This window comes from Rattus norvegicus, chromosome 14 (assembly GCF_036323735.1).
Source record: "Rattus norvegicus strain BN/NHsdMcwi chromosome 14, GRCr8, whole genome shotgun sequence".
Taxonomy (NCBI): domain Eukaryota; kingdom Metazoa; phylum Chordata; class Mammalia; order Rodentia; family Muridae; genus Rattus; species Rattus norvegicus.
Window position 1 is genome coordinate 26,365,311 of NC_086032.1, and position 72,089 is coordinate 26,437,399.

Below are 72,089 nucleotides of genomic sequence, written 5' to 3' on the forward strand. Positions count from 1 at the left end.
TGTAAAATGCACTGGCAGTTTGATTCTCCAAGATGATTTTGCTTATTATTGGACTGCACTGGAGTATTGCAAAGGCTAAATCCTCTCTCTCTGATCTACTGCATAAAAGAGCTTAGTTGGAAAAAAAAGTCTCTTTTCCATTTGACTTTGCATTAGATTTTTCCCATGATTACCTTGGGCAAGGCATGGCACAGACACTCCTCTAACCCATCTTCTGTCTTGCAGTTGACTGTACTGAGAGATCTGGGGAGAAAATGCTTGCTTGGAATTAAACGTTAGTTTAGCTTCCATTCTTACCCCAGGACTCAGAATTCTGCCTTACTTCAACCTGAGGAATTTTTTTTTTAACCTGTGGTGAGAAAAATGTGAATGGCTCTCCTTGGCGGAGGGGAAATATGGATGTGTCATGAAGCCACATTCACAGAAACCACTATGGTTGGGGGAAAGTTTGGAGGTTATTAGTCTAGGGACAGAAAGGGGAAATTCACAGAAGGCCTAGAGAACCATTGTGTTGGGTCCCTGGAATCATCAAACTGTGAAAAACCCTTCAAAATCAACTGGTTACTATGAAAAAGAATCCACAATCTGCTGTCTAAGGATACTCCCCAATCATCCACATCAATATTGCTGGCTATTTCTGCTTCTCTTCACTTTTCCCAGATAATGGAACATTGAACATGGGGCTTCCAGCCCTCTTGACTTACATGGATCTTAGTATCTTTTTGCCAAAGACCTTCTGGAATGTTCTCTGTGTCCACTAGCAACATTCTTCACGTTATTGCAGAGAGTGCCCATTGGGAAGCAGTCTTCATTTACCCATACACAATTTTTTCCCTATCAGGATTACTTTTGAAATTTAATGTTTTATCTTTTTTTGACAAAATATATTCAGAGAAGAATGTTTCATTACCATTAAGACAAAAATATATATTAATGAAAACTTCATTTCCCTAGCTGTATATGATACTGTTAAATTATAAACTTAAAACCATAAAAGTACAAAAGAAAGTACAGAGTATAATTTGTTTTCTCTGAACATTTATTTTGTTTTACTAAACACCCCACATAAAATATTTGTCCACTGAAGTGACCACCTCCTGTATCCAAGCTGGACATCCAATGGAGGTAGGGGGACTTCAACCTACCCACAAAACCTTCAACCCCAAATTTGATCTACCTACGTGGTATACAGGGATAAAATGGGGCAGAGATTAATGGAACAACCAATGAATGACTGCCTCAATTTAAGACTTATCACATGGCGGAGAGCCAACCCCAGACACTACTAATGATATTCTGCTATGTTTTCAGACAGGAACCTAGCGTAACTGTCTTCTGAGCAGCTTCAGACAGCAACAGTTGGAGACAGATGCACAAACTTACAGTCAAACAATCAGGTGGCGCTCCCAGAGCCTTGTAGAGAAGTAGATTATAGGATTGAATGAGCTGGAGAGGTCAAGGATACCACATGAAGACCTACAGAGTCAGCTAACCTGGGCCTATGGAGGATCAAAGAGATTGAACCACCAACCAAAGAGCATGAGCGTCTGGACCAAGAACCCCTACACATTTGTAGCAGGTGTTCAGCTTGGTCTTCATGCTGGCCCCCTAACAATTGGAGCAAAGTGGTCTCTGACTCTGTTGCCGGTTATCGGATCCCTTTCCTCAGCTTGACTGAGATGTGGCCTCAGTGGACAACAATGCTTAGTGCTGCTATTACTTTCTGTTCTCTGTAGGGAAGTGGGTAATAAGGAGTGGGGACAGTGACAGTGGACTTGAGAAGAGGGGAATCTGTGATTGGATGTAATGTGAATAAATAAATTAATTAAAAATATTGCTCTCTAGGGTTACATATATTATTTCACAAGATAAACATAAAAACTAAGCAAATCATTCATAAAATAAACTTAAGAATCTCATCTGCATATATAGTATCCTTCCACCGTTACAGGTTCCGATTGTACAGCCCTGTCAATGAGTTCAGAAGCCCTCTGGTGAGTGTGGCTTTGTGGTCCTTCTCACCTAGAGATTCTTTGGTTACCTGCTCCAACGATGGCTGAAATTGGAATGCATTCTGATATTCCTTTCTAGTAAGTGTAGAAGTTTTAGTAAGACAAAAAGCTCATAGATAAGATATCAGCTTTAGAATCTGTCCCAATAATGGCTAAATGAAATCAACCAAGGCTGTATCCAGTTTAAAAGTACTTATTTGCTAAAGTAGTTTTAAATATGAGACAATAAGTGGTTGTGGACCTTGCATCCTTGAAGAGTTATAAATAAGTCCAAGTGGTACTTTATGTCACATTCGTTCCCATCATTTTCTCTGTTATTATGTAGGATATTTTTCATTTGACATTACTTCACCGAGAAACAGACTCAGTTGCCAAGAATTTAATCAAAATATTGAAGACAAACTGTTTGCTATGGAATTTTTAAAAGATTTGCTCTTTCTAATATTAAGTCTTCCTCCATATTAGACATTTAGTTATTTTTCAATTTATTTTGAGACATGCTCTTCCTATGCATCTGAAGCCTGCCAAGAACTTATGTTCCTCCTGCTTCTGCTTAACAAAATTGGGGAGTGCTGTTTCCCAAAATTGAGGCACATGAACATATGACATTACATCAGCTTGTTGACTCAGTCATGAAAAATTTGTTCAAGTAATAAGACATCAATACGCATTTGTTAGGTTATAGTAAAACATTAACAAAGAAATTAATAAAGCACTTGAATATTTTTGGGACATCATTGGTATAGAACACAACATTTTTTATCTTTATTAACTTGAGTATTTCTTATTTACATTTCAATTATTATTCCCCTTCCCGGGTTTCCCGGCCAACATCCCTGTAACCCCTCCCCCTCCCCTTCTCTATGGGTGTTCCCCTCCCCATCCTCCCCCCATTACCACCCTCCCCCCAACAGTCACGTTCACTGGGGGTTCAGTCTTAGCAGGACCCAGGGCTTCCCCTTCCACTGGTGCCCTTACTAGGCTATTCATTGCTACCTATATGAGGTTGGAGCCCAGGGTCAGTCCATGTATAGTCTTTGGGTAGTGGCTTAGTCCCTGGAAGCTCTAGTTGGTTGGCATTGTTGTACATATGGGGTCTCGAGCCCCTTCAAGCTCTTCCAGACCTTTCTCTGATTCCTTCAACAGGGGTCCCGTTCTCAGTTCAGTGGATTGCTGCTGGCATTCGCCTATGTATTTGCTGTATTCTGAGTATGTCTCTCAGGAGAAATCTACATCCGTAGAACACAACATTTTAATATCATTAGGAACGTCCTAAAGGTCATGTCAGTACCTTTATAATAAGCATGCATTTACTTGGCAAAACAAAAATTTTAAACTTACTTAAAACATATTTTTTTCCTTGAGATTGACATTTTGTGTATCATGAGACTACATTTTCATTTATCATCCCATGATACAGTAAGTCAAGAAACATGGTGAATTGTACAAAATTGATAGCAGAAGTGAAGAACAATGTGGGTCAATATTCAGTCAAGCACCTACCCCTCCTTCTTCCTGATCTCCCTGTCAAAGCAACAGCACAAAATAAATGATAAGCAAACAAAACAAATCCACATTCTGAGTCCAAGCATCTATTTCACTGATAAAAAGATTAAAGTCACCCAGTCCAATTCCCTCACACCTGCACTGTACCTTAGCCAAGAGTTTATTTATAGTTTGTACTTTGTTGATCTCACTCAACTGTGAAGCAAATTATCTACAGGGACCTCCAACATAGTAGTTTTATTGGACTATCTCCTGCTTTTAATAAATAACTTTATTCTGATCCTAAAACATCACTCAATAATTCTCACCACAGTTTCTTCTGTCTTTACTTTGTTTATACTACTTATTGATGTGACAACTGTCCTTATGTTTATAGATTTTTACACTGTCAGTGCTTCTAATTTTGAGCATTTCTCTCTATTGAGAAACAAAATCACAACGTTCTGCCACCTCTTGAGTAAAGGATATCTAAGCTCCTCCTAGTGGAGAAGCACTGAGGTCATCCATTAAGATATGTGAGTCACAAATAAAGCATTTGGGGTAGACAAAACCAAGGCAGAATTTCTAGGGCATTTTTATACAACCAATGTTCATGATACAGGGCTGCTATCTATTTATTGATAGATATCAACACAGGGTGTGGTGGGGAGACGAACACCTAAGCAGTTGGTGAAACTCCTCATAACCTCATTTCTAAGGTGAAATTATTTCCAATTCATGCGTCAGACAGGATAGGTTTACTCATAAGTCCGTCCTACCTTGCTTTCCTCTTTCTCTGTCATCTTTTCATTCCCCTTATTATTTCTTCCTGTTCATCGTTTCCTTCTTTGTATGACCTTGGGCTTATTTTACAAGCCTAGGAACCAAAAAAGTTGGCGGAGTCATGTTGTTATCTGGGAAAGGAAAACTCAAAGTGAGGACCAGAAGAAACTTTTCAATGAACCTGAGAACATAGTGATTCATCCTTTCTCTGGGAACGTTACGGCAAGTGTTTGGCAAGACAATATAACCGAAGAAGAACTAAGGAATTACAGTAGATGACTCTTACATCAAGCAATCCAATGTTTTAGTGATCCATGAGTGTCCTTCCTTTTTCCACTTTCCCCTGATTCATATATAAAATAACAACACATGCAAATGCATTGGTCCTGGCATCAGCAATTTGCATTCCCCACTGGAGACCAGCCCTTCCTTGTTTCTCATGCTATTTTGGTTGTACTATTTGTGCAACTCTTTGCATCACTTCTAATGCTTCACTGATCCACATTTTAATCATGAGTCTATTTTTGAGAACTGGGCGCGGGATGGAGCAGAGGCATAAAAACAGAATTATAAATTTAATAATGTTAACAGCAGCATGAAAACGGTGTGAAAACATATTAGGTGAGACAAACTGGGTCCTATTAGTGAAATCTTTGCCGACAAACAAACCAACGTGGCCCTTAAAAGGACATGCAGAATCTAAGAGGGTAAAAATAGCCTTTAATTACATGAGTAATGAGATTTCTATGCAAATAACCATTAATCTTACATTTCAGATTCATTTAGGGCTCTAAACAAATTAGTTTTATGGATTTCTTTGTGTGTTCCTATTCAAACTGACAAACTGTCTGTGACATGGCCAAAAAAAAAAAAAAACTTTAATCCTGCTATGGATGTCAAATTAAATCATGTTTCCTCTCACATTTCTTGTCTCTAAATTCATTGCACATCGCTACTTTCTTTGTCTTTTTTTTCCCTGAGATAATATATATGCACCCAAATACAATGATTGGGAAATAAATGAGAGGAGCCCCTGCGATTTGACCTATTATCATAATTTAAAGTGGTTGACACTGAGCAGAAGAGCACAAAAACTCATGTTGACCTTACGGTCTTATCTCTAAGAAGCCAGATGAAACAGCAGCAGTTTTCATTTGCCCACTGCTGACATGTTCTCTACCAAACGTGCAGCCCGTGGATCCTTCCTTGGGAAGGACGCTGCCTTAGCTCTCAAGCACAAAGAACTAAGAAGAGACTGAGGAGAGAATAAATAAACAGCAAGTAAACAAACCACTGCTCATTACAATACTGATGGTACCCGTCTGCCTGGTAAGGAGCCTTTTATGGCGGCGAAATCCAAAAGTCACCTCTTGTCACACAATTTCGCATTGAACACATTTATGTTTTTACAAAGTGAATTTAATAAAAATGATATTTTGGCCAAAAAATGCAAAAATAAAAAAGCCCACGCCTTAGAATCAATAAGCTGATTCTCTTTTGGAATTGCTTTATTTTCTGTTTTTTATTATTAGGAAAGAATGCTGATCTTTACATTTTGCCTCTAAAAATATATTGCAAATCAAATGGGATGTTCTTGCAGTTACATAAATATATAACTTTGATATAAATAGAACTGTGTTCAAAGGCATGAATAAATTATAAACTTTCATTTGTTGTTTCTTACAAACTTAAGTATCTTAAAATATTAAAAATACTTTGTGTCATTAGCATATGAGCATATTAAATATACACATTCATATGCATGTGTGCATGTATATATACACATACATATGTATATATATGTATATATGTATATATATATGTGATAAGATAGATTGATCCACATGTTAATATATTATTTGTTTTGGTCCACATGAATTGAACATATGAACAAGACCCCGTGTCATTTGGCACAACCTACCCTTAAGTCTCTGCTTTCCTTATACAGAAGGCATTTAATACCTGTACAAGCAGAAATTACACTGCATGGAATCTAGAGATGACAGAGAGAAGGGCAATATTTATTGAGTTCTTGACATTTTAGATTATATTTATCAACAACACTAAATACAATGCTAACTAAGATGTCTTTATCTCGTGGAGTTTATGGAAACATCTTGGACCAGACTGGTGGAAGGAGTTATGGATGTTCAAGCAGCACCTGACATAAGGATTGGTGAAGCAAGCCTTAGGCTATGATATATAAAATTTATAAATGCTAGGCCTGAGGACATAGTTCAAGAGTCGATCACTTAACTACTGTGTGCTAAGCTCTAGGTTCGATCTTTTGTACTGAGAAAGAAGTTAGCAATTATACGATCATTTAGCATCAGCAGGAGGAATCCCTCACCAGAACAAGCTTCCCCCACATTATCAGGCACACTGCAGAGCACTGTAACAATGGAGTAGAGAAATTCCCTAAACAGTTAACCTTTTCAAGAGACCCTGATTATCAATTTTAAGGTTCTACTATTTTTGGTTTTACTCATTTGTACCTGCCATACTTTTGAAATGGCTAGCACTTTTAAAAAATATTGTCAGAACTAAGAATTCTCAAATCTATTATGATGTTAAAATGATGTCATCTCTATTAAAAGTCAGATATTGTTACAAGTGTATTTCCGTGTCTGAGGAGAAGACCATTTCTGAAGCGCTTTGTTCTATTATTTTGAAGAGCTAGAGGATTTCTAAGACATTTGGATTTGGTCCCAGCAATAGAGAGTCTGAAAAGGTGGCTATTTCTTTTTAGTAGAATTTAAAATGTATTATTCATGAAAAAATGAGATTTCCTTACTTGGGCAACAAAAATATAGGCTCTCTGAAAAATGCAAACTGTCTGATAAATAAATTTTAGACAAGAATCTCACTTCTTTGAATGATACACACGAATTAGCCTAAATGATACTATCAAACGCACACTATGAGTCAGCTGACATTGTAATCACTTTTGTTAATGAATACTTGACAATACCTGAGAGCCATTCATTAACACTCTTCACGGTGTAATGGGGCAGGAGATGAGGACCCTGGATTACTTGCATTTCCCAATGATTTCTGTGTAGGTCAGCTGAACCACTGGGATTGCTTTCTGACAGAATGTCTGATTGAGGGGTGTGCCAAAGAAAACCAATATGTGAAGTTTATAAAGATAAAGAAAAATAGTCATGAGCGCCCTTATGCCCAGAGCTTCACATTATTTGGGCTTTGCTCTATGTGAGTTATTCTCCTTCAGAAAGAACAATATTGTTTGCGATCATTAGGAAAGAGGCAAGAGAATGGATAATACATAAGATTTCAAAGTCATTGTCTGGAGTTGTCTAAATCCCACCACTGACTCAATCATCAAATTATGAAAAGTTACTCAAACTTCCATGAGACTAATTTAGTGCATAAAAAGCCTCCACCTTGCAGAACTCTGTCAGGAAATACATTTGAAAATGGGAATCACGCGCCTCTTGTTTTTTTGTTTAATTTCCTCTTTACTTCATCCCTTCTTCTAATCTAAAAAAATGTAGGAGTTAGATTGCCCAGGTTAAAACCTAAAGATTACTGTCTCTGGACTTTTGAACTAAAGGAATTTGGGCTGGTAATTATGTAGTCATGCATAAAATTACGTTTTTATGCTTTGTTTTCTTCTCTGCTTGCTGTTATAGTTAGATTGCATATGTAATCTGAGAACACAGCCCTATAGAGCTTTCATCGGTGTACCATGAAGGAATGAGTGCTCGGAGAAATTTCCAGAGGAGTGGCTGCTCTCTAGACAGTTTCACCCAGTCCTCAGAATACTGAGGCATTTCATAAGGGGCAGAGCAAGGACACAGGAAGTAACTGGAAGAGAGTCATCTGACTATTAGGTCACAGAGCAGCAAAGCAGTCCAGGTATGTCACCTAGCCACCATGTGCATGACCAAAGCCCTGAGGCTGCCAGTAAGAGAAAAGAACTACTTGATCTTAAAGCAAGAACTATGAAGGAAAGGGTGAGTACCATTTAAGAGCTGCTACAATCAACACTTTAAACAGTTTATTAACAGTGAAACGAAACTCACTGTGCTGATAAGGTTAGAAAAGATTATAAGAATAATTATTAAAGGTAATATAGATGTTTACTTGTATACATCTATCTAACCTTGGATGTTTTCTTTCTTTCATAAAACTGACAGTGAAGAAAGGAAGGAAAATCCATGATAATTCATCATATATCATAAGACATCAGCATCTGGATATAAGAACCATGCCAGGCACTGTGACTCTAAACAGAGAGCGAAGAAGTCCTCTACGAGCCCCATGGGTTTACAGAAGTCTATCAATCTCTCTGTCCATCTTCCGGATCATTATTCAAGTTACTGTTCCCAATTTTGCTGGGTATATGAGATCTAGCCCAGCTCCGTAGATCATTTTTCTTCCTAGTGGATTAGGAATTTGTTCTCTTTAAATTATCTCTGAGCTAATATGCTGCTCAAAAAAGTAGTAGGAATGTCAACATCACCTGTGTTTGCTTTGCGTATGTGTTTATATATCTACCTCCCCACCCTTGTACTGTGATTGCCATATGAGAACTTAAAGTTATGAATGGAACTAGTAGCAGAATTCAGTTGTAATGTCATTATTTTCTTATTTCTATTGACATATTGTTTCAGCTCTCTCAAGGATCTGTATGTTTTTTGAGGTCAAGAAAGACAATTTGAAAGTGTCCCTATTGATGTAAAAAAATATACAAGTGTTTAGTCATTTTATCAGGAATAATCAATAAGCTGAAGAATTTATGTGGATGCTTACCAAATTTAATCCGCAAAACAGAAAAGTATATTGAATAAAAGCTAAGATGGTTATTGCATGTCTTTGAAAAAGCAATATTTTATTTAAAAAATGTCACAAAACTGTAGAGCTATGCACATAAAGAAAAAGGAATGTAGATTATGAGGCGCATTATATGTTACTATTTATTATTGTGAGGAGTGGGGTTTCTCCCTCTTTCTTACTTATGCACTGAACACCACCTGGCACATGATAACAGTTGAAATCATGATAGATTTTATAATTAAATTGTAAAATGCAAGAGAGAGAGAACAATTATTTGTTAAGAACAGGGCCAATCACCAGACAATCTTTGTTTTGGAGCTTTAAGGAAGAAATTGCTATTTGTTAGAGCATGGACAAGTGACCAATAGGGTGTGCTTGTGCATGTGTGACATTTTCACCTTGAGGACTTTGGCTTTGGGAACCATCATGAGGACACAATGCCTGCTCTCTAAATCTAGGGCCTGACTAAGCACTTCCCTGTCGTCTTTCCGTTGGGATGGACATTCTGCCTGCTCGACTAGTTCAGATATGACATGGCTTATGATCTTAAAAATAAGGATCTTTAAAATGCTTAAACCATGCTGAGCCTGGAGGTGCACAACTTTGGTCCCTGCACTCAGATGGCAGAGGTGTGCAGATATCCGTGAGTTTGAGGCCAGCCTCAACTACATGGTGAGTTCCAGGCCAACCAAGATAAGTAGTGAGATGTTGTTGTACCTCTTAAAAACTGAAAAATGAAAATAAATATAAAAATGCCTAGATCACAGGTTTGGATAAAAATATATTAATATAAAAAAGTCCTGTACACTTCAACTGTAAGAAAAAATATATTTATACACACACACATGTGTGTGTGCGCACGTGTGTGTGTGTGTGTGTGTGTGTGTGTGTGTGTCTGTGTCTGTGTGTGTCTGTGTGTGTCTGTGTGTTAGAATCTCCAAAGTCTTTAAATCTTGACTGAGGTAAACTCAAGTGATGAAAATAATAGCCTTCCTCATGTGTAGTAAGCAGAGTATTTTGGTTGATAGGTGTTAAATCACATGATGAAGGGGATACCATTTCTGTGTGCATTAAAATTTATTTCTCTTTTCCTTTTATTTAATACATATTGCATCCTGATCAGACCCCAACCCTACAGTCCTTCCCACACCTCCAGACACACACCTCCCCTCTTTCCCAGATAACCTGCTCCTCCACTTTGTGCACAGAAGAACAAGAGTCCGAGCAATAGGAAACAAAAAAAAATGGCATAACACGGTGCACTAAGACTGGACACCAACCCTCATATCGAGGGTGAATGAGTCAACACAGGAGAAATGGGAAGAGCAGGGGAAAGAGTCGAGACACCCCCACTCCCACCCTTAGGAGTCCCACAAAAAGTGTTTTACAATTTATATTAAACTGAAATCATAGGGACATGGAGATTATAATTTCCCCAAAATAATTTAATTATTTTGTTCTTTAATCTCAAACCACGAGGAGCAAGGGCTTTAGTGCTATACAAAAATTCTCCAGATAGTTTGTTCTATCTAGAGATGCTGGCTGTCTTCCTCGTCCCCACTTCAGATGAAGGTATGCTTGAAGTCCAATGAGTTATGCTTGGCTCCATCCTCCCTAGTCATCCCTGTAGATATTGATGTCTCTTGCTCTTGATTACATTCGATATCCACAGTAAAATTAGTGAAAGGTGACTTTCGTCATTGTAACGTAAGCAGGCATATGGTATATGAGGTAACTGCTCTTATTTTGCTTGACAGACTATTAAAATAGAGGAATAATTGCTTCATGCCTTGCTATGAAATGATTAATTAGTATTTTCTATATGTTGCTTACATGTGTGAACATGTAAAGCACATGTTATAAAAGTGTTCATTTAAGTACATATACCTCCGTGATTGTATGTGAGCAATTACACACAGATTTAACACTAATCCCGTTCTTTCCTTATCCCTGGGTTTATTTTTCTATGTTATAGTAAATAAAAAAGTCATTCAGGTACCTGTGTAAATTTATGTGAACACATAAACTCATAGCCATTCTAATTAAATACATAGAAAGCTTTGTGTGTGGTCTGTCAGGATGAGTGATGTAAGGCTTCAATCTGAGGTTTGTTATACTGTCTCAAAAAAGAAAAAAAAAAAGTCCAATCCTAAGTTACCATGGTTTCCTGCAGAAAGTCACAAACCCTGAAAATTATCAGAGTGAGTGGTCATCACAAAAAATTGCTTGTATTTCCTATGTAATTTAATAATAACATTTTATATAGTGATATATATAGTTTACTTATGATCAAAACAACTTTCAGTAAATGATTGCATATTTCAAATCGTACTTAATATTGTCATTATGTATTTTCTTTTCTTCCCAGTAGCTCAATGTGTTTTCTTCCTATTTTTACAAACAGCGAAGCAGAAATCTGGTGAATAGTGTAATGACCCACTGTAAAGTGTGTTGTTACTATGGCAATAAGAAGAGCAAATGTCCAAATTCCTTTGGATGAAATTCCTTTCTTTTTGTGACTATTTAGCTTTCTGTATTTAATGTAAGCAACCATCCATGTGAATACTTAAATTAAATAAAATACTTTGTTTTAACTTATATTTATTTAAACAAAATCCTACCATGTCTTACATAGAGATACTAACACCATCAAAATACCACTTCTGATCTCTATAATATTGTCTGTTTGAGAAAATGGGAAAACGCATGAGCATAATGCATTGTAATAAAAAAGATGTACATAAGAAACAACATCTAACATTTTTCCTCCTCCTCTCCCTCCTCTCCCTCCTCCTCTCCCTTTCTTCTCCTGCTCCTCCTCTCCTATCCCTATCCTACTCCTTTGTTCTCTTTCTCCTTCTCTCCCCTGCCATCCTCTTCATACATCTACCTTACTCGCCCTGAGCTCCTACTCCTCTCCCTTCTCATTTTATTTCAATGAATAAAAGGGAATTTCATACAGCAGTTAAAAAAAGCCAAAGAAAGGACAATGAGAAGTATAGATAGTTAATATCATATGGAATTAAACAAATATCTATTTCCCCTCAATTCATGTATTCTAACACATTTTTTGCATTCAGCTATAAGTCCTGGATCTTATTCCATAGTAAAAAAATAAGATATCTGACAAAATTGTGGATACTAAGAGTTTAAGATGATTGGTACCAATGCAGAACTAATCTGTCATATTAAGATTATTAAAATATAGCTTCAGGCATAGTATCAACCTTTTTCAGTTGTGACATTGTGCTTGTTTTCACAGTGCTAACTCTTGTGTTGCCAACTAAATCAGCTTTATTAGAAACACAATGAAGAGGTATGAAATCGGAGACACAGAAAAGGGCACACATTCTAATAGAGCACGTATTTCCTCCAAGTTCTGCACTATATACAAATATACACAGATATACCACATGTGGAAAACTTCCTTTCAGGACTTGACTCAAAGGATTGTGGAGATTGGTAAGACCAAAGAGCCTGGTGTGGCCCCTCTGGCTGTCAAAATAGAGCATAGAGACTGGTGCTAGAGAGACTGTCTCAAGATGGTGCACTGGCACTCACTCACTCTTTCTTGACCTCAAGCCCATCTTCTACTGATTGGATTAATCCTATTCACATTATGAATGAAACTGTCTTATCAAGAACACTGATTTAAGTGAAAATATTGCATTTAATCCTAGAAGAAGAGGGGAGTTGTGCCCAAACCCCCACCCCTAGCTGAGGAACAAGTGACAATTGTCAGCTGCTGGGAGAGGGCAGATCAATTGATAAGTTGATCATGCTGAAATGGAAGGCCATATATCCAAGATCATTCAAGTGACTTGGTAGGTGGAAAATGGGGTGTGAACCCAGAAAGAGTAGAGGGAGGGTAAATATGGACAAAACACTAATAAAATTTTGAAAATAGTTAATATGAATATTAAAATTTTGGATAATTGAAGAAACGTCTTTCTTGGCTAAGTTGACATGTGACATTATCGAACATGTTTTAAAATGTATTTTCACCATATTTATTCACCATTTAGCATTAAATATAAGACTGTATAAATATTATTTGTCATATCTTGTAAGATAGAAAATGTTTGCTGCCAATCATTTCATAATCAAGTACGTGGCTATTGGTAAATTGTCTTGGACTTATGAAAAAATGAGAAAGGGATTTAGCACACCCAATTTGTTTACAAGTCTTATTCACCCTTTTATCTCCTTCCTACCCTGTCATGTTCCTGCTCCTGAATGTCCCTTCCTCATTTATGGTATGTTATTTTCCTTTGTTTTGTAGTCCTCTGATTTTAACTAATCTGTGTAGTGAAACAGTTTGGAAAACTCCACTATAAAACTTGGTTCACTAATTCTTCTTAAGGTATAGAGATGCATGAGCTCTTAATCAAGACTGGTGGCTTTGAGGCACAGTGCAGGCAACCATATCTGCTGTAAAGAAAATGTTTGTGACGGCCACGTTATGCTCTGGAGACAGTATTTTACATCTCTTCTCCCTGCCTTACACTTGTTATACTCTCTGCTTCCTGAACTTTATGTGGAATTCTATAAAATGCACTGATAGATCTGAGCATCAACGTTTATTATAAGTATCCAGAGTAGCCATGCGGCTCCGGTTTGACTACCATTCACTCAAGAGAAGTTTCTTTGATTAAAGATGAAAGTTATATTTGCCCTTGTGTATAGACAAAAATAACAGTCTTGGGTATGCTTATTTAGCTAACAATAGAAGTAAATTCCTCTTAGGACCTGTACTTTTCCCCATCCAGGATTTTTGATGAAGTTTATGGTACCAGACACATATTTCCTCTTGGAGTGGGCCTCAAAATCAGTCTGAGACCAGAAAATTTCCCAGATGATAGTTACTGAGAGGTTACAAGAAAATCCATCTGAAGAATACAGACACAGGGATACCTGTTATATTTGATATCATACCTATGGCAATTTATATGTGAAGCATTTCCTCCCATAGGCTCATATCTTTGGTATTTATTTGGTTGTCTCAATCTGATTAAGAATACATTTTAAAAGACTACAACTACATATGTAAAGTATATTTAAAGACATGGAATGGACAATCTAAAATAAGAGATACTCATACACAAGTTTCAGGAAGCCATGAAATACTGGAAAATGTTACTCTATGAGTATCTCTTAAAAATTTATGCTTTTCTTCTAATATAAAACCAACTTTTAGGAATACATACTCTGAATGTTGAATGATTTGTTGGTGTGAAACTCTTCATGTATGTATAGCTATGTGGCCAATGAATTAGTACTAACTAGAAACTTTTATAATCCCATAAACTGAAAATGTGTGCAAATCTACAGTTTATACATGAAATCTATCATTTAAATAATCCTTACTCACATTTAAGGATATCCCTGCCCTGCCAGTCATTGTTGTAATTCGTGGGCATCTTAGCATTTCCATTGCTGTGAAGAGACACCAGGACCAAGCCAACTCTTATAAGGAAAACATTTAATTGAGGCTGCTTTACAGTTTCAGAGGTTTAGTCCATTATCTTCATGGCAGTAACTATGGCAGCATACAGTTGGACATGGTGCAAGATAAGGAGCTGAGATTTATAAATCTTGATGGAAAGGCAGCCAGGAGACTGTCTGATACTACCCTGAGTTTGAGCACTAAGGAGACCTCAAAGCCCACACCCACAGTGATATACTTCCTCCAACAAGGGCACATCTACTTGTAGTGACACTCCTTGTGGGCAAAGCATTCACAGAGGAGTATATGGGTACCAAACCTGTTTAAACTATCACAATGGGTTACACAGATGAATTGGAATAATGGCTTCTCCTCTCCATTGACAACTTGTAAAGCACCTACTGATACTATTTAAAATAGCCCTTAGGGAAGAGGCTTTCAGGTTAACCTAACTTTAATCTTCCTAGTTTTGTGTCCAACAATGATGATGTCTTCTCCAATAGGACTTTCCTTCAGTGTACTCAGACCTTGAAATAACGAACATCTATTTGTACCTAAGGCTAACTCAACAAGAGAGAAGGCATAAAGCTTTCCTGAGCTCTGAATATTTTTTATACATACAAATAAGAATAGCTCTCTCCTCTCATTAAAGAAGCTTCTCTTTGCAGCAGACGGGGACCATTACAAAATACCACAACTGGTCAAGATTCAAAGAACTGTTTACTGTATAGTATCTGAACACAAAGAATACTTCTACAGTAGAATTGCACCTAAGGCTCAAAGATTATCACCAAATATACACAGGGTGATTGTCTCAAATACAGGCAACTATCTCCTCAAATTATACTAGGAACTTCTAAAGACAGCATAACAAAAATATCTGCATAACCAAGTAAAGTAGATTTTTTTCCAGTTTTTTTTTATTAACTTGAGTATTTCTTATATACATTCCAGTGTTATTCCCTTTCCCAGTTTCCGGGGAAACATCCCCCTCCCCCCTCCCCTTTCTTATCTGTGTTCCCCACACAATCCTCCCCCATTGCCACCCTCCCCCCAACAATCTAGTTCACTGAGGGTTCAGTCTTAGCAGGACCCAGGACTTCCCCTTCCACTGGTGCTCTTACTAGGATATTCATTGCTACCTATGAGGTCAGAGTCAAGGGTCACTCCAAGTATAGTCTTTAGGTAGTGGCTTAGTCCCTGGAAGCTCTGGTTGCTTGGCATTGTTGTTCATAAGGGGTCTCAAGCCTCTTCAAGCTCTTCCAGTTTTTTCTCTGATTCCTTCAACGGTGGTCCAATTCTCAGTTCAGTGATTTGCTGCTGGCATTCGCCTCTGTGTTTGCTGTATTCTGGCTGTGTCTCTCAGGAGCGATCTACATCCGCCTCCTGTCAGCCTGCACTTCTTTGCTTCATCCATCTTGTCTAATTGGATGGCTGCATATGTATGGGACACATGTGGGGCAGGCTCTGAATGGGTGTTCCTTCTGTGTCTGTTTTAATCTTTGCCTCTCTCTTCCCTGCCAAGGGGATTCTTGTTCCCCTTTTAAAGAAGGAGTGAAGCATTCACATTTTGATCATCCATCTTGAGTTTCATTTGTTCTAGGCATCTAGGGTAATTCAAGCATTTGGGCTAATAGCCACTTATCAATGAGTGCATACCATGTGTGTTTTTCTGTGATTGGGTTACCTCGCTCAGGATGATATTTTCCAGTTCCAACCATTTGCCTACGAATTTCATAAAGTCATTGTTTTTGATAGCTGAGTAATATTCCATTGTGTAGATGTACCACATTTTCTGTATCCATTCCGCTGTTGAAGGTCATCTGGGTTCTTTCCAGATTCTGGCTATTATAAATAAGGCTGGGATGAACATAGTGGAGCACGTGTCCTTTTTATATGTTGGGGCATCTTTTGGGTATATACCCAAGAGAGGTATAGGCGCATCCTCAGGCAGTTCAATGCCCAATTTTCTGAGGAACCTCCAGACTGATTTCCAGAATGGTTGTACCAGTCTGCAATCCCACCAATAATGGAGGAGTTTTCCTCTTTCTCTGCATCCTCGCCAGCATCTGCTGTCACCTGAGTTTTTGATCTTAGCCATTCTCACTGGTGTGAGGTGAAATCCCAGGGTTGTTTTGATTTGCATTTCCCTTATGACTAAAGATGTTGAACATTTCTTTAGGTGTTTCTCAGCCATTCGACATTCCTCACCTGTGAATTCTTTGTTTAGCTCTGAACCCCATTTTTTAATAGGGTTATTTGTCTCCCTGCAGTCTAACTTCTTGAGTTCTTTGTATATTTTTTTTATTAACTTGAGTATTTCTTATATACATTTCGAGTGTTATTCCCTTTCCCGGTATCCGGGCAAACATCCCCCTCCCCCTCCCCTTCCTTATGGGTGTTCCCCTCCCAACCCTCCCCCCATTGCTGCCCTCCCCCCACCAGTCTAGTTCACTGGGGGTTCAGTCTTAGCAGGACCCAGGGCTTCTCCTTCCACTGGTGCTCTTACTAGGATATTCATTGCTACCTATGAGGTCAGAATCCAGGGTCAGTCCATGTATAGTCTTTAGGTAGTGGCTTAGTCCCTGGAAGCTCTGGTTGCTTAGCATTGTTGTACATAAGGGGTCTCGAGCCCCTTCAAGATCTTCCAGTTCTTTCTCTGATTCCTTCAACGGGGGTCCTATTCTCAGTTCAGTGGTTTGCTGCTGGCATTCGCCTCTGTATTTGCTTTATTCTGACTGTGTCTCTTAGGAGCGATCTACATCCGGCTCCTGTCGGTCTGCACTTCTTTGCTTCATCCATCTTGTCTAATTGGGTGGCTGTATATGTATGGGCCACATGTGGGGCAGGCTCTGAAGGGGTGTTCCTTCAGTCTCTGTTTTAATCTTTGCCTCTCTCTTCCCTGCCAAGGGGATTCTTGTTCCCCTTTTAAAGAAGGAGTGAAGCATTCACATTTTGATCATCCATCTTGAGTTTCATTTGTTCTAGGCATCTAGGGTAATTCAAGCATTTGGGCTAATAGCCACTTATCAATGAGTGCATACCATGTGTGTTTTTCTGTGATTGGGTTACCTCGCTCAGGATGATATTTTCCAGTTCCAACCATTTGCCTACGAATTTCATAAAGTCATTGTTTTTGATAGCTGAGTAATATTCCATTGTGTAGATGTACCACATTTTCTGTATCCATTCCGCTGTTGAAGGTCATCTGGGTTCTTTCCAGATTCTGGCTATTATAAATAAGGCTGGGATGAACATAGTGGAGCACGTGTCCTTTTTATATGTTGGGGCATCTTTTGGGTATATACCCAAGAGAGGTATAGGCGCATCCTCAGGCAGTTCAATGCCCAATTTTCTGAGGAACCTCCAGACTGATTTCCAGAATGGTTGTACCAGTCTGCAATCCCACCAATAATGGAGGAGTTTTCCTCTTTCTCTGCATCCTCGCCAGCATCTGCTGTCACCTGAGTTTTTGATCTTAGCCATTCTCACTGGTGTGAGGTGAAATCCCAGGGTTGTTTTGATTTGCATTTCCCTTATGACTAAAGATGTTGAACATTTCTTTAGGTGTTTCTCAGCCATTCGACATTCCTCACCTGTGAATTCTTTGTTTAGCTCTGAACCCCATTTTTTAATAGGGTTATTTGTCTCCCTGCAGTCTAACTTCTTGAGTTCTTTGTATATTTTTTTATTAACTTTAGTATTTCTTATATACATTTCGAGTGTTATTCCCTTTCCAGGTATCCGGGCAAACATCCCCCTCCCCCCTCCCCTTCCTTATGGGTGTTCACCTCCCAACCCTCCCCCCATTGCTGCCCTCCCCCCACCAGTCTAGTTCACTGGGGGTTCAGTCTTAGCAGGACCCAGGGCTTCTCCTTCCACTGGTGCTCTTACTAGGATATTCATTGCTACCTATGAGGTCAGAATCCAGGGTCAGTCCATGTATAGTCTTTAGGTAGTGGCTTAGTCCCTGGAAGCTCTGGTTGCTTAGCATTGTTGTACATAAGGGGTCTCGAGCCCCTTCAAGATCTTCCAGTTCTTTCTCTGATTCCTTCAATGGGGGTCCTATTGTCAGTTCAGTGGTTTGCTGCTGGCATTCGCCTCTGTATTTGCTTTATTCTGACTGTGTCTCTTAGGAGCGATCTACATCCGGCTCCTGTCGGTCTGCACTTCTTTGCTTCATCCATCTTGTCTAATTGGGTGGCTGTATATGTATGGGCCACATGTGGGGCAGGCTCTGAAGGGGTGTTCCTTCAGTCTCTGTTTTAATCTTTGCCTCTCTCTTCCCTGCCAAGGGGATTCTTGTTCCCCTTTTAAAGAAGGAGTGAAGCATTCACATTTTGATCATCCATCTTGAGTTTCATTTGTTCTAGGCATCTAGGGTAATTCAAGCATTTGGGCTAATAGCCACTTATCAATGAGTGCATACCATGTATGTCTTTCTGTGATTGGGTTAGCTCACTCAGGATCATGTTTTCCAGTTCCAACCATTTGCCTACGAATTTCATAAAGTCGTTGTTTTTGATAGCTGAGTAATATTCCATTGTGTAGATGTACCACATTTTCTGTATCCATTCCTCTGTTGAAGGGCATCTGGGTTCTTTCCAGCTTCTGGCTATTATAAATAAGGCTGCAATGAACATAGTGGAGCACGTGTCTTTTTTATATGTTGTGACATCTTTTGGGTATATGCCCAAGAGAGGTATAGCTGGATCCTCAGGCAGTTCAATGTCCAATTTTCTGAGGATACTCCAGACTGATTTCCAGAACGGTTGTACCAGTTTGCAATCCGACCAACAATGGAGGAGTGTTCCTCTTTCTCCACATCCTCGCCAGCATCTGTTGTCCCCTGAGTTTTTGATCATAGCCATTCTCACTGGTGTGAGGTGAAATCTCAGGGTTGTTTTGATTTTCATTTCCCTTATGACTAAAGATGTTGAACATTTCTTTAGGTGTTTCTCAGCCATTTGGCATTCCTCAGCTATGAATTCTTTGTTTAGCTCTGAACCCCATTTTTTAATAGGGTTATTTGTTTCCTGCGGTCTAACTTCTTGAGTTCTTTGTATATTTTGGATATAAGGCCTCTATCTGTTGTAGGATTGGTAAAGATCTTTTCCCAATCTGTTGGTTGCCGTTTTGTCCTAACCACAGTGTCCTTTGCCTTACAGAAGCTTCGCAGTTTTATGAGATCCCATTTGTCGATTCTTGATCTTACAGCATAAGTCATTGGTGTTTTGTTCAGGAAATTTTTTCCAGTGCCCATGTGTTCAAGATGCTGCACTTGTTTTTCTTCTATTAGTTTGAGTGTATCTGGTTTGATGTGGAGGTCCTTGATCCACTTGAACTTAAGCTTTGTACAGGGTGATAAGCATGGATTGATCTGCATTCTTCTACATGTTGACCTCCAGTTGAAGCAGGACCATTTGCTGAAAATGTTATCTTTTTTCCATTTGATGGTTTTGGCTCCTTTGTCAAAAATCAAGTGCCCATAGGTGTGTGGGTTCATTTCTGGGTCTTCAATTCTGTTCCATTGGTCTATCTGTCTGTCTCTGTACCAATACCATGTAGATTTATCACTATTGCTCTGGAATACAGCTCGAGTTCAGGGATAGTGATTCCCCCTGAAGTCCTTTTATTGTTGAGGATAGTTTTAGCTATCCTGGGTTTTTTGTTATTCAAGATGAATTTGCAAATTGTTCTGTCTAACTCTTTGAAGAATTGGATTGGTATTTTGATGGGGATTGCATTGAATCTGTAGATCGCTTTTGGTAAAATGGCCATTTTTACTATATTAATCCTGCCAATCCATGAGCATGGGAGATCTTTCCATCTTCTGAGGTCTTCTTCAATTTCTTTCTTCAGAGTCTTGAAGTTCTTATTGTACAGATCTTTTACTTGCTTGGTTAAAGTCACACCGAGGTACTTTATATTATTTGGGTCTATTATGAAGGGTGTCGTTTCCCTAATTTCTTTCTCGGCTTGTTTCTCTTTTGTGTAGAGGAAGTCTAATGATTTATTTGACATAATTTTATACACAGCCCCTTTGCTGAAGTTGTTTATCAGCTTTAGTAGTTCTCTGGTGGAACTTTTGGGATCACTTAAATATACTATAATATCATCTGCAAATAGTGATATTTTGACTTCTTCTTTTCCGATCTGTATCCCCTTGAGCTCCTTTTGTTGTCTGAATGCTCTGGCTAGAACTTCAAGAACTATATTGAATAAGTAGGGAGAGAGTGGGCAGCCTTGTCTAGTCCCTGATTTTAGTGGGATTGCTTCAAGTTTCTCTCCATTTAGTTTAATGTTAGCAACTGGTTTGCTGTATATGGCTTTTACTATGTTCAGGTATGGGCCTTGAATTCCTATTCTTTCCAGGACTTTTATCATGAAGGGGTGTTGAATTTTGTCAAATGCTTTCTCAGCGTCTAATGAAATGATCATGTGGTTTTGTTCTTTCAGTTTGTTTATATAATGGATCACGTTGATAGTTTTCCGTATATTAAACCATCCCTGCATGCCTGGGATGAAGCCTACTTGGTCATGGTGGATGATTGTTTTGAAGTGCTCTTGGATTCGGTTTGCCAGAATTTTGTTGAGTATTTTTGCGTCGATATTCATAAGGGAAATTGGTCTGAAGTTCTCTTTCTTTGTTGTGTCTTTGTATGGTTTAGGTATAAGAGTAATTGTGGCTTCATAGAAGGTATTCGGTAGTGATCCATCTGTTTCAATTTTGTGGAGTAGTTTGGATAATATTGGTATGAGGTCTTCTATGAAGGTCTGATAGAATTCTGCACTAAATCTGTCTGGACCTGGGCTCTTTTTGGTTGGGAGACCTTTAATGACTGCTTCTATTTCCTTAGGAGTTATGGGGTTGTTTAACTGGTTTATCTGTTCCTGATTTAACTTCGGTACCTGGTATCTGTCTAGGAAATTGTCCATTTCCTGCAGATTGTCAAGTTTTGTTGAATATAGGCTTTTATAGTAAGATCTGAAGATTTTTTGAATTTCCTCTGAATCTGTAGTTATGTCTCCCTTATCATTTCTGATTTTGTAAATTTGGGCACACTCTTTGTGTCCTCTTGTTAGTCTGGCTAAGGGTTTAATCTATCTTGTTGATTTTCTCAAAGAACCAACTTTTGGTTCTGTTGATTCTTTCTATGGTCCTTTTTGTTTCTACTTGGTTGATTTCAGTTCTGAGTTTGATTATTTCCTGCCATCTACTCCTCCTGGGTGTATTTACTTCTTTTTGTTCTAGAGCTTTTAGGTGTGCTGTCAAGTTGCTGACATATGCTCTTTCCTGTTTCTTTCTGCCGGCACTCAGAGCTATGAGTTTTCCTCTTAGCACAGCTTTCATTGTGTCCCATAAGTTTGGGTATGTTGTACCTTCATTTTCATTAAATTCTAAAAAGTCTTTAATTTCTTTCTATTTCTTCCTTGACCAGGTTATCATTGAATGGAGCATTGTTCAATTTCCACGTATATGTGAGCATTCTTCTCTTATTGTTATTGAAGACCAGTTTTAGGCTGTGGTGGTCCGATAGCATGCATGGGATTATTTCTATCTTTCTGTACCTGTTGAGGCCCGTTTTTTGACCAATTATATGGTCAATTTTGGAGAAAGTACCATGAGGCGCTGAGAAGAAGGTATAACCTTTTGCTTTAGGATAGAATGTTCTATAAATATCTGTTAAGTCCATTTGGCTCATGACTTCTCTTAGTCTGTCTATGTCTCTGTTTAATTTTGTTTCCATGATCTGTCCATTGATGAGAGTGGGGTGTTGAAATCTCCTACTATTATTGTGTGAGGTACAATGTGTGTTTTGAGCTTTAGTAAGGTTTCTTTTACATATGTAGGTGCCCTTGTAATTGGGGCATAGATATTTAGGATTGAGAGTTCATCTTGGTAGATTTTTCCTTTGATGAATATGAAGTGTCCTTCCTTATCTTTTTGGATGAATTTTAGTTAAAAATTGATTTTATTTGATATTAGAATGGCTACTCCAGCTTGCTTCTTCCGACCATTTGCTTGGAAAGTTGTTTTCCAGCCTTTCACTCTGAGGTAGTGTCTGTCTTTGTCTCTGAGGTGTGTTTCCTGTAGGCAGCAGAATGCAGGGTCCCCGTTGCGTATCCAGTTTGTTAATCTATGTCTTTTTATTGGGAGTTGAGGCCATTGATGTTGAGAGATATTAAGGAATAGTGATTATTGCGTCCTGTTATATTCATATCTGGATATGAGTTTATGTTTGTGTGCTTTTCTTCTCTTTGTTTTGTTGCCAAGACGATTAGTTTCTTGCTTCTAGGGTATAGCTTGCCTCCTTATGTTGGCCTTTACCATTTATTATCCTTTGTAGTGCTGGATTTGTAGAAAGATATTGTGTAAATTTGGTTTTGTCATGGAATATCTTGGTTTCTCCATCTATGCTAATTGAGAGTTTTGCAGGATACAGTAACCTGGGCTGGCATTTGTGTTCTCTTAGGGTCTGTATGACATCAGTCCAGGATCCTCTGGCTTTCATAGTTTCTGGCAAAAAGTCTGGTATGATTCTGATAGGTCTGCCTTTATATGTTACTTGACCTTTTTCCCTTACTGCTTTTAATATTCTTTCTTTATTTTGTGTGTTTGTTGTTTTGACTATTATGTGACGGTAGGTGTTTCTTTTCTGGTCCAATCTATTTGGAGTTCTGTAGGCTTCTTGTATGTCTATGGGTATCTCTTTTTTTAGGTTAGGGAAGTTTTCTTCTATGATTTTGTTGAAGCTATTTACTGGTCCTTTGAGCTGGGAGTCTTCACTCTCTTCTATACCTATTATCCTCATGTTTGATCTTCTCATTGAGTCCTGGATTTCCTGTATGTTTTGGACCAGTAGCTTTTTCTGCTTTACATTATCTTTGACAGTTGAGTCAATGATTTCTATGGAATCTTCTGCTCCCGAGATTCTCTCTTCCATCTCTTGTATTCTGTTGGTGAAGCTCATATCTACAGCTCCTTGTCTCTTCTTTTGGTTTTCTATATCCAGGGTTGTTTCCATGTGTTCTTTCTTGATTGCTTCTATTTCCATTTTTAATTCCTTCAACTGTTTGATTGTGTTTTCCTGGAATTCTTTCAGGGATTTTTGTGACTCCTCTCTATGGGTTCTTAAATTTGTTTATGTTTTCCTGGAATTCTTTCAGGGATTTTTGCGATTCCTCTCTCTAGGCTTCTACTTGTTTATTAATGTTTTCCTGTGTTTCTCTAAGGGAGTTCTTCACAACTTTCTTGAAGTCCTCCAGCATCATGATCAAATATGATTTTGAAACTAGATCTTGCTTTTCTGGTGTGTTTGGATATTCCGTGTTTGCTTTGGTGGGAGAATTGGGCTCCGATGATGCCATGTAGTCTTGGTTTCTGTTGCTTGGGTTCCTGTGCTTGCCTCTTGCCATCAGATTATCTCTAGTGTTACATTGGTCTGCTATTTCTGACAGTGGCTAGACTGTCCTATAAGCCTGTGTGTCAGGAGTGCTGTAGACCTGTTTTCCTGTTTTCTTTCAGCCAGTTATGGGGACAGAGTGTTCTGCTTTAGGGCGTGTAGTTTTTCCTATCTACAGGCCTTCAGCTGTTCCTATGGGCCTGTGTCTTGAGTTCACCAGGCAGGTCGCTTGCAGCAGAAAAGTTGGTCTTACCTATGGTCCCGAGGCTCAAGTTTGCTCGTGGGGTGTTGCTTATGAGTTCTCTGAGGCGGCAGCAACCAGGAAGATCTGTGCCGCCCTTTCTGGGTGCTTCAGTGCACCAGGGTTCCAGATGGCATTCGGTGTTTTCCTCTGGCGTCAGAGATGTGTGCAGAGTGCAGTCTCTTCTGGTTTCCCAGGCGTGTCTGCCTCTCTGAAGGTTTAGCTCTCCCTCCCATGGGATTTGGGTGCAGAGAACTGTTTATCCGGTAGATCCCTTCAGGTTCTGGTGGTGTCTCAGACGCAGCAGTCCTGCTGCTCTTGGGCCCTCCTTTATGGGAACCCAGAGGCCTTATACAGTTTCCTCTTGGGCCAGGGATGTGGGCAGGGGTGGGCAGTGTTGGTGGTCTCTTCTGCTCTGCAGCCTCAGGAGTGCCCACCTGACCAGGCGGTGAGGTCTCTCTCCCACGGGGTTTGGGAGCAGAGAGCTGCTGCGGGCCGGATCCACGGGTTTGGGACTCCCGGTAAACACCAGAAGTGCCCGGTCTTACAAGAATTTTGCCTCTGTGTGTCCTGAGTTCACCAGGCAGGTCTCTTGCAGCAGAAAAGTTGGTCTTACCTGTGGTCCCAAGGCTCAAGTTTGCTCGTGGGTTGCTGCCTACGAGCTCTCTGCGGTGGCAGCAACCAGGAAGATCTGCCGTGAAGTAGATTTTAAAAAAATAAAATCATAATCAATGAATAATTTTGATGAATTAGATTTCACTAAAGTCGAAAGCTTTATGGAATGATTATGATTTTAAAATAGAAATCACAAATGGAAGGAAATGCTTGCAAAACACTTGTCTCATTACCCATATAAGCAAGAATTCCAAATAAATAAATAAATAAAGCAACATTGAGAAAACAAGCTAATTAAACAGAGGTCAAGGGTGTGTGAATATTCAAATTACCAGAGAAAATCTACAGATGAACAAAATAAGCAAATGAACTGTGAAAATGCTAACAGCCATAAGTCATTAGGAAAAGTATCTTATTGTGAGATTCTATTTTGTACCAATTTGGATACTCAAATTAAATGTACTTTAAATATTAAATATAGGTATGCACAAATGGTGTGAATACTAAATTGTATTTGAAGGCAGAAGAACAGTTTTAAAAAGTAAAACTAATTTTCCAATGTCATCTAGGAATTACAACTCATGGTATTTTCAAATGACTTGAAGACATCTAAATAAAATGTTCACAATTTTTGTACAATTTTATTCATTATTGGTAAAACTTGGATATAACAAGGTCTCTTGTTATATGTGAGTTATAAATTGTGATATGTGAAATTGTATCCTCAGATAAAAGTAACAGACCTGCCAAATCACAGAAAAGCATGAGGAAAGGTTACATTTGAATTGACCAGTGAAAGAAGAGTTTAAATCTACATCGTATTTGGTTATATTTAATTGCCATTACCATTAGGAAAAGGTAAAAACAACAATCTGTAATTGCCCGGTTTGTGGCAAGAAGTGAGAATAAAAAACTCTCTGTGACATATAGGATGATTTTCGCTCTCCATTATTCTTGTAGATACATGACATTGTGCATTTATTAAAAGTTACTTCACTATAACAATGAAGTGTTAGCTCTAATTTAAAGAACTGGCTTTATTTCATCATAATGTATCAATATTAGTTTATCAATTCTATCAATGTCATGCAAACATAATATATTATTAGCATATATAACCACTGTGAGTTAAACCCTGAGTTCTAAAACATAGTATGTAGGAAGTTAGTACATATTACTTATCTTCATTGAATTTCAAAACTGTTCTGAGAATTAAATGTATGAAAATAAGAAAAAGGGACTTAGTGGAACTGCTTGAGAGAAACAAACTTGTTTTCTATTTTTCTGTGGTTATTAAAATGATGACAGTTCTACCATTATTTTATTTGTATTTATATTCTGGCCTGTTTATCCAATTGACAGTATTCTCTAAAAGAATGTATTTGGAACAGTTGTCAATGTATTAATAGAGGCAACACTTATGACACCAAGTGAGAATCAGTTCTATATTTCAACAGTAGAGCACAAGCTTTGAATTCCTTCAGGAATCCACAAAGTGCATATTAAACTTTCACACATTACTTCTAAAAGCAAAGGCAGAAGCCAGGCCTTAAAAAACAATGACTCAATAAAAAAAATAAAAAATAAATAAAACAAACCACACACAAAAGGCAACTGCTATTTTGTTCTGCAAACAAACAAATCTGTAAAAGAAAATGTTTGTATTTTATTCAATGGTAGGTCTCAGAGATTCTGTAGAGAACGAATTCTATTCCAAAAGTCTATATCACCTCTATTGTAAGGGAAAGGTCAGTGTGAAGGGGAGTGACCCCTACCATGTTAAGACATGCAAGCAACCAGAAAGTTCTTTCCTTTAGACACTTAGAAACATGACTTCAGGTTTTTCTAAGAGACAACTATAAATGGGGCTAGTTCCAGGCCTTTTTTTTTTTTTTTTTTTTTTTTTTGTGGGGCAGGCTCTGAATGGGTGTTCCTTCTGTGTCTGTTTTTTTTTTTTTTCTTTTTTTTTTTTTATTAACTTGAGTATTTCTTATATACATTTCGAGTGTTATTCCCTTTCCCGGTTTCCAGGCAAACATCCCCCTCCCCCCTCCCCTTCCTTATGGGTGTTCCCCTCTCAACCCTCCCCCCATTGCCGCCCTCCCCCCATAGACTAGTTCACTGGGGGTTCAGTCTTAGCAGGACCCAGGGCTTCACCTTCCACTGGTGCTCTTACTAGGATATTCATTGCTACCTATGGGGTCAGAGTCCAGGGTCAGTCCATGTATAGTCTTTAGGTAGTGGCTTAGTCTCTGGAAGCTCTGGTTGCTTGGCATTGTTGTACTTTTGGGGTCTCGAGCCCCTTCAAGCTCTTCCAGTTCTTTCTCTGATTCCTTCAATAGGGGACCTATTCTCAGTTCAGTGGTTTGCTGCTGGCATTCGCCTCTGTATTTGCTGTATTATGGCTGTGTCTCTCAGGAGCGATCTACATCCGGCTCCTGTCGGTCTGCACTTCTTTGCTTCATCCATCTTGTCTAATTGGGTGGCTGTATATGTATGGGCCACATGTGGGGCAGGCTCTGAATGGGTGTTCCTTCAGTCTCTGTTTCAATCTTTGCCTCTCCCTTCCCTGCTAAGGGTATTCTTTTTCCTCATTTAAAGAAGGAGTGAAGCATTCACATTTTGATCATCAGTCTTGAGTTTCGTTTGTTCTAGGGATCTAGGGTAATTCAAGCATTTGGGCTAATAGCCACTTATCAATGAGTGCATACCATGTATGTCTTTCTGTGATTGGGTTAGCTCACTCAGGATGATATTTTCCAGTTCCAACCATTTGCCTACGAATTTCATAAACTCGTTGTTTTTGATAGCTGAGTAATATTCCATTGTGTAGATGTACCACATTTTCTGTATCCATTCCTCTGTTGAAGGGCATCTGGGTTCTTTCCATTTTCTGGCTATTATAAATAAGGCTGCGATGAACATAGTGGAGCACGTGTCTCTTTTATATGTTGAGGCATCTTTTGGGTATATGCCCAAGAGAGGTATAGCTGGATCCTCAGGCAGTTCTATGTCCAATTTTCTGAGGAACCTCCAGACTGATTTCCAGAATGGTTTTACCAGTCTGCAACCCCACCAACAATGGAGGAGTGTTCCTCTTTCTCCACATCCTCGCCAGCATCTGCTGTCACCTGAGTTTTTGATCTTAGCCAATCCCACTGGTGTGAGGTGAAATCTCAGGGTTGTTTTGATTTGCATTTCCCTTATGACTAAAGATGTTGAACATTTCTTTAGGTGTTTCTCAGCCATTCGGCATTCCTCAGCTGTGAATTCTTTGTTTAGCTCTGAACCCCATTTTTTAATAGGGTTATTTGTTTCCCTGCGGTCTAACTTCTTGAGTTCTTTGTATATTTTGGATATAAGGCCTCTATCTGTTGTAGGATTGGTAAAGATCTTTTCCCAATCTGTTGGTTGCCGTTTTGTCCTAACCACAGTGTCCTTTGCCTTACAGAAGCTTTGCAGTTTTATGAGATCCCATTTGTCGATTCTTGATCTTAGAGCATAAGTCATTGGTGTTTTGTTCAGGAAATTTTGTCCAGTGCCCATGTGTTCCAGATGCTTCCCTAGTTTTTCTTCTATTAGTTTGAGTGTGTCTGGTTTGATGTGAAGGTCCTTGATCCACTTGGACTTAAGCTTTGTACAGGGTGATAAGCATGGATCGATCTGCATTTTTCTACATGTTGCCCTCCAGTTGAACCAGCACCATTTGCTGAAAATGCTATCTTTTTTCCATTGGATGGTTTTGACTCCTTTGTCAAAAATCAAGTGACCATAGGTGTGTGGGTTCATTTCTGGGTCTTCAATTCTATTCCATTGGTCTATCTGTCTGTCTCTGTACCAATACCATGCAGTTTTTATCACTATTGCTCTGTAATACTGCTTGAGTTCAGGGATAGTGATTCCCCCTGAAGTCCTTTTATTGTTGAGGATAGCTTTAGCTATCCTGGGTTTTTTGTTATTCCAGATGAATTTGCAAATTGTTCTGTCTAACTCTTTGAAGAATTGGATTGGTATTTTGATGGGGATTGCATTGAATCTGTAGATTGCTTTTGGTAAAATGGCCATTTTTACTATATTAATCCTGCCAATCCATGAGCATGGGAGATCTTTCCATCTTCTGAGGTCTTCTTCAATTTCTTTCCTCAGTGTCTTGAAGTTCTTATTGTACAGATCTTTTACTTGCTTGGTTAAAGTCACACCGAGGTACTTTATATTATTTGGGTCTATTATGAAGGGTGTCGTTTCCCTAATTTCTTTCGCGGCTTGTTTCTCTTTTGTATAGAGGAAGGCAACTGATTTATTTGAGTTAATTTTATACCTGGCCACTTTGCTGAAGTTGTTTATCAGCTTTAGTAGTTCTCTGGTGGAACTTTTGGGATCACTTAAATATACTATCATGTCATCTGCAAATAGTGATATTTTGACCTCTTCTTTTCCGATCTGTATCCCCTTGATCTCCTTTTGTTGTCTGATTGCTCTGGCTAGAACTTCAAGAACTATATTGAATAAGTAGGGAGAGAGTGGGCAGCCTTGTCTAGTCCCTGATTTTAGTGGGATTGCTTCAAGTTTCTCTCCATTTAGTTTAATGTTAGCAACTGGTTTGCTGTATATGGCTTTTACTATGTTTAGGTATGGGCCTTGAATTCCTATTCTTTCCAGGACTTTTATCATGAAGGGGTGTTGAATTTTGTCAAATGCTTTCTCAGCATCTAATGAAATGATCATGTGGTTCTGTTCTTTCAGTTTGTTTATATAATGGATCACGTTGATGGTTTTCCGTATATTAAACCATCCCTGCATGCCTGGGATGAAGCCTACTTGATCATGGTGGATGATTGTTTTGATGTGTTCTTGAATTCGGTTTGCCAGAATTTTATTGAGTATTTTTGCGTCGATATTCATAAGGGAAATTGGTCTGAAGTTCTCTTTCTTTGTTGTGTCTTTGTGTGGTTTAGGTATAAGAGTAATTGTGGCTTCGTAGAAGGTATTCGGTAGTGATCCATCTGTTTCAATTTTGTGGAATAGTTTGGATAGTATTGGTATGAGGTCTTCTATGAAGGTTTGATAGAATTCTGCACTAAACCCGTCTGGACCTGGGCTCTTTTTGGTTGGGAGACCTTTAATGACTGCTTCTATTTCCTTAGGAGTTATGGGGTTGTTTAACTGGTTTATCTGTTCCTGATTTAACTTCGATACCTGGTATCTGTCTAGGAAATTGTCCATTTCCTGAAGATTTTCAAATTTTGTTGAATATAGGTTTTTATAGTAAGATCTGATGATTTTTTGAATTTCCTCTGAATCTGTACTTATGTCTCCCTTTTCATTTCTGATTTTGTTAATTTGGACGCACTCTCTGTGTCCTCTCGTTAGTCTGGTGAAGGGTTTATCTATCTTGTTGATTTTCTCAAAGAACCAACTTTTGGTTCTGTTGATTCTTTCTATGGTCCTTTTTGTTTCTACTTGGTTGATTTCAGCTCTGAGTTTGATTATTTCCTGCCTTCTACTCCTCCTGGGTGTATTTGCTTCTTTTTGTTCTAGAGCTTTTAGGTGTGCTGTCAAGCTGCTGACATATGCTCTTTCCTGTTTCTTTCTGCAGGCACTCAGCTCTATGAGTTTTCCTCTTAGCACAGCTTTCATTGTGTCCCATAAGTTTGAGTATGTTGTATCTTCATTTTCATTAAATTCTAAAAAATTTTTAATTTCTTTCTTTATTTCTTCCTTGACCAGGTTATCATTGAGTAGAGCATTGTTCAATTTCCACGTATAAGTGGGCATTCTTCCCTTATTGTTATTGAAGACCAGTTTTAGGCCGTGGTGGTCCGATAGCACGCATGGGATTATTTCTATCTTTCTGTACCTGTTGAGGCCCGTTTTTTGACCAATTATATGGTCAATTTTGGAGAAAGTACCATGAGGCGCTGAGAAGAAGGTATATCCTTTTGCTTTAGTATAGAATGTTCTATAAATATCCGTTAAGTCCATTTGGCTCATGACTTCTCTTAGTCTGTCGACATTACTGTTTAATTTCTGTTTCCATGATCTGTCCATTGATGAGAGTGGGGTGTTGATATCTCCCACTATTATTGTGTGAGGTGCAATGTGTGTTTTGAGCTTTAGTAAGGTTTCTTTTACGTATGTAGGTGCCCTTGTATTTGGGGCATAGATATTTAGGATTGAGAGTTCATCTTGGTTGATTTTTCCTTTGATGAATATGAAGTGTCCTTCCTTATCTTTTTTGATGACTTTTAATTGAAAATTGATTTTATTTGATATTAGAATGGCTACTCCAGCTTGCTTCTTCTGACCATTTGCTTGGAAAGTTGTTTTCCAGCCTTTCACTCTGAGGTAGTGTCTGTCTTTGTCTCTGAGGTGTGTTTCCTGTAGGCAGCAGAATGCAGGGTCCTCGTTGCGTATCCAGTTTGTTAATCTATGTCTTTTTATTGGGGAGTTGAGGCCATTGATATTGAGAGATATTAAGGAATAGTGATTATTGCTTCCCGTTATATTCATATTTGGATGTGAGGTTATGTTTGTGTGCTTTCATTCTCTTTGTTTTGTTGCCAAGACGATTAGTTTCTTGCTTCTTCTAGGGTATAGCTTGCCTCCTTATGTTGGGCTTTACCATTTATTATCCTTTGTAGTGCTGGATTTGTAGAAAGATATTGTGTAAATTTGGTTTTGTCATGGAATATCTTGGTTTCTCCATCAATGTTAATTGAGAGTTTTGCTGGATACAGTAACCTGGGCTGGCATTTGTGTTCTCTTAGGGTCTGTATGACATCAGTCCAGGATCTTCTGGCCTTCATAGTTTCTGGCGAGAAGTCTGGTGTGATTCTGATAGGTCTGCCTTTATATGTTACTTGACCTTTTTCCCTTACTGCTTTTAATATTCTTTCTTTATTTTGTGCGTTTGGTGTTTTGACAATTATGTGACGGGAGGTGTTTCTTTTCTGGTCCAATCTATTTGGAGTTCTGTAGGCTTCTTGTATGTCTATGAGTATCTCTTTTTTTAGGTTAGGGAAGTTTTCTTCTATGATTTTGTTGAAGATATTTACTGGTCCTTTGAGCTGGGAGTCTTCACTCTCTTCTATACCTATTATCCTTAGGTTTGATCTTCTCATTGAGTCCTGGATTTCCTGTATGTTTTGGACCAGTAGCTTTTTCCGCTTTACATTATCTTTGACAGTTGAGTCAATGATTTCTATGGAATCTTCTGCTCCTGAGATTCTCTCTTCCATCTCTTGTATTCTGTTGGTGAAGCTTGTATCTACAGCTCCTTGTCTCTTCTTTTGGTTTTCTATATCCAGGGTTGTTTCCATGTGTTCTTTCTTGATTGCTTCTATTTCCATTTTTAATTCCTTCAACTGTTTGATTGTGTTTTCCTGGAATTCTTTCAGGGATTTTTGCGATTCCTCTCTGTAGGCTTCTACTTGTTTATTAAAGTTTTCCTGTGTTTCCCTAAGTTGTTCATGTCTTTCTTGAAGTCCTCCAGCATCATGATCAAATATGATTTTGAAACTAGATCTTGCTTTTCTGGTGTGTTTGGATATTCCATGTTTGTTTTGGTGGGAGAATTGGGCTCCGATGATGGCATGTAGTCTTGGTTTCTGTTGCTTGGGTTCCTGCGCTTGCCTCTCGCCATCAGATTATCTCTAGTGTTACTTTGTTCTGCTATTTCTGACAGTGGCTAGACTGTCCTATAAGCCTGTGTGTCAGGAGTGCTGTAGACCTGTTTTCCTCTCTTTCAGTCAGTTCTGGGGACAGAGTGTTCTGCTTTCGGGCATGTAGTTTTTCCTCTCTACAGGTCTTCAGCTGTTCCTGTGGGCCTGTGTCTTGAGTTCACCAGGCAGCTTTCTTGCAGCAGAAAATTTGGTCTTAGCTGTGGTCCCGAGGCTCAGGTTCGCTCGTGGGGTGCTGCCCAGGGCTCTCTGCAGCGGCAGCAACCAGGAAGACCTGTGCCGCCCCTTCCGGGAGCTTCAGTGCACCAGGGTTCCAGATGGTCTTTGGCTTTTTCCTCTGGCGTCCGAGATGTGTGTGCAGGGAGCAGTCTCTTCTGGTTTCTCATGCTTGTCTGCCTCTCTGAAGGTTTAGCTCTCCCTCCCACGGGATTTGGGTGCAGAGAACTGTTTATCCGGTCTGTTTCCTTCAGGGTCCGGAGGTGTCTCTGGCAGGGGTCCTGCCGCTCCTGGGCCCTCCCCCACGGGAGCCCAGAGGCCTTATACAGTTTCCTCTTGGGCCAGGGATGTGGGCAGGGGTGAGCAGTGTTGGTGGTCTCTTCCGCTCTGCAGCCTCAGGAGTGCCCACCAGACCAGGCGGTTGGGTCTCTCTCTCTCACCGGGTCTGGGAGCAGAGAGCTGCTGCGGGCCGGGATCCGCGGGTGTGGGACTTCCGGTAAACACAGAACGTGCCTGGTCCTAGAGAAATTCTGCTTCCGTGTGTCCCAAGCTCACCAGGCCGCTTTCTTGCAGCAGAAAATTTGGTCTTACCTGTGGTCCCGAGGCTCAGGTTCGCTCGTGGGGTGCTGCCCAGGGCCTCTCTGCAGAGGCAGCAACCAGGAAGTCCAGGCCTTATTGAAACATAGCATCTACAACTCCTTTATTTTAGTGTGACATAGGTGCCCATTGTTGATGCTGATGAAGACTGTGAATATTGAGGCCTTTGAAACTTGTAGAATCGATCTCTATGTGGTGAGAAGAATATGTTATCAGTATTCACTCACAGGAGAAGGCACTTTCAGTGTTTCCTCAAATATAAACTTATCCTATAAAATTTAGTCCACATATTAAAAATATATTCAATAAAACCCTGTCTTATGACTAACTAAACTAAAACAGCATATCAAAAGGGACATAAAACACAAATGTCATTGTATACTATTTCTACATTATAAAAATGCAATTAATTTAATAGTAATGAAAATAGAGTTGATTTTTTGGCTATCATGACTATCATAATAGCTGGAATATTTTTGAATAAAAATGTATAAAATTATTAGATGTTCCAGAGAAGCCTAGGAGGATGGGCTATGAAATTATGATTAAATTTAAGCATTAAGCCTTGCCTTAAAACACTGGAGGAAGTTATTCCAGATATTAAATTACTTTTGAAAATTAAACTTATTTTAAAAGCAAAAAAACTGTGTGAAAGGAAGATACTTTTAATGAGAAGTAGGATAGGGACTAGATAGGATAGAAGGAATAGTTTTTCATTATTGCAAAAGACCAGATTTAGTTGCTAGCATCCATATTAGGTAACTGTGAGCTGCCTCTGACTCTAGATGCAGGGATTCTAGATGCAAATGCTGGCGTGGATGTGGAGAAAGAGGAACACTCCTCCATTGTTGGTGGGATTGCAGACTGGTACAACCATTCTGGAAATCAGTCTGGAGGTTCCTCAGAAAATTGGACATTAAATACCTGAGGATCCAGCTGTACCTCTCTTGGGCATATACCCAAAAGATGCCCCAACATATAAAAAAGACACATGCTCCACTATGTTCATCCCAGCCTTATTTATAATAGCCAGAACCTGGGAAGAACCCAGATGCCCTTCAACAGAGGAATGGATATAGAAAATGTGGTACATCTACACAATGGAATATTACTCAGCTATGAAAAGCAATTACTTTATGAAATTTATAGGCAAATTGATGGAACTGGATTGCCCCTAAAACTAGATAAGATGGATGAAGCTAAGAAGTTCATGCTGACAGGAATGGGATATAGATGTCTCCTGAGAGACACAGTCAGAGCATGTCAAATACAGAGGCAAATGCTAGCAGCAAACCACTGAATGGAGAAAGCAACCCCCATTGGAGGAATTAGAGAAAGGATTGAGAGAAGTGAAGGGCCTTGCAGCCTCATAAGAACAATAATGCCAAACACCATGGACTGAACCCTGGGTTTAACTGCATGTGTAGCAAAGGATGGCCTTATTGGGCACCAGTGGAAGGAGAACCCCTTGGTCCTGCCTAAGTTGGACCCCCAGTGTAGGGGAATGTCAGGGAGCGAGGGGGATTAGATGGGGAGCTTTTTTTGAAGAAGGGAAGGGGGATGGGATAGGGTAAGTTTGTTGGGAAACCCTGGGAAAGGGAATAATATCTGAAATGTAAATTTAAAAAATCCAATAAAAAATGAAGGTAAAACATTCCATCTTTCATAAAATTATTTAACCTCAGGAATTAAACAATTCAAATGCTTCAGGAATTCCCTGAAACTGACCAGATTCATAAGGCTTCCGTATCTACAAGTGAATTGAAGCAGTTAGGACTGCTAAGAGATATTTTGCCAGGAGAGGCTCAGAGCAGCCGAGCCACATGGCTGAGGTCCCTTCACTACAATATTTATAACATTTGTTCCACAATGGTTTTCAGAGATGCTTTCCACTTTCTGTAAAGACAGGCATCCTTAACGAGTAATGGGAGCTACACTTATCAATGGCTATAATGATAGTATTAAGGATATAATAAATATTATGCTGGTCTGGCAAGGTAGAGGGGAGTACTTTCTTTTAAGGTCTGCGAATGCAAATGCCCAGGTGGCTGGAAGTTTTTCAGTATGAGGCATACATTCCCTCCTGTTGAGTCAGCTTTCAGTCAATTTTGAGAGATGTTGGTTGCCATTGATGTGGGCGCCACCTACTGCACCTGCTTGCATATCTTGCCATGCTGCTAATTGCTGTGAACCATTTGTGGTGCAGCTGGCTAGGATTGTTAAATTGCCTCCCCCCACCCTTGGGCACATGCGTAGTATTTTTGTTAACCATGAAACTTCAGGAAAAATGCTTTGAGGATAGATCCATCATGAATTATCCAGGTTTTCTGTCCTAAGTGTGTGGTACCAACTGCAAATTACAGTTCACAATCAACTGCAACCAAACACTATAGCTACAGTATTGATTTTTGTGTGTCTGAATCATTTGGGCTATACTGGCCAACTATTGAAAAAGAGGTATCTCATGCCTAATACTAAAGTTTTCAATAGTTCATGGTTCCGTATATAGCACTCTCAGTTCAGGTGGTTTAACTATATTTAATATATACATACACACACACATATACACATACACACATACATGTATACAAACATACACAAACATACACATATATGCATATATACGTATACACATAAGCAGATACATATACTACATATACATATAATGTAAGTTATATATGCATGCATTACATATAATTTATGCATATGTATACACATATACATGTGTAGTATACTTTAGGTAATGCAAAATAATGATTCCTTGAAATTTTATTAAGCAACCTTGATGCTATTTGTCCTTCATCCCTGACTTTTTTCTATGTCAGCCTTTCTTCTCCCAAGTAGAAACCCCTCCACAGTATTTTCTATGAAGGAAAATATAATTAAATATTACCATTTGAACTATTTTTTAAAGATCATTCTTTTTTGTTATCTCAGTAACTATATCATGAATACTTTAATATAACTATTGTATAAATATACCAGAAATTTTGCTTAAATTTACATGCTTCTAAATTCTGAGACAAGTGAAAACAAATAAGAGGTAAGTTCAAGTTTTCAATTTCCAACTGTAAAATAGTAGTTGAAAATTTTACTTTAGCACAATTTTATAAAATTTTAGAATGATTACAAATGCTCTCATTTTTTTTTTTTTGGTTCTTTTTTTCGGAGCTGGGGACCGAACCCAGGGCCTTGCGCTTCCTAGGCAAGTGCTCTACCACTGAGCTAAATCCCCAACCCCTACAAATGCTCTCATTATAATTAATTATAACACATGATCGTCAAGACTTATTATATGCCAAGGAAGTATTGAAGATAATGAGCAAGCTAGACAGTCCTGTGAAGACATTTGCTAACTACAAAGAAGTGCTGGACAAGATCTGTCTGTCAGGAAGATTAGTGAATAATTGCAAAAAGTTGTCTGGAGTCTTATAAACAAAAGGTAGTAATCAAATTGTTCTGATTACTATATTGGAGTGGTGTGTGAGCATATGCTGTTTACGGAAAATATTCAGTTAAGTACTCAGGAATGATGTATCAATGCCAGCAAGTTACTGCCAAAGGATTCAGGAACGTTATACCTAAAAAGAAAAGAAATAAGGAAAGAAAGGGAGCAAATAGAAAATCCAGGGAGATGGGAAGAAAAACGTAATAAAGGAAGAAAAAAAGAGGGAGAAGAGACCGAACTTTATTCTACCTTTCTATTATCATTCTATAGCAGTCATTCTATAACATTAGGGAATACTTCCTTGTAGCCTTGATTGCTTATCATAATGATATCTAATTTTGAAAACAAATTTCTACTACCACTGGTAGTGATGTAGGTTTATTCTGCCTAATTTTAATAGGAGTATTTTCTTCCTTGATATTTATTTGGATTGTAAAGGTTTATAAAGTAAAACACCTTATCATATGTGTCATTTGTAATTTTTCTACTGTTTCGTGGGCTATTCTTATCCTGTTAATTGTCTCCACTGTTCCCAAGGGGAATGCCAACCTTAAATTTGATGTAATTATCTTTACACAATTTTGCTCATATTGTTGTTATATGTTCTTCTGTTTTCTTCTAGTAGTTTAGTGATTTATCTTACACTAAATATTTGTCATGGTTTGTATCCATTTTCATATGATGAATAGTGTTGACATCATTTTTTTTCACATTGATGTTCAGTTTTTACAGATGTATGATGAATTGCTCCCTTAATCTTACATGACAACCTTGCCTCTTTTCACAAGTCTTGATTTTACAATCTCCTGTTATTCCTTCTCTCCTCATTCCATTCTCTTGGAATTTATATTTTCAAACTTTCACTTTCAGTTTACATGGACCCTTGGAGGTGAAATACAATTTCAAATTCTACCACAATCTCTAAGAGAAAAAGCTGAGTTTCACCTAGGCAATGAACTGTATCCTAATGGAGAACCATTTATATATGACATAGCACCTTTCTATTGTGTTATACTTCTTTTTGTCTTTGTCTTGTAATAATATGATTCTATTTTGCATACAGAGTAATATTCTTTGAATCTATGTGGACACTATAGAGCAGTATAGATCTAGATGTATGAATCCTTTTGGAAATGCTAAGCTATCACTTTCAGTGATCAGAGTGCAATGACAACAGAGCCTTAGAAATGAAGACATACAGAGGTGAGTGCTAGCAGCAAACCACTGAATTGAGAACAAGATTCCCATTAGAGGAGTTAGAGAAAGGATTGAAAGAGCTGAAGGTGTCCCCCCTATACTTCCACTTTACTGCCTTCCTGTATTCCCCCGCACTGGGGGTCCAACCTTGGCAGGACCCAGGGCTTCCCCTTCCACTGGTGCTCTTACTAGGATATTCATTGCTACCTATGGGGTCAGAGTCCAGGGTCAGGCCATGTATAGTCTTTGGGTAGTGGTTTAGTCCCTGGGAGCTCTGGTTGGTTGGCATTGTTGTACATATGGGGTCTCAAGCCCCTTCACCTCTTTCAAGGGGATTCTAGAGCAGGACTCACTATAAAAGTACCAGCTTAGGTTAAAAGGTATAAGGGAATTATACAGCATGGACTTCCTCCCTGAAATAACACAGTTGTGTACCTTCCGAGAAGATCTCCAAAGTGGCCTCAGCATATTTTAAGAATGCAGGATTGTGGGGTAGATAAGAATACAGTTGATCATGGCAACAAGTGGCTGTTTGGGCCTCTGGTTAACCTTTCATCTTAACAAGAAATTCCCACTGGTTCTAAGCTGATTCCAGCTAGGAAGGCAGGGTGGCCAAGGTAAGACCTTTCCTCTCCTTCTCTATATGGAATTTCTGAGTTCCTGAAATCAGTAGGAATTCTAAAAACTTTCTTGCTGTATTCCCATAGGCCTTCTACAGAAATTGTAATTATTCATTTGCTGACTTACGTTCTTGTGTGAATAAAGAATTTAGAAGACTCTTAGACATGTTTTGTCATTTTTTTATTTTGTGATTTTTGTGTTACCATTCAAAGTTACATTTAATTATTATAATAGTATAGTTTTGTTACTCAACAATGAAGGCTTACTCATCAGTACACATTACAAGAATAAAATTAAAATTAGAAGAATTCAAATCAATTAAAAGACACACTGAGAATGAATCCACAATATCTCTCATATTTTAAGAATGAATACCTGCAAGCATTTCCTTCATGAGAAAAAAAATTGAGGGGAAATAGCTCATATATGGACCCATTACATGGTTTGCAAAACCAACCACCTGTAACCAGTGATAATAATAAAACAAAAGGAAATAAAAGGATAGTTTGGTCACAGTTTAAATCCTCGCCGTACATCAGTTATGCTCCTTTAAAACTTTTAAACTACTTGAGATTCGACATCTTTATCACCAAAGTATGACTGAGATATTTTTCCTCATAAATTCTTTTCAAGGTTAATTCAGTAGAGCAGTACAACAGAAAATGTATTGATACTAGAAGATACACTATGGAAACACTGGAAACCTGGAGATATTGGTATATCACATTTCTGGTGGCAGCAAGAAAGTCCTCTACAAAGACAAGTCAAAGGTATTAAAGGTTTATAATATGTCATAGTGTGAAAGTCGTCCAACTCAGCAGAAAAGTCATGATGAGCTTGAAGCAGTTGTCAACATTGCTTCCACAGTCAAGAAGCTTGGAGGTCCCGTGGATCTGTGTCTTGCTTCAACAGTGTTTGGATGGAATGGACCCGGGGACTCCCACTTTATTAGCTTCCAGCCACCTTACAAGTCTCTCAAGTTGCAGCGTCGGGGACCATCTCCTTGGAGTGTTCTGCTGCTAGGATGAGCCAGCACCATCTTCACGGTTAGCCCCATACTCTGGAACAGCCGTGTCCTTTCGGATTCGTCAGAATTCTTCCACCGGAATGGAAGCTTCGGTGAACTGCCTGATCGACTTGCACCTGAGGGCCTCCTACACCTACCTTACTCCGGGCTTCCTTTTTGATCGGGATGAAAGGGCGTAGGCCACTTCTTCCATGAATTGGCCAAGGAGAAGCGCGAGGGCACAGAGGGCACAGAGCATCTCAAGTCAAAGACTGATTGCGGGGTTACACTCTTCCAGGGTGTGCAGAAGCTGTCTCAAGATGAATGGGGTACAACCCCGGTTGCCATAGAAGCTGCATTGACCCTCAAGAAGAACCTGAACCAGGCCCTCTTGATTCTGTATGCCCTGGGTTCTGCCCACACAGGCCCTCATCTCTGTGACTTCTTGGAAAGCCACTTCCTGGATAAGCAGGTGAAGCTCATCAATAAGATGGGCAACCACTTAACCAACCTCCCTAGGCTAGCAGGGTCTCAACCAGCACAGACTGGCATGCACCAGGTATCTCTGGGCGAGTATCTCTTTGAGAGTCTCACTCTCAAGCACAACTAGGCCTCTGCGCCTTCCAAGAGACTCCCTCCTCTGCATCTCACTAGTCAGCTTCAGGACCTCCACCTGGACGAACCTATCAAGCTACGAGGCAGCTTTGTAACCACCCTGGAGCATCTCCCAAATCTTAGACCAAGTAAAAGTAAAGCATTTTGAAACAGAAAAAAAAAGCTATTTGAAGGCAAGACAAGTAGCTTATACTAGCATGATCAGGTTGGGCTTTCTTCACTGACATTTCCTAAGCAATCACTGTATAGGACTATGCATCATAGCTCTTAATATTTATATGAAAACTACAGTAAGTAGTAATTTAATGTTTTCAGAAATTAAGATTGGAGAACTTAAAAATATTACCCCAAAAACTCACTGAGAAGTTCATTCAGAGACAGCCTTTTCTAACTCTAAGTTGTCTGCTTTGATACATTAAGTATTGTATTTTCATTTCACCTATGATCATGTTTAATTATATTTTCTTCTTTTGAAAATAAATTACTGGAGTCAATATGTTCATAATTAGAAATACCTTAGGACAATTGTTAGCGAATGAAATTGCTTTCTCACGGTTCTGGATGCTGGAAAGCCCAAGATAAAAATGTTTTCATCTTGGATGATCACTTGCTAAGGCCTGCATGGAACAAATGGGGAAGAAAAAAATGAATAAATCTCAGTTACTTCCTTCTAATCCTTTTGCTAGGCAATTGCCCATTTATGAAGCCAAAGCCATTATGACTGACATTAGTTAATAAAAATATAAAAATCCCCTTACTCTCAATACCATTTCAATGGAAATTGAGTTTCAATGTGAATTTTAGTACTGCTCTCCACACACTCACTCTCTGAAAAATTTTATCATCCTATTTCACAGGTAATATGCATAAGGGTCTTGTTCAAAACATAGCATGTACTTTTCAGTCTTAGTCATGAAATTAATATAAAATAAAATTAAGCCAAAATAGATTGCATAGATTTTTTTGCTGATAAATATGAAAAATAGATATAATGAATATAGACTTTCATTGTACATTCTAAAGTATGTTATAATCTATACAGAGACTTAGGAGAGTGCCTGAAATGCTTTATTTACAATGTTTATATTGATTTATTAAAGCATAATTAGAAATGATGAATTTGTGTGATGTGTTCTTCTCTTTATTACTATGGATTCATTTATGGGCAACCACAGGATCACTGTGTTTGTGGTGGTTTGAATATGCTTGGCTCAGGGAGTGGCACTATTAGGAGTTGTGGCCTTGTTGGAGTGGGTGTGGCCTTTTTGAAAAAATGTGTCATTATAGGTATGTCATATTTTCCACCATGAAGATAATGGACTAAACCTCTGAACCTGGAAACCAGCCTCATTTAAATGTTGACCTTATAAGAGTTGTCTTGGTCATGGTGTCTGTTCACAGCAGTAAAACCCTAAGCCAGTGTTCTTCCCTCATCTCGAATAAATATGTCCTAAATTTCCAGTTCATGGACAAGGAAAATATTAGCATCTTGTTGATTTGGAAAGACAAGTCCTCTCCCCCTAAATAATGCAGCCTACATTCCTAGCACCAAGAATAGCATATTAAATCTATCACATCAATAGGCTAGACATCAGGAAAATCCATGTGTCAACAGTTAGGTAAAGAGAAAATCTGGTAATCTCCTCTCAGGAAATTAAATGGGATTCTCTGTAGAATGTCATACTTGGAATGTAGGAACGTCATTAAAATAAACAAGCTTCATAAAGTGAAACTGAAAATGAAATGTAATTACGAAAACTGTATCTGAGGGTTTTGGGATTTAAAATATAAAATGCATGTAGATCTTAGTTATAAACCTATGGAAATCCAGTGTAACAATATTATTTCCTTACATTATTTTTCACTAAGAATTGTTAATACCTTTGTCACTGATTTCTAAAAGTAAAATAATGTAACTACCAAGTGAATTCCATCATAAATCTACTCTAAAACATAAAACAAAGATGATGTGATGTAGCAGCCTTTTATGTACATTTTAAAAATAGTGAACTAGATGCAACACTCTTCAAGGCCGAAGCAAGCTTTCATAGGTTTTATATTTTCTATGACATCATATTCAGTCTGGACTGTGGGTAGAACTGAGCCAAATGTTTTCCATTTAAAGCTGGCCACAGCAAAGATTTCAGTGCTGCCCAATGACCTGGAAGTGCGTTATGGGCAAAAGCTCAAGGAAAGCTTATAAAAGAGGCACCTGTGGTTTTTAAATTAAGCCCATTTGCTGTAATTAGCTGGCTTTATTTTTAATAAGTCAACCTTCTCCATTGTTTTTTAAATCATCCCTGTGGTGGTCATAAACACCATGCAGTTTTAATGGGAAGGATTTTGTTTCTTAAAACCCCAGGTGACTTGAATTAAATCACGATGGCCAGTACAAAGGGGGTTGGAGAGAAAGAAGAAATCATGGACACTGGTGAACTCAACTCCCATTATGAGCGACTCAATCCAAGTGAACCTGACTAAAATGATTTCAGTCTGTCCTGTAGTTTGTCTGTGGATTTGCTTTTCCACTGGCAGCTGATTCAGAGCCTTGTTTCCCCTTCACGATAGCCTACTATTCTGTAGACTGAACTTCTTAAGACTAACTGTACATGCCAGAGAAATATTTTCTGACAGAAAATTTCAGGGAAAGAATGTAGTCACCAAATTATTTAAATTTATTATTTAATCGTGGCCAAAGACATGAACTACAGTGTAAAATGTTTACATATTTTACAAACCTATAGTCCCTACAAGTTACTGATGCTTTAATTCATTCTAGTTCTGCTATAACATCATCACTCCTAAAATTCACCAAGCAATATTTTACAGATTTAGATAAACATGTTTTACACCTGCTATTTTTGCTTGAAGTTAGTCAGAAAGCCAGAACTTTTCAACACTTTTTGTACCAGAACAGAACTTTGTGGAGTTTTATCATGGGCAACTTTATTGGAAAAAACTACATAATTTTAATTTTTAATACAGAATTTCAAGACCCCATTGAAAGGCAGTGCTACGCTTCAGAAAAACTGAGACCCACCTTGATCTTGGAAGTGCCTGCTAGATGTAAGAACAGTATCATCGATGATGAGTTTGGCATTGTAGTTGGTTTCTTCCTTGACGTTGCTATGCAGCTGACTGTCTGATGCAGCCCTGTATGAGTGCCCACAGGTCTAGAAAAATGTGGAAATTATCACAGACAAATTGTGTTTTACCACTAAAATTATGTGACTAACCCCACAATTGATCAAACTCTTCAAAACAATGTCAGATCTGACCAATAAACATGAAGAGAGACAAGGGAAGCTTGACTTCAGGAATGCTGCATCCGGAACATTGAGAGTCACATCACAGATAGTCGGAAAGAAATGAAAACAACTTAAATTTAAAGATAAGTAGATGTATAATGCAAAGTAGATTTGCTTAAAATTTTATAGGGAATAGTTTGGGATGACTCACAAAGTTGAAAGCACCTTACGGTGTAGCAATTTTATCTCCACTATATACCCTAAAGAAGACCACACTTCTAAGCATAAAGAGAAGCTGGTGGTAGTGTTGTTAGTGGTGATGGCGGTGCTGGTGCTGGTGCTGGTGCTGGTGCTGGTGCTGGTGCTGGTGCTGGTGCTGGTGGTGTCAGGGGCAGGTGGTGGTAGTGGTGGTGGTGATGGTGGTGGTGTTGGTGATGGTGGTGATGGTGGTGATGGTGGTGGTGGTGGTGATGGTGGTAGCAGTGGGGGTGGTGGTGTGCTGCTGGTGCTGCTGGTGGAGGTTGTGGGAGTAGGAGTGGTGGTGGTAGGAGTTGGCACGGTGATGATGATGATGGTGCTACTGGTGGTCATGGTGGTGCTGGTGGTGTTGGGAGTGGTGGTGGTAGTTAAGTAGCTTGAATGAGTTAACAAAGCAGCCTGGTTTGAAATAGCAATTTACTGGGGCAACACATATATTATTGACAATAAAATGAATAAAACATTTGTAATATTGTTACAAAATAACATACAACACATCTATAAAAATGACTAACTAGAGCTTCATACACTACAATGCATTAACTATAAAACATAAAATTTAGGATACAAATTATATATATATATATACATATATATATTACAGTTCCTTTATGGAAAATATTTTAGAAGTAGTTATGTCATTTTAATGGAATATATGTACTTGATAAATTATACATAACAATGACAGAACATTTTTATGAGGTTAAAAATGAATGACTACTAATGTTGGAACATTTCTTGATATACAGAGAGGGTTCTGACTAGTAGAATACAAAATAGGCTTCTAAAGTGTAGATTTATGCCAGAGATTAATGCTATCTTGTTATACTGCCTTTTACATACAAAGACAGTGTTTCTGAGTGCATAACTTTATTCTCAGTTCTTACATGAAGCAACAGTACTACTACACAGATAGAGCAGGACTTCCTTTTTATCTTTTTAACTGTATATGCAAATATTCATATGTGTCTAGGCATAAATTATACTTTGATAGTTAAATTTATTCATACTGGGCTTAACATTTTCTCATGGATACATGAGATACACACATATACATATATAAAGTAAATATTCTAAACCAGATATTTGTAGTATGTAGTAGAGACCCTGATTTCCTAAGGGTTGATTTTGATTTGGGTGAGGCGCATGTAGTGTTGGGTAGCATGAAGCTTACTATGAAGACCAGGCTAGCCTTGAACTTATAGAACCCTATCTCTACCATTGAAGTACTAAGATTAAGGCATGCAACACTAGAGCCATAACTTCTTTATATTTGGGGCAAAAAAGCATAATTCTCAACCCAGAAACCATGTCATAGAAAGTAAGAGCTGTGGTTGAGTTGAAAAGGTTCTGTTTGTATAGTATTGTAATGTATTGTATTGCATTTGTATTGACAATGAAACAATAAACAGATAAATGTTTACTTACACATTTTCTCTAATTATGGATATGATCAGTTATCTGAATTCTACAACAAACAAGCGAGAAACTATGAGTGTTAAAATGAGAAATTGCGTCTCAAAAGAAACTGATGAGCATAATGTAGTCAGAATTTAGCTCCGTCTGACAACCCCGATGGTTCTATTTTCATTTTACATGGAGTCTTTAGCATTGTACTTTCTAAGTTCCCCAGGCTTATTTCAGAAGTCTGATCACAGAAAGAGGCATCTCACTTCACCCTTAGTCCACCAGAGTATAAAACCAAGACCCACTAGTCAATCAAATATATCTAATCTACATGGTCAGTGCTAGGAAACACAACCTCGACGCTCGGGCTTGTTTGATCATTTTCCTAAATGTTAGGGGTTAGTAGTCTCCTTTTAAAGAAACTTCACATTTTTAGTAGGGAAAAGTATCTTCTCCAAAGTTACATATTGGATGTCCATAAATACAGAGCTAAACTATATGTCTGTAAATACAGAGCTAAAATAATTCATACTTGAAGGACTAGATGTGAAGATTATCATTTTCTAATTAGACAGTTTTTCCTACTCCTTGTAAACAGATGTACATAAGGGATAGCAGAATAAGAAAAGTAAGGCCAGTAAATACCAAGAAGAAAACCACAACCCTCCTTTTTTCCAGGGAGCATACACCTATTACTTTATAGGCTAAAACTAACTTTTCTAATAATAGAGAGCTGTCTTAAGTGATCCATTTTCATATTGTAATATCATAACAAGGAAAAGGTTTCATTCCTCTCTAAGTATAAATCAATAAAGGATCTAATGCACAGAACTCCAGAGTAACTAAAATCTGTTGCACGATTTCCCTGCAGGTACCCATGAAAAGAAACATACCCCAGTTGAATGAAAACTCCTCACTAGGCTTGAAAACACAGACCTGAAATTTCAACTACTTGAGAGGCTGAGACAGAAGGAACAAAAATGCAAAGCCAGACTAGGCAACTTAGCAAAAACCTGTCACACAATTAAAACCAAAAAAATCTAAGGGCCCACTACAGCTCAGTAGGAGAGCCCTTGCCCAGCACACGTGAGTCCTGGTCCAACCTTCAGTAAAAGAAACAACGTTAAAAGACGAAGAAGAAAAAGTGACAAAGGGAAGAAAGGAGAGGAAGGAGAAAACAGGAGAAAAAGGGAAAAAAGCAAATCACGCAAGACAGAAAAATTAGCATTCAATTTATAATTTCAAAAGAAAAATAGGCCAGGAGTAATAGAAACTTAATTTAAAAATTTAAGCACACAAAAGGCAAGCTATCTACTTGTGATTCCAGATTTCTGTGATTCCAGATGAGAGAAATGGTTTGGGATTGTCGGTTGAACCAAGAAAGATGAGTATTTCCTCACTACAAATTCTCTTATCCTCCTTTCCAATATGTAAATAGTTGTTTTTATACAGTGTGCAATTTTTCTCTGGTAATGTTTTATCTCCACACATGTGTGGTTTGCAGAAGAACCCCAGTTTATCTGGATGAGAAAGGTCAGAGGCTGCTTATTCGCCCCCTTAATTGTAATTATGAAAGGCATACCCATAATATCATTCGGCAGAGATACTTTGAGCCTTTTGATGTAGAGCAGAGTCAGATGCTCTAATCCTCAACTTGATGAAAGGTAGGTGATGAATATGACCACAGTCAGTTCGTAGTTCTGTCCTGTGAGAAGCTCGTGATATCTATCTCCTTATGGTCAAGTGTGACAGTACCAGCTGTTGAGCTGTTCTCGGCTTATTTTGCACATGAAGCATGCAGATGTACCTTCTTCAGGCTTCTTAGACACAAAATCCATTTTCAATAATGTAAGAGTTTATTTGGACACCAGGAAGCAAATATGTACCTCTGATAACAGTAATTTATACAAGCTCCATTGATGGACACTTTTGTGTTCTTACTTATCACTGTGGAAACAAGGATAAGAGAGTTGAACTACTCATTGTCAGCAAAAACCAGCAAAAACATACAGAAGAAGAAGCTGGTTTCAGTCTCATTTCTGTGACTTCAAAATTGGAGTTCTTAAGGGTTACTAAAATACTACTTGAGGAATGCTGCTTCAAATAATCAAGATGAGTTTCTGGTCCATGTAATTTTCTTCCTTACTTTCTAACAGTTTTAGTGTTAACTGGGCTTCTATAAAATTAAAATTAATATCTGTGAGAAGGCTCTGTAAAGTATTGCACACAATATAAATGTCAAAATTTCTAGTATCTACATGCTTGGCTATAACAGGATTCGGAGAAAAAAATGTATCAAGATAGATAAGGGTGAAATTTATTATTTGCAAAGCCAAAAAGATCTTTTTAGTACTATCCCACATTCTCTCTCTCTCTCTCTCTCTCTCTCTCTCTCTCTCTCTCTCTCTCTCTTTCTCACACACACACACACACACACACACACACACACACACAAACACCTGCACATTCATACACACACGCGCGAACACTCCCTTTGATCAAGTTGACTTTGATCAACCTTCAGGAAAACCAGACATAATCCAAACTATTATCTTGAACATGAATAAAAAACCATCTCTCCAGGCTACAACCATGAATATATAAGTGTTATTAATGACTGCAAATGCCTTGAAATTGTCGAATAAAACCAAGGTATCTTTCAATCTATGATAGATTAATTGAACTTAATAAGGTGGGATTGAAAAAGCCACTGTAACTCATTGCTCCTACAACTGCGAGTGCATCTAAGTGTGATGTATAGTATCGTATGGCTGTACTTTAGTTAAGGATCTTGTTATTAAATTACCTTGAAACATCAATGCTGGAGGTTATAGAGCTCATTTGCTATTTATCTGTGTTCTAAAATGGAAGGTCACCTTTTCTTTGAACATTTCATTTTTATATTTTGCAAGTGCCTGCGGCTAATGATACTAACCTTAAAATAATGGGATGGAGCCACTAAATGAAACAATAGCAACCAATCCCTACAAACATATGGAGGAATTAAAAATGTTGAAAAAAATTGATTGATTGCCTAAATTACACCTTATCATCCAGGAACTAGTGAGAATAAATTAGCTATATGGTGAGGGCCTGCTGCTGTCTTTCCTGGTATGCTAGTTAGTACCCTCAGAAGCAACATTGTTCATTTGTTTGCAAAATGCCACTGACACATACATTAGCCCTCATGGTGGGTTAAGACAACCATCTATCTTCTTAAAATAGTGTAAGTTTCCCAAAGAGTTAGTTTCTCTTATCTTTCCCCTGAGAGAACTTCCGGTACCGAACAACTGGATGGTTCCTGGCACACATTTCTGAACATGTGCTGTTCCCTTTTTAGTTCCTTTCTGAGTCAATTTCGAGCATTTATAACAGAACTGCCCAAATACTATTTGAGAATTTCTGGAAGAGAATGCAGGAAGAATAAAAAACAGAAATTAGAAAAGTATAATCAATGTTTCTACCCTCAGCTTTTACCATGTTTTATGTATATGGGAGTTCTGGTAGATATGACGATCAGAAGAGGGTATTGGATCCCCTGTAACTGGAGTCACAGATGGTTGTCAGTCACAGTGTGATTGCTGGGAACTGAACTTCAGTCCTCTGCAAAAGTTGCAAGTGTTCGTAAACACTGAGGGATCTCTCCATCACCCCCCTAATCCTTTACCATTATTCTAGACATAAGAACTCTGAGTAGGAGAAGTAGTTGTTTTCATAGAATGGGGAGCAAATAGAAATACTCAGATTAAAATGAAACAGTGACAACTAGAATATTACACAATATTTATTATCTAAGTGTGTCTAAGACAGAATTATACTACATGGTAAGTATTTGACACTTATTTTACAATCCTTAAAACTAAATTTCACTGGGCTTTTGTGGCACATTATCATTTTTTTTTTACAAAAGAACGAAAGGAGAAATTAACTTTTGCATATCAGTACACTCAAATATTGTCATCCCTACATTGCCCGCAGGAACACTTATGATTCGGTCTACCTGAATAAACCAGGATTATCTAATTCTACGCTCAGTTAATTAGCAGAACACAGGCATACATGATATGTAGATATATATCATATATATAATTAATATACATATCATATATAATTAATATATTAATTACATTTATTATAAAAATTATAATCAGTATAATTTTAAGCAGCAATTAGATATGAACATAGTCTTCTCTTATGTTCTTGTTTTGTTATTAGTAGTAAATATAATTGTTTATTTCAATGTTTCTAGGTATTTTATGTGTGTGTAATTTTAAACCTGTCATTATCATCCCCTAAAACAGAAGAGACATGCAATAAGTTTATTATTAATGATATTGTCAACATTGTCCAAAAGATCATGTGTATCCATAACTATAATCAAGAATGAGAACAATTAAAAACAAATTGATCCTATAATGCATATACACACACGTTTCTCCCATCATTGCCTTCTGATTATGCAGCATAAATCATTTCTGTAGACTGTGTAGTATATATGGGATTTAAGTAATATAGAAATTCTTAAGATATACAAGAGGCTATGAGTAGGCTACAATATGTGTGCCACTTCAGTTAAGGGAATTAAATGCTCATGGATATTTTACCCGGAAAGAGATTAGAACCAAATTGAATTATATTGAAGCAAAACTTATTTTCCATTTATGATTCACATATGATTTTATGTAAAATTAAATCATTCAAATTCCTTAATTAATACAAATGAGATATTAGTATGTTTCACATAGTACATAATTCAGAAGAACTTCAGAGTGTAGCGCAAGTTATGTTTGTGTGGGTGTGTTGGTGTGTCTTGGTTCTTGCAGCCTGACTCATTTTTTTAATTTTTTAAAACTTTATACATATACACAGTGTATCTTAATCCTATCCAAGCTCCTATCATTTCGACATCTCAACTTCCTTTTTCCATTATTTTTAAAGTTAGTGCTCCAGCTATGAATATGATGTGGGGCCATTGACTAGGACATGAGGAACATCACCTAAAACATTGATTGTCTCTCCCTCCAGAACCATTGTGATGGATTGAATATGCTTGGCCCAGGCAGTGTCACTATCAGAAGGTGTGGCCCTGTTGGAATAGGTGTTTTTCTGTGGGTATGAGCTATAAAATATTCACTCTAGCTGCCTGGAAGTCAGTCTTCCACTAGCAACCTTCAGTAGAAAATGTAGAACTCTCAGCTCTGCCTGCATGCATGTTGCCTGCCTAGATGCCACCAAGCTTGTACCTTGATGATAATGGACTGAAACTCTGAACCTTTAAGCCAACCCCAAATATATCTTGTCCTATATAAGACTTGCCTTAGTCATGGTGTCTGTTTACAGCAGTAAAACCCTAAGAGAAAAGTTGGTACCAGGGACTGGGGGATTGCTATGATAAGCCTTACTATGTGTTTCTTTGGAAGAATGTGGATTTGGAAAGTCATGGAATGATTTAAGTAGAGTTTAATGGGCCATCCTAGTAAAAATATGAATGACAGTGGTGCTGAGGGTCATACAAAAGGTATAGGCCTACTGGCTCAAGAGATTTCAGTGGGGAACAACTTTAATAGGTGACTGAAAGACTGTTTTTATGACGTTTTGATGAAGAACATGACTGCTTTTTGTCAATGTCTGAAAAAACTACCTGAGAGTAAGGTAAAGAGATTTATATGCATTGTATCAACAAAGACAGTTTCACAAAGGCCCAACAGAGACTTTGTTCTCTGGTTAAGTCTGATGAAGAGCATTTTGAACAAACACAGCAAGCCGAGAAAGGAAAAAGATAAAATATACACTTTTAGTATTAAATGAATACCAGGAAGTGAAATGGATCAGAATCCTGCATTCCAGGATATTAAATTGAATTAAGAGAGTAATTAAGTAACCTTTTGGCAAGATTTCACCCAGCTAAATTTAGGTTCAGGCATGGTAGTACAAGACTTTAATCCCAGGAAGCCAAGACAAGCAGATATCTGAGTTCAAGACCAGCCTACAACAGAGCAAGTTCTAGGTGAAGAAAAACTTAAATCCAGGCTTGGTGGACCACACCTTTAATCTCAGTGTTTAGGAAACAGGTCTGCAGATCTCTTGTTCTGGATCAAGTTTTAGGACAGCCAAGCTTAGGCAACGAAGGAGTTGGAAAACAGAAAGTTGGTGATACTTTAATAAAACAAGGGTGCCATGTTCCAACTTCTGTAAGCAGCAGAACTTGGGCGATTAGGCCATGTGGCTCTGACTTTAGAGAAAAACAGAAGGGACTAGTGGGACAATTGATGCTGGTAAGCTGGAGCTAAGAAATTAGCAATGATTAAGAAGAGGCCAGCATCCCTGAGGTGAAATCATCTAGGATGTGTTTTCTAAGAACACAAAGAAGCTGTGTTCAAGAGATAGCCAAATTTATACCTCGTGTTGCAGCTGAACTTGGTAATATGTAAGAGTCTCCCAGGTGATATTTGTTTTGAAGGTATGAAGGGGTCTTGAAGACCAGTTGAGGCTTGGCACTGTGAGAGGCCATGGACAGTCATTGGTGAATGTGCAGCTTCACTTGCAGTTGATGGTTCAGGACCTAAGGGGTCATGCAAACAATTTGAGGTTTGGTCCCAAGAAGAGATCTTCTGAGAGGCTACTGCTGAAGCCTAATTGCAACAGAAAACTCCAGTGTACTGGAGATGCCAATACCATGGGCTGATCACCAAGAACAGCAGCAGTGGAATGGATCAACCTGAGCTTAGAGAGCTAGACTTGGAGAAGTAACACCAGCCCTTTGGAGGAACTCAGAAGATCATGTGTGGATCCCAGACATTGAAATAAGACACTGTAACATTGAAGTTGCCTTGGAGACCCCAAGATGTTCAAGATGCCAGAGCTATAGTTTATCTGCTGAGCAAAGATGCTAATAGGGAGTAAAACCAGCCCAGGAGAAAGAAGTTTGTTATCCTCAACAAAGATAAAAATGAGTTAGAGATCTAAAGACTGCATAGACATCACTTGAGATTTTTATACAGATACAGAGAGCGAATTATGGGTATAGGTGATATAAAAATAGATACATAGATCTGTGTATGAGAAATAGTAATGGAAATATAAGACAATTTATAGACTGAAACTTTCATATACATCTTTTCAATATGACTATATATATACACATATGTATGTATATAAAATCTGTTACAACAGTTATATACTATATAAAAAGTCTCAATTCCAAACAAAAGCCAATTTCTTATAACAATATATAATACATTTTTAGGGCTAAAATAAAGCACTAAGATGATTAGATACATCCTTTAACCAGGTGCTAAGTGGTGTTTACTGAAAATGTATTTTAAAATCTGAAGTCAGAACACATGGGCTCCCCAAGATTAAAAAAATGACTGTTCAAAATATAGTCTTTTGAGATTACTTTGCAAAAGTTTTTAATGTTTACAATTAATATTCCAGTATTTATAGTCTTACACAATTTTCCTTTCTCCATAAATGTCTTTAAAAAAACCCTGTGTGACTGAGTTGTTACCTTTAAAAATGTTTAATTTCACGGAGAGAAAACACTGAAACTCATACAGTCATTATAAACAGCTGGGAGTGAGGTACAGTGTGTTGTTATAGCCAGCTTCCTCTTTGAAAAAAGGCATTGCATGGAAAACTCTTTAAAATAAACAATCTTCAGTTTATAAAAGCAAACCCGAACTTTGCAGCCTTGTTTTGGTGGTACGTGGAATTACAATTACATTAGATTAAATAAAATATAGGAAAGCAGCAACACAGTAACTTTACTTTTTCTTTCCAGTACTTTCCTCAAGCACAAAATCAACTTTTGGTAATATAAGTAGTATATAGCCTAGAGAAACACATATTATGCTGTCAAAGAGGATTAAGATAGATGAGGACTCATCCTGACTCCTGGGGGTCCACCTTTATCACTTAGAGTAGCTGGAGGGATAAAGTACAAAGTTATTACCCAGGACCATTCCAATTTTTATGTTGGTTGGTACTTTCCCCTCTCCCTGTTACCGCTGATGAGACAAAAGTCTCACACTGAGTAGTGGAAGTTTGATTCACAATGAACAAACTATAAATGGGTTGTTTTGGCTGAATTCAGGATCCTTCAGAATTCAGCACTTCAAGGGAACATGGGATAAAATTAAAATTGAAGGACAGTTTGAAGAGTGAGGGTCTTCACAAATGCAAACTTATTAGCCACGGATGAAGTGGAGGGCTATGTTTGGCAAGAGAATATAATTACACATGAGTCAAATTATCTGCATTCTATATGTTTGTTTTATTAACAGGAATTGAGTGAGTCTGTTCTTTCTCATCTCCTTTTCTGTCACAACCAGGTAGCATTAAAATACTGTATTTCTCAACAAACAAAAGATCTAAGCTTTTAGCCTGAGGATGTGGCATAGTCTCCCCATGGATGTCATCAGCCAGACAGCAAAAGATTAAATCCCCTCTGTGATTTGGATTTGATCACTTGATTTTCTGAGGTGTGAGTTCCTCAGATAGCACTAATCTAAGAATTAAAACATGTATGCTTTCTCCCAATTCAGTGTTCACATATAACGAATGCTCTTTCTATGCATGGCAACTGCTTACCTCATCTACAATATATTTTGGTGAATACTGAAATTTGATGAGTACTGTTAGCAATGTCTCAATCTAATCAGGTTGATTAGAACCTTCTCCCATTCATTGTTCTTGTAGCAGATACAGTCATGTGTACCATGGTGATGGAGAGTACGTTTTGAAAGGCGGGCTGTGACACTTCAGCACTGAGTGACCTGAAGTATAAACTAGTAAATTATATATTCATTCAAATAAAACAGGTAATACCTGTGAAATTATGAATGCAAATGACAACCACATAGTCATATTTATATCTTAATCATGAATCAATAGTTTAAAACTTCCCTGTGAAATTTTTTTTTAATTCACAATGCTAATGAATTCTAGAGCCCTCTCACCTGGATCACAGAAAAGAAGAAATACCTAACACCATCAGTGGCAACATCACTAGTGTCTCATCTAACCATTCGATGAATCTGTAGGCACTCCTCGGCATACTCTTCGCTGTTTGACACAGCCCACTCTGATTGTCCAGATCTACTCCCTCAACATGCATTGTACCAACTTGCCTATGAGTAATTCCACATGCTCTGCAATTGGGTTCATTCATAGCTTATCTGGCCACTAGCAGTGATGATCCCAACTCACTGTCCCAGGTTAACAGGGTTCTAAATTCTGTGGTCTCATTAATCCTTTCGTAGTCAGATAAATAGAAAGATAGAAAGATAGATAGATGATATATACATAGATAGATAGATAGATAGATAGATAGATAGATAGATAGATAGATAGTAGATAGATATAGAGTATATAGATATCTATGTAGGCATTATATATGTATATATATGTATATATGCTAAATATATGGCCAGGGACTTATTAGAAACTAAAATCACAATTAAAATATTTTGTGAATAACAACACTTATAATATCAAATTAACTCAGGACAGCAGCAAAAAAAACCCTTGTTAAATGAGAATTTATTAATATTCAATAAATTCTGACACTGTGGAAAATACAAATGGATCTGCCTATGTATCCAATTTAGCAAGCTTATAAGACTTTGCCATGAAGAATATTATTGATCATTCTCTTTGGCATTCATTGATTAAAAAGTAGCTATTACCTCTTGGTTTGATATGGCCTTTATCATCTTGAAACATAACTATGGAGACTGACAAGAAATTCTGGCTTTTACTCAATTAACACAATTAGCAGAACAATGCAGCAGACAGCTAAACAGATGTCCATGATGACACATGAAATCCCAGTACCACAGATTCTTGCCCTATGACATGTGGTCCTAAATTTTATGGGGTTTGAGCAAATTGACTGGGGAATAGGAATCCTAGGTGGGGAAGGTACCCAGGAGCTGTCCCATTGTGCAATATCAATGGACTCATTTTTTTTCACAAAACTAGGCTTAGAAGACTTTTCTTTTGCTCTGTTCGTTCCCTTTTTATTGAGGTTGAATAGATCTTTCATTAATGTCTTCCTAGGAAAGCACTGAAACACGGATCAATTACTATATCTAAGTATTTAGTGTCAAAATTTCATAAAAGAACAGCTTTAAAAGCAGTTTCCTTAGGTTATAACAAACTAATAATATTTAAATAGAGAAAACCATGAGACTAAATGTCCTGAGGACATTATTATATCTGTATCATATCCATCGATAACTTACAAATTCTGTACCTTTGTGTTGTCTTGAGATCATATTCTGTTACCTGAGCCCCAGTCATTGAAAATGTTGAAATGCTGGTATGCTGGTTCATGAGAGCTTTGGGCACACAGAGAGAAAAGAACAGATTTCTCAGTACTGAAAAAGCCTCCTTTCTCTCAGTCACCCTCATCTAGGGGCCAATAGTTCATCTCTTTCAGCTTCATGTCAACAAATGTTCTTTCTACCTACTCATAGTTGTAGTTTATGTAACAAGTTTGCTTCAAAGAATCCAGGTATTTTTTTCTTCTAATATCTAATCATAATTATGATAAAGAAAATCAGTAAGGTGTACTTATATTCTTAATGTCAATTGACTAATAAAATGTCTGACAAATGTGCATAACCTGTAGAAACATACATAATTTAGTTTTTAAATTTAAAACTATTTATATATTTATGTATATTTAAAATCCTATGTATATGTAAATATTGTTTTTAAATAATTGCTTTTATTTCTGACATTTTATAATTTTTAGTTGGCATTTCTAGTTTTGTAAAAGTGGAGAAATAAGTCAGAGCTAATCTCCAATCCATATGAGGTAATTATTGTCTTTTATTGATATATATTTTAAATTATTCATTATATATTCCCTCACTGCCCCTCTTGGTAGCCCCTCCCCAAATCTTTACTCCCATCATTCCTTTCTCCTCAGAGAGGGTGATGGTTCCCTCCTGGGTATCCCCTCACCTTGACACTTCAAGTCTCCGTGAAGCTGGACACTTGATCTCCCGCTGGGACCAGACAAGGCAGCTCAGCTAGAAGAATATATCCCAGGTACAGGCAATAGCTTTGGGGATAGCCCTCATTCCAGTTGTTCAAGACCCATATAAAGCCCAAGCTAAACATCTACTACATATGTGTGGGGAGTCTAAGTCCAGCCCATGTATGTTCTTTGGTTGATGGTTCAGTCTCTGACATCCCAAGGATCCAGGATAGTTGACTCTGTTGGTCTTCCTATATAATCCCTATCCCCCTTGCAGCCTGCAATCCCTTCTACTCTTCCATCAGTGTCCCCAAGATCCATTCATTGTTTGGCTGTAGGTTTCTGTATTTGTCTGAGACAGATGCTGGGTAGATCCTCTCAGAGGATAACTTGTTCCTATCTCCAAGCTTAACAGGGTATCATTAATAGTGTTAGGGGTTGGTGCTTTCCCATGGGGTGGGTCTCAAGTTGGACCAATTATTGGTTGGCTAGTCCCTCAGTCTCTGCTCTAGCCCCCATGTCTGCATTTCTCATACACACAATAAATTTTTGGTAGGTTAATGTCTCTATCACTCCAGTGGAGTAATTATGATCTTTTTAAAAAACCCAGGAGAATTGCTCATCTCTTTCATCAAATTACATTGTAGGAGGAAGAAACTTAGTAGGAAAACTTTGACAGAATTAAGATGATAGATTAAGGGGGCTGGAGAGATGGCTCAGAGGTTAAGAGCACTGACTGCTTTTCCAGAGGTCCTGAGTTCAAATCCCAGCAACCACATGGTGGCTCACAACCATCTGTAATGGGATCTGATGCCCTCTTCTGGTGTGTCTGAAGACAGCTAGAGTGTACTCATATACATAAATTAAATAATTCTAAAAAAAAATACTGTTAAAAAAAGATGATAGTTTAAAAAAATCTTTTTTTTACATCTTTTATTGGTTATTTCATTTATTTACATTTGACTTGAGTATTTCTTATTTACATTTCGAGTGTTATTCCCTTTCCCGGTATCCGGGCAAACATCCCCCTCCCCCCTCCCCTTCCTTATGGGTGTTCCCCTCCCAACACTCCCCCCATTGCCGCCCTCCCCCCACCAGTCTAGTTCACTGGGGGTTCAGTCTTAGCAGGACCCAGGGCTTCCCCTTCCACTGGTGCTCTTACTAGGATATTCATTGCTACCTATGAGGTCAGAGTCCAGGGTCAGTCCATGTATAGTCTTTAGGTAGTGGCTTAGTCCCTGGAAGCTCTGGTTGCTTGGCATTGTTGTACATATGGGGTCTCGAGCCCCTTCAAGCTCTTCCAGTTCTTTTCTCTGATTCCTTCAACCGGGGTCCTATTCTCAGTTCAGCGGTTTGCTGCTGGCATTCGCCTCTGTATTTGCTGTATTCTGGCTGTGTCTCTCAGGAGCGATCTACATCCGGCTCCTGTCGATCTGCACTTCTTTGCTTCATCCATCTTGTCTAATTGGGTGGCTGTATATGTATGGGCCACATGTGGGGCAGGCTCTGAATAGGTGTTCCTTCAGTCTCTGTTTTAATCTTTGCCTCTCTCTTCCCTGCCAAGGGGATTCTTGCTCCCCTTTTAAAGAAGGAGTGAAGCATTCACATTTTGATCATCCATCTTGAGTTTCATTTGTTCTAGGCATCTAGGGTAATTCAAGCATTTGGGCTAATAGCCACTTATCAATGAGTGCATACCATGTATGTCTTTCTGTGATTGGGTTAGCTCACTCAGGATGATGTTTTCCAGTTCCAACCATTTGCCTACGAATTTCATAAAGTCGTTGTTTTTGATAGCTGAGTAATATTCCATTGTGTAGATGTACCACATTTTCTGTATCCATTCCTCTGTTGAAGGGCATCTGGGTTCTTTCCAGCTTCTGGCTATTATAAATAAGGCTGCAATGAACATAGTGGAGCACGTGTCTTTTTTATATGTTGGGGCATCTTTTGGGTATATGCCCAAGAGAGGTATAGCTGGATCCTCAGGCAGTTCAATGTCCAATTTTCTGAGGATCCTCCAGACTGATTTCCAGAATGGTTGTACCAGTTTGCAATCCCACCAACAATGGTGGAGTGTTCCTCTTTCTCCACATCCTTGCCAGCATCTGTTGTCCCCTGAGTTTTTGATCTTAGCCATTCTCACTGGTGTGAGGTGAAATCTCAGGGTTGTTTTGATTTGCATTTCCCTTATGACTAAAGATGTTGAACATTTCTTTAGGTGTTTCTCAGCCATTCGGCATTCCTCAGCTGTGAATTCTTTGTTTAGCTCTGAACCCCATTTTTTAATAGGGTTATTTGTTTCCGTGTGGTCTAACTTCTTGAGTTCTTTGTATATTTTGGATATAAGGCCTCTATCTGTTGTAGGATTGATAAAGATCTTTTCCCAATCTGTTGGTTGCCGTTTTGTCCTAACCACAGTGTCCTTTGCCTTACAGAAGCTTTGCAGTTTTATGAGATCCCATTTGTCGATTCTTGATCTTAGAGCATAAGCCATTGGTGTTTTGTTTAGGAAATTTTTTCCAGTGCCCATGTGTTCCAGATGCTTCCCTAGTTTTTCTTCTATTGGTTTGAGTGTGTCTGGTTTGATGTGGAGGTCCTTGATCCACTTGGACTTAAGCTTTGTACAGGGTGATAAGCATGGATCGATCTGCATTCTTCTACATGTTGACCTCCAGTTGAACCAGCACCATTTGCTGAAAATGCTATCTTTTTTCCATTTGATGGTTTTGGCTCCTTTGTCAAAAATCAAGTGACCATAGGTGTGTGGGTTCATTTCTGGGTCTTCAATTCTATTCCATTGGTTTATCTGTCTGTCTCTGTACCAATACCATGCAGTTTTTATCACTATTGCTCTGTAATACTGCTTGAGTTCAGGGATAGTGATTCCCCCTGAAGTCCTTTTATTGTTGAGGATAGCTTTAGCTATCCTGGGTTTTTTGTTATTCCAGATGAATTTGCAAATTGTTCTGTCTAACTCTTTGAAGAACTGGATTGGTATTTTGAAGGGGATTGCATTGAATCTGTAGATTGCTTTTGGTAAAATGGCCATTTTTACTATATTAATCCTGCCAATCCATGAGCATGGGAGATCTTTCCATCTTCTGAGGTCTTCTTCAATTTCCTTCTTCAGTGTCTTGAAGTTCTTATTGTACAGATCTTTTACTTGCTTGGTTAAAGTCACACCGAGGTACTTTATATTATTTGGGTCTATTATGAAGGGTGTCGTTTCCCTAATTTCTTTCTCGGCTTGTTTCTCTTTTGTATAGAGGAAGGCAACTGATTTATTTGAGTTAATTTTATACCCAGCCACTTTGCTGATGTTGTTTATCAGCTTTAGTAGTTCTCTGGTGGAACTTTTGATCACTTAAATATACTATCATATCATCTGCAAATAGTGATATTTTGACTTCTTCTTTTCCGATCTGTATCCCCTTGACCTCCTTTTGTTGTCTGATTGCTCTGGCTAGAACTTCAAGAACTATATTGAATAAGTAGGGAGAGAGTGGGCAGCCTTGTCTAGTCCCTGATTTTAGTGGGATTGCTTCAAGTTTCTCTCCATTTAGTTTAATGTTAGCAACTGGTTCGCTGTATATGGCTTTTACTATGTTCACGTATGGGCCTTGAATTCCTATTCTTTCCAGGACTTTTATCATGAAGGGGTGTTGAATTTTGTCAAATGCTTTCTCAGCGTCTAATGAAATGATCATGTGGTTTTGTTCTTTCAGTTTGTTTATATAATGGATCACGTTGATGGTTTTCCGTATATTAAACCATCCCTGCATGCCTGGGATGAAGCCTACTTGGTCATGGTGGATGATTGTTTTGATGTGCTCTTGGATTCGGTTTGCCAGAATTTTGTTGAGTATTTTTGCGTCGATATTCATAAGGGAAATCTGTCTGAAGTTCTCTTTCTTTGTTGTGTCTTTGTGTGGTTTAGGTATAAGAGTAATTGTGGCTTCGTAGAAGGTATTCGGTAGTGATCCATCTGTTTCAATAAAAAATCAAATCTTAATTAAATCTTTAATATTCCTATACAAATAAATGATGAAGACACCCTAATGCACACCGGCCTCCCATAATCACTACCTCTCAAAAAATTGAGCAGTTTTTTTGTTAATCGACCCACAGTGTTATAAATAAACCAATTGGTATGTGACCATTCACTTGTGTATTACTGACCTACTTGGAGTAACAAACACTATTAAAGAAAGCTGACTTCCTTCCCAAGTATCTTCTATTATCAATAGATCCTAGGCTATAGGTGAACCTTCATGAGACCTGCCCCTCATCCCTCTCCCTGGCATGCTAAATGGTGAGCTTATTGATCTGTATATATATTGTACAAGCAATCACATCTACTGGGAGTCCATGAGTACAACAGTACTTCCCGAGGCTTAGAGAGCGATGGTGCGATATAGATGTCCCATCTCAGCTGAACGTTCCAGAGACAATTTATTCTCTGTGCATTGATTAATTTTTGTTTGTTTGTTTATGTTTTGTGTCAACTGCCTTCTGCTGCAAAACAGAAATAGACAAATAGCAACAACAATAAAACACTTTTTTAATTATGTCAAAGTGCTGCACTAATGTATGAGTGTGGGTTTAGAGATACAAGTTTATTAGGATGAGGTCAGAGACCTAACTCCTCTCTGGGTATGCATATAAAGATATGACTTTAAAGGAAATTTGATACTATGTCCAGTTAACAGTAGTAGTAGTAGTAGTAGTAGTAGTAGTAGTAGTAGTAGTAAGTGGAGGAAGAGGAGGAGGGGGAGAGGAAGGTGGAGGAGAAGGGGGAGGAAGAGGAGGAGAAGGAGGAGGAGGATGTGGTTCCAAATGCCCCATTTCCTCCCTCAGGGTGTTCAGGTACACATGAGGCTGGGAGGGTGAAGAGGAACCTGGAATGAGTATTGTCTGCAGGACCAAGTTTCAGACAGGAACGCCAGGGGTGGGGAGGCCTTTTCCAAGTATATTAGCGTTATAGCTCTTTTTTAGCTGAAATTCAATGAAACAGTTCTCTTAGATCATCTTCAGTGCAGCAGCTTGGGTGCATATACTTTTCTTTAGGTGGGCAAGAGATATACATGAACCTTGAAGAGTGGGAAGGAGTTTTTCAGGGTAAGTGTAAATCATTGGCTGTAGTTTAATATACAGTGAATGCCTCATTTCATGGAGAAGCATTCCAGGGTCCCCAGGAAATTCCTGGGCTGCTCTTATTGGGGGTCGGGACAGAGGAGAAGTTGATCTTGTAGGCTTGCCCTAGCTCTGACCTCAGGTAGAGGGTGTGGTTGTTGAGCTGCCCAGATAATTTCAGGCATGGAAGAGGAAATCCCTCTGGAAAAGGGAATCCTCCACTATGCACAGATCTCAGTGGAGCTACCAGGACATGGTTGACTTCAACCTTAATAGCAGGATTTCCCAACAATGGGATAAGCCATGGGCTGTAGCAGCTACTCCCAATCCCCAGTTCTTATACAGAGTTACAATACAAATATACATTTCTCGCTGTGAAGAAGCCTTAAACAGAATCAGAAAGTAGTTTATTACCTCTCTACCATTCCTGCCACTGTTGTATTCATAGACATGCTTTTAATGCTGGTCATTACTGTCGCTCACAAGGTTTGTAGCTGGGTACACTCTTGAACTCTTTCTTCCCAACCTGCAAAGCACCTTCCAGTTACATAAAAGTCTTCTCATAGCTTGCTGGTACATATCTATGTAAATTTTTTCATGTCCTATGAACAAAGTGTGTATTGTCTTACCATTAAGTTCTGATATTCACTCAAATCATTGTGTTGGAATTTCTCTGGGATACCCCTGACAACTCCAGGGGAGCTATCCTATACCTGACATTGTGAAAGGCAGCATTTCTAATACTAAGGGGGTTTGGGAAAAACATATGAAAATCTACCATTTTATAAACTTTAAATAAATAGATAGATGATAGATAGATAGATAGATAGATAGATAGATGAAAGACAGATAGATATGCATATAATGTATAGATATATTGACAAAAAATATACAGGATAATCTGAATAAATTACTGTTAAGGATTTAGCCTCGTATAAGAAATTTGTGACATCCACATAAGGATCAGACAACATTGAACAAAGAAGGCTGAAAGAGAGTTTAAAGATGTGAAAAAGGATTCTAAAATGTAATCCCCTAAGCACAACACAGCTAATACTGGGCCTATGCAGATTGGAGGGTTCCCATGTAGTCTTTCTACTATTGCTGATGTATGGGAAACTAACAATTCCATGGAGATAGGGTGACATAGTATCTAGTTGTCTACCTTCTGGTCAGCACATCAGGGTCGGATAGGTAATTCCAAATCTAGGGTCATGGAGAGAACCCTAAACTCCATGGGACACTAAACTGAAAATAAAATATTTAATGTGGGAGAGGAATTTGTAAGAAATAGTGGGTCCCAGACCCCGTGGGAAAGAGACCTCACCGCCTGGTCAGGTGGGCACTCCTGAGGCTGCAGAGCAGAAGAGACCACCAACACTGCCCACCCCTGCCCACATCCCTGGCCCAAGAGGAAACTGTATAAGGCCTCTGGGCTCCCGTGGGGGAGGGCCCAGGAGCGGCAGGACCCCTGCCTGAGACACCGTCGGAACCTGAAGGAAACAGACCGGATAAACAGTTCTCTGCACCCAAATCCCGTGGGAGGGAGAGCTAAACCTTCAGAGAGGCAGACAAGCCTGGGAAACCAGAAGAGACTGCTCTCTGCACACACATCTCAGACGCCAGAGGAAAACACCAAAGGCCATCTGGAACCCTGGTGCACTGAAGCTCCCGGAAGGGGCAGCACAGGTCTTCCTGGTTGCTGCCGCCGCAGAGAGCCCATGGGCAGCACCCCGCGAGCAAACTTGAGCCTCGGGACCACAGGTAAGACCAACTTGTCTGCTGCAAGAAAGCTGCCTGGTGAAATCGGGACACACAGAGGCAGAATTCCTCTAGGACCGGGCACGTCCTGTGTTTACCAGAAGTCCCACACCCGCGGATCCCGGCCCACAGCAGCTCTCTGCTCCCAGACCCCGTGGGAAAGAGACCTCACCGCCTGGTCAGGTGGGCACTCCTGAGGCTGCAGAGTGGAAGAGACCACCAACACTGCTCACCCCTACCCACATCCCTGGCCCAAGAGGAAACTGTATAAGGCCTCTGGGCTCCCGTGGGGGAGGGCCCAGGAGCAGCAGGACCCCTGCCTGAGACACCGCCAGAACCTGAAGGAAACAGACTGGATAAACAGTTCTCTGCAACCAAATCCCGTGGGAGGGAGAGCTAAACCTTCAGAGAGGCAGACAAGCCTGGGAAACCAGAAGAGACTGCTCTCTGCACACACATCTCAGACGCCAGAGGAAAACACCAAAGGCCATCTGGAACCCTGGTGCACTGAAGCTCCCGGAAGGGGCGGCGCATATCTTCCTGGTTGCTGCCGCTGCAGAGAGCCCGTGGGCAGCACCCCATGAGCGAACTTGAGCCTTGGGACCACAGGTAAGACCAACTTTTCTGCTGCAAGAAAGCTGCCTGGTGAACTCAAGACACAGGCCCACAGGAACAGCTGAAGACCTGTAGAGAGGAAAAACTACACGCCTGAAAGCAGAACACTCTGTCCCCATAACTGACTGAAAGAGAGGAAAACAGGTCTACAGCACTCCTGACACACAGGATTATAGGACAGTCTAGCCACTGTCAGAAATAGCAGAACAAAGTAGCACTAGAGATAATCTGATGGCGAGAGGCAAGCACAGGAACCCAAGCAACAGAAACCAAGACTACATGGCATCATCGGAGCCCAATTCTCCCACCAAAACAAACATGGAATATCCAAACACACCAGAAAAGCAAGATCTAGTTTCAAAATCATATTTGATCATGATGCTGGAGGACTTCAAGAAAGACATGAAGAACTCCCTTAGGGAAACACAGGAAAACATTAATAAACAAGTAGAAGCCTACAGAGAGGAATCGCAAAAATCCCTGAAAGAATCGCAAAAATCCCTGAAAGAATTCCAGGAAAACACAATCAAACAGTTGAAGGAATTAAAAATGGAAATAGAAGCAATCAAGAAAGAACACATGGAAACAACCCTGGATATAGAAAACCAAAAGAAGAGACAAGGAGCTGTAGATACAAGCTTCACCAACAGAATACAAGAGATGGAAGAGAGAATCTCAGAAGCAGAAGATTCCATAGAAATCATTGACTCAACTGTCAAAGATAATGTAAAGCGGAAAAAGCTACGGGTCCAAAACATACAGGAAGTCCAGGACTCAATGAGAAGATCAAACCTAAGGATAATAGGTATAGAAGAGAGTGAAGACTCCCAGCTCAAAGGACCAGTAAATATCTTCAACAAAATCATAGAAGAAAACTTCCCTAACCTAAAAAAAGAGATACCCATAGGCATACAAGAAGCCTACAGAACTCCAAATAGATTGGAAGAGAAAAGAAACACCTCCCGTCACATAATAGTCAAAACACCAAACACACAAAATAAAGAAAGAATATTAAAAGCAGTAAAGGAAAAAGGTCAAGTAACATATAAAGGCAGACCTATCAGAATCACACCAGACTTTTCGCCAGAAACTATGAAGGCCAGAAGATCCTGGAATGATGTCATACAGACCGTAAGAGAACACAAATGCCAGTCCAGGTTACTGTATCCTGCAAAACTCTCAATTAACATAGATGGAGAAACCAAGATATTCCATGACAAAACCAAATTTACACAATATCTTTCTACAAATCCAGCACTACAAAAGATAATAAATGGTAAAGCCCAACATAAGGAGGCAAGCTATACCCTAGAAGAAGCAAGAAACTAATCATCTCGGCAACAAAACAAAGAGAATGAAAGCACACAAACATAACCGCACATCCAAATATGAATATAACGGGAAGCAATAATCACTATTCCTTAATATCTCTCAACATCAATGGCCTCAACTCCCCAATAAAAAGACATAGATTAACAAACTGGATACGCAACGAGGACCCTGCATTCTGCTGCCTACAGGAAACACACCTCAGAGACAAAGACAGACATTACCTCAGAGTGAAAGGCTGGAAAACAATTTTCCAAGCAAATGGTCAGAAGAAGCAAGCTGGAGTAGCCATTCTAATATCAAATAAAATCAATTTTCAACTACAAGTCATCAAAAAAGATAAGGAAGGACACTTTATATTCATCAAAGGAAAAATCCACCAAGATGAACTCTCAATCCTAAATATCTATGCCACAAATAAAAAGGCACCTACATATGTAAAAGAAACCTTACTAAAGCTCAAAACACACATTGCACCTCACACAATAATAGTGGGAGATTTTAACACCCCACTCTCATCAATGGACAGATCATGGAAACAGAAATTAAACAGAGATATAGACAGACTAAGAGAAGTCATGAGCCAAATGGACTTAACGGATATTTATAGAACATTCTATCCTAAAGTAAAAGGATATACCTTCTTCTCAGCTCCTCATGGTACTTTCTCCAAAATTGACCATATAATTGGTCAAAAAACGGGCGTCAACAGGTACAGAAAGATAGAAATAATCCCATGCGTGCTATCAGACCACCACGGCCTAAAACTGGTCTTCAATAACAATAAGGGAAGAATGCCCACATATACGTGGAAATTGAACAATGCTCTACTCAATGATAACCTGGTCAAGGAAGAAATAAAGAAAGAAATTAAAAACTTTTTAGAATTTAATGAAAATGAAGGTACAACATACCCAAACTTATGGGACACAATGAAAGCTGTGCTAAGAGGAAAACTCATAGCTCTGAGTGCCTGCAGAAAGAAACAAGAAAGAGCATATGTCAGCAGCTTGACAGCACACCTAAAAGCTCTAGAACAAAAAGAAGCAAATACACCCAGGAGGAGTAGAAGGCAGGAAATAATCAATTCAGAGCGGAAATCAACCAAGTAGAAACAAAAAGGACCATAGAAAGAATCAACAGAACCAAAAGTTGGTTCTTTGAGAAAATCAACAAGATAGATAAACCCTTAGCCAGACTAACGAGAGGACACAGAGAGTGAGTCCAATTTAACAAAATCAGAAATGAAAAGGGAGACATAACAACAGATTCAGAGGAAATTCAAAAAATCATCAGATCTTACTATAAAAACCTATATTCAACAAAACTTGAAAATCTTCAGGAAATGGACAAATTCCTAGACAGATACCAGGTACCGAAGTTAAATCAGGAACAGATAAACCAGTTAAACAACCCCATAACTCCTAAGGAAATAGAAGCAGTCATTAAAGGTCTCCCAACCAAAAAGAGCCCAGGTCCAGACGGGTTTAGTGCAGAATTCTACCAAACCTTCATAGAAGATCTCATACCAATATTATCCAAACTATTCCACAAAATTGAAACAGATGGATCACTACCGAATACCTTCTACGAAGCCACAATTACTCTTATACCTAAACCACACAAAGACACAACAAAGAAAGAGAACTTCAGACCAATTTCCCTTATGAATATCGACGCAAAAATACTCAACAAAATTCTGGCAAACCGAATCCAAGAGCACATCAAAACAATCATCCACCATGACCAAGTAGGCTTCATCCCAGGCATGCAGGGATGGTTTAATATACAGAAAACCATCAACGTGATCCATTACATAAACAAACTGAAAGAACAAAACTACATGATCATTTCATTAGACGCTGAGAAAGCATTTGACAAAATTCAACACCCCTTCATGATAAAAGTCCTGGAAAGAATAGGAATTCAAGGCCCATACGTGAACATAGTAAAAGCCATATACAGCAAACCAGTTGCTAACATTAAACTAAATGGAGAGAAACTTGAAGCAATCCCACTAAAATCAGGGACTAGACAAGGCTGCCGACTCTCTCCCTACTTATTCAATATAGTTCTTGAAGTTCTAGCCAGAGCAATCAGACAACAAAAGGAGGTCAAGGGGATACAGATCGGAAAAGAAGAAGTCAAAATATCACTATTTGCAGATGATATGATAGTATATTTAAGTGATCCCAAAAGTTCCACCAGAGAACTACTAAAGCTGATAAACAACTTCAGCAAAGTGGCTGGGTATAAAATTAACTCAAATAAATCAGTTGCCTTCCTCTATACAAAAGAGAAACAAGCCGAGAAAGAAATTAGGGAAACGACACCCTTCATAATAGACCCAAATAATATAAAGTACCTCGGTGTGACTTTAACCAAGCAAGTAAAAGATCTGTACAATAAGAACTTCAAGACACTGAAGAAGGAAATTGAAGAAGACCTCAGAAGATGGAAAGATCTCCCATGCTCATGGATTGGCAGGATTAATATAGTAAAAATGGCCATTTTACCAAAAGCAATCTACAGATTCAATGCAATCCCCTTCAAAATACCAATCCAGTTCTTCAAAGAGTTAGACAGAACAATTTGCAAATTCATCTGGAATAACAAAAAACCCAGGATAGCTAAAGCTATCCTCAACAATAAAAGGACTTCAGGGGGAATCACTATCCCTGAACTCAAGCAGTATTACAGAGCAATAGTGATAAAAACTGCATGGTATTGGTACAGAGACAGACAGATAAACCAATGGAATAGAATTGAAGACCCAGAAATGAACCCACACACCTATGGTCACTTGATTTTTGACAAAGGAGCCAAAACCATCAAATGGAAAAAAGATAGCATTTTCAGCAAATGGTGCTGGTTCAACTGGAGGTCAACATGTAGAAGAATGCAGATCGATCCATGCTTATCACCCTGTACAAAGCTTAAGTCCAAGTGGATCAAGGACCTCCACATCAAACCAGACACACTCAAACCAATAGAAGAAAAACTAGGGAAGCATCTGGAACACATGGGCACTGGAAAAAATTTCCTAAACAAAACACCAATGGCTTACGCTCTAAGATCAAGAATCGACAAATGGGATCTCATAAAACTGCAAAGCTTCTGTAAGGCAAAGGACACTGTGGTTAGGACAAAACGGCAACCAACAGATTGGGAAAAGATCTTTACTAATCCTACAACAGATAGAGGCCTTATATCCAAAATATACAAAGAACTCAAGAAGTTAGACCGCGCGGAAACAAATAACCCTATTAAAAAATGGGGTTCAGAGCTAAACAAAGAATTCACAGCTGAGGAATGCTGAATGGCTGAGAAACACCTAAAGAAATGTTCAACATCTTTAGTCATAAGGGAAATGCAAATCAAAACAACCCTGAGATTTCACCTCACACCAGTGAGAATGGCTAAGATCAAAAACTCAGGGGACAACAGATGCTGGCGAGGATGTGGAGAAAGAGGAACACTCCTCCATTGTTGGTGGGACTGCAAACTGGTACAACCATTCTGGAAATCAGTCTGGAGTATCCTCAGAAAATTGGACATTGAACTGCCTGAGGATCCAGCTATACCTCTCTTGGGCATATACCCAAAAGATGCCCCAACATATAAAAAAGACATGTGCTCCACTATGTTCATTGCAGCCTTATTTATAATAGCCAGAAGCTGGAAAGAACCCAGATGCCCTTCAACAGAGGAATGGATACAGAAAATGTGGTACATCTACACAATGGAATATTACTCAGCTATCAAAAACAACGACTTTATGAAATTCGTAGGCAAATGGTTGGACCTGGAAAACATCATCCTGAGTGAGCTAACCCAATCACAGAAAGACATACATGGTATGCACTCATTGATAAGTGGCTATTAGCCCAAATGCTTGAATTACCCTAGATGCCTAGAACAAATGAAACTCAAGTTGGATGATCAAAATGTGAATGCTTCACTCCTTCTTTAAAAGGGGAACAGGAATCCCCTTGGCAGGGAAGAGAGAGGCAAAGATTAAAACAAAGACTGAAGGAACACCCATTCAGAGCCTGCCCCACATGTGGCCCATACATATACAGCCACCCAATTAGACAAGATGGATGAAGCAAAGACGTCCAGACCGACAGGAGCCGGATGTAGATCGCTCCTGAGAGACACAGCCAAAATACAGCAAATACAGAGGCGAATGCCAGCAGCAAACCACTGAACTGAGAATAGGACCCCCGTTGAAGGAATCAGAGAAAGAACTGGAAGAGCTTGAAGGGGCTCGAGACCCCTTATGAACAACAATGCCAAGCAACCAGAGCTTCCAGGGACTAAGCCACTACCCAAAGACTATACATGGACTGACCCTGGACTCTGACCTCATAAGTAGCAATGAATATCCTAGTAAGAGCACCAGTGGAAGGGGAAGCCCTGGGTCCTGCTAGGACTGAACCCCCAGTGAACTAGGCTGGTGGGGGGAGGGCGGCAATGGGGGGAGTGTTGGGAGGGGAACACCCATAAGGAAGGGGAGGGGGAGGGGGATGTTTGCCTGGATACCGGGAAAGGGAATAACACTCGATATGTATATAAGAAATACTCAAGTTAATAAAGAAAAAAGAAAAAAAAAGAAATAGTGGGTATCATGTGAGTCAGAATAAAATAAGAAGGTATGTTGGTAATCAGTATATATTTATTATAAACATGTATGAACTTATAAGAGGAAGTGTGTATTAATTAAAAATGAACTTTAAAAAAGATAAACCTGAAGGATACCTGTTTGAAAAATTAAAACAAATAATTTAAAATTGTGTTATTTGATAAAGAGTTAAAGGTAGATATTTGTGGGAAGCTGAGGAATCCTGTTTGGATGCATACTGAGCTGATGAAGTCTTCAGTTAACGTGTCCTCCTTGACAGGGACATGGGTCACATCAAGGACCTTAATGGATCAGACCTATTGCAGTGGCAAAGCCTTCCCTCAGGAGACTGTCAGTGCAATGGGAAAGAGTTCCTTCTGGTTTGAATCTAAATATTGACAGTGTTTCCTGATGACTGAACAAGCGCATGCAAAAACTGGCAACCGCAATTTCCTCCAGCTATGTGACTGCAGCCTGAGACTGCTTCCCTACAGAGACCTCCTACCAAGACTTGCTAGCCCCTCCTCCTGTGCTGTACATAAGAAACATATTGAGGTTTTGAAAAAAGAAGAAACATGATTCCTGAAATACTCACCTTATAAACAATGTTGTGTTTGGATCATATTTTGGAGAAATCCATCTATTTCTGTTTGGCTTCATTACTTTGAACGCAATGACCTGTCATAGCAAGAGCACAAGGTAGGACAAAACCACACACCTCACAGGCGATGGAAGAGAGGATGAAGAAGGAGAGAGGGTTAACTTCAAATATACTTCACTGAAGCCATCTAGAAAAGGCTATGGCAAATTTTCTGCAGCTCAATGTGAAGATGAACTTTCATGAATCGATGCTGTTTAGATGAATTGCTGGCTTTATAGAATTTCTGATTTACTTTAAATAATTCTATGAAGAAAGGCTAAGGAGATGATTTCAGTTGTTTTGCCAGAAAGATAAAATCAAGAATAGAATGTGCCCTTTCCTCAAAGAAGAGTGAGCAAAGGCTGCATCATAAGGAAAAAAATGAGCTTTCATAAAATTGCATCAAGAAGGAAAATATGCTTGGAGCATATTGTGATCAAGTAAAACCATTCATTCTTGGTCTGGTCCAAAGACGAAGCCACATGTGTGTACTATGGTAAATTAAGGCCATGTGAAACAGTTGCTTTGAACTCGTAATGAGCTTATAGAATGAAACAATATTTTGAACTCACTATTCACATTCTTCTGTAACTACACTTTTGTGTAACATTTTATCTATGAGGTAATTTTCCAAAAAAAAAAAAAACCTTTTGCTTAAGAAGATATAAAAATGCTGAGAGGAAAAAAATGAAGTGTGGCTGTTGGGGCTATGCCGCATCCACCAAATGTGTATGTATGTCTGTGTATTTGTATGTACGTAGATGTGAATATAGGCATATGTGTATGTATAATTCATGTGCACTGGTAAAATTGATGAAACAGGTGGTTGGACAATAAATGCTATCAAAATGGTTATTCACATGCAAAATACAATTTTACCCGTATTATACATAATATATTTTAAAAAATAATACAAAGTGACTTATAGACTTAAAACATAATATTTAAAATTATAAACATCTAGAGGAAAATTTAAGAGGAAAGCTCTGTAGTGTTATCCTTGATAATTATGTTATATGTATACCAGAAACAATATACACATAAATAGATCAACAGGACTGATATTAACTTTCAGCACAGGAAAGCAAACAGTGAAGTTAGGATGTAAGGTGGAGAACCTTAAAAAAGTTTGTGAAGCAGCACAATCTTTATGTTGACATATAAAAGGCACCTACAAATAAAATAGACACAACTGAACAGAAATAATGAGCACATAAATGAATTCATATGGAAAGAACCAAAATTTTACATACTCAAGGATGTGGTTCTTTTCACTGAAATCTTTGGTCCTTAAGATATTTCTGGATCCAGGTTTTCTAGCATCTAGATTCTTCAACTTATCATCTAGTTCTATGAACTACATGAAACAAGGTTTTGGTTCTCCACTTGTCATGTGTTCTGTTTTCCTTGGTCCATTTTCTATTCAGATTGGACTTACTTGACCAGCTCTGGCCAGTGGCCAATGCTCAGAAGTGGTGATCTATTATGATCCAGAGAGTTTGCTATTGGTCTTCTGCATCTTTCTTGTTGCAGGATATCTGGGGATCATAATTATCCCTGCAAAGAACAAATTCTGCTTTTTTTGTCAAATCACACATAAGAATAAAATAAAATAAGCTACTAAGATTTTTGCTGTCTGTTTTGCTTTGGTTATCTAGAGGACTTGAATCATGAATACAATACAAAAAGAATAGCTATGTTGGCTCTATCTATGAGCATATACCACATTTTATCTATTCTACTGATACTTTCTGCAAAGGGTAATAATACAGAATATTCTATCTGAATATATTGAATGTAATCAAAGTATGCTCCAAAGAAATTAATAAAAATGTTAATTTCAATAAAAAATATTTGTCAAATTACTATTTTCACAAACCAAATATTGTGGTGACAACTGTATTATACAAACC

General features: G+C 38.6%; 1 protein-coding gene and 1 long non-coding RNA gene across 3 annotated transcripts; both read left to right on the forward strand.

Moving 5' to 3' along the window:
- Positions 1 to 6,880: 6,880 nt before the first annotated feature.
- LOC102546751 (uncharacterized) lies at positions 6,881 to 8,867 on the forward strand. Of its 2 annotated transcripts, none has more exons than XR_005493037.2 (3): positions 6,881 to 7,011; positions 7,934 to 8,257; positions 8,441 to 8,867. It is a non-coding gene; the product is annotated as an uncharacterized LOC102546751 (long non-coding RNA). The 2 variants fall into 2 exon arrangements; XR_359450.4 differs by having other exon boundaries at positions 6,884 to 7,011; positions 7,938 to 8,257.
- Positions 8,868 to 39,654: 30,787 nt separating this feature from the next.
- On the forward strand, positions 39,655 to 40,163 carry LOC120096723 (ferritin light chain 1-like). Its single transcript, XM_039092917.1, has 2 exons — positions 39,655 to 39,666; positions 39,747 to 40,163. Exons 1-2 carry the CDS (start codon positions 39,655 to 39,657, stop codon positions 40,161 to 40,163), a joined length of 429 nt encoding a protein of 142 aa, XP_038948845.1.
- The last annotated feature ends 31,926 nt before the right edge of the window (positions 40,164 to 72,089 follow it).